The sequence below is a fragment of the Calidris pugnax genome, unplaced genomic scaffold (assembly GCF_001431845.1).
Source record: "Calidris pugnax isolate Ruff unplaced genomic scaffold, ASM143184v1 scaffold41, whole genome shotgun sequence".
Classification (NCBI taxonomy): Eukaryota; Metazoa; Chordata; class Aves; order Charadriiformes; family Scolopacidae; genus Calidris; species Calidris pugnax.
Genome location: NW_015094509.1, coordinates 18547106 through 18618836, shown reverse-complemented (window position 1 = coordinate 18618836; position 71731 = coordinate 18547106). Strand labels below are relative to the sequence as shown.

General features: G+C 39.0%; 3 protein-coding genes across 4 annotated transcripts in view; 2 read left to right on the top strand and 1 right to left on the bottom strand.

Moving 5' to 3' along the window:
- Positions 1 to 9657, top strand: part of SNTB1 (syntrophin, beta 1 (dystrophin-associated protein A1, 59kDa, basic component 1)) — a 114880-nt gene extending 105223 nt beyond the window's left edge. The window contains exons 5-7 of the mRNA XM_014965524.1: positions 1116 to 1312; positions 2899 to 3089; positions 6037 to 9657. Coding sequence (XP_014821010.1) covers positions 1116 to 1312; positions 2899 to 3089; positions 6037 to 6129 — 481 coding nt within the window. The 3' untranslated portion in view covers positions 6130 to 9657. The remainder of the gene's footprint in view (positions 1 to 1115; positions 1313 to 2898; positions 3090 to 6036) is intronic.
- Positions 9658 to 12874: 3217 nt separating this feature from the next.
- On the bottom strand, positions 12875 to 39303 carry MTBP (MDM2 binding protein). 2 transcript variants are annotated; one of them, XM_014965278.1, is made up of 22 exons: positions 39180 to 39303; positions 38628 to 38708; positions 37533 to 37606; positions 37300 to 37445; positions 36758 to 36816; positions 35711 to 35855; positions 34347 to 34464; positions 33647 to 33781; positions 32761 to 32855; positions 31917 to 31989; positions 30311 to 30428; positions 29138 to 29311; positions 27891 to 28004; positions 26379 to 26549; positions 25864 to 25957; positions 25441 to 25596; positions 22821 to 22916; positions 19206 to 19472; positions 17759 to 18005; positions 16741 to 16854; positions 15053 to 15118; positions 12875 to 13530 (listed from the first exon to the last, which is right to left on the bottom strand). In XM_014965278.1, the coding sequence occupies exons 1-22, from the start codon at positions 39259 to 39261 to the stop codon at positions 13495 to 13497; spliced, it is 2661 nt and encodes an 886-aa protein (XP_014820764.1). In that variant the 5' UTR covers positions 39262 to 39303; the 3' UTR covers positions 12875 to 13494. The 2 variants fall into 2 exon arrangements, with proteins under 2 accessions (XP_014820764.1, XP_014820765.1); XM_014965279.1 differs by having other exon boundaries at positions 34347 to 34461.
- A 33-nt stretch (positions 39304 to 39336) lies between these two features.
- MRPL13 (mitochondrial ribosomal protein L13) lies at positions 39337 to 68582 on the top strand. Its single transcript, XM_014965426.1, has 7 exons — positions 39337 to 39439; positions 40084 to 40207; positions 42472 to 42565; positions 44074 to 44134; positions 53173 to 53259; positions 53607 to 53728; positions 68268 to 68582. Exons 1-7 carry the CDS (start codon positions 39413 to 39415, stop codon positions 68290 to 68292), a joined length of 540 nt encoding a protein of 179 aa, XP_014820912.1. The 5' UTR covers positions 39337 to 39412; the 3' UTR covers positions 68293 to 68582.
- The last annotated feature ends 3149 nt before the right edge of the window (positions 68583 to 71731 follow it).

Below are 71731 nucleotides of genomic sequence, written 5' to 3'. Positions count from 1 at the left end.
TTTTTTTCTTTCCTGTTAAAAACCATCTCTGTTTGATAGCATACTTCTACAGTGTCAGCTATCAGACAACTACTCTGGCAGCTGCAAAACAATAATTTGAGGGTGAATTAGCATTCAGTAGATGATTAGTATAATCTAATGTTTTATGTTTCAGCACAAGTATTTTGTTACCATGCTACACACTTACTTTACAGTTTAATATGAAGTATATTGTTTGCCTATAGAAAGGGAAACAGGATACGCAAGACAGAAAAAAGCTTTTCAGAAGAATTTCCCTGATTTCATTTTGTGACTCCCTCAGAGCGTTAGTGCCTGGGTCCCAAAGTGAAAAGCTCTTCTGGATTATTCTTTTCAGCTGAATCAGTGTCATGTCCCTGAGCAAATTCTGTATTCACTGTCCACACTTCTGCAGGAAAAAAGCCCAAAAGGACAGTCTTAAAGAAGAATTAAATATTATGAGCTTTTCTATCTCAAAAATATTCCTTGCAATTAGTGTTTGCTCAGATGAAGAAACCCTTCCTGGTCATGGGAGATCGTGATGCCAGGCAAAAAAAAAAAAAAATTAATTGCAGTAAAATGTGAGAGAATTTCAGATTACAAATAGTCGCAGCATTTTGTATTTTGCAGGTTCTTTATGGGAAAAGCATGTAGAAGATGGTACTTTGGCATCTGCATGTTTTACAGAACTTCTAACTTTATCTGACAGCATTTATCCTTGAGTTTATCTGCAGATATTTAAGCTTTACGGCAACTCCAGCCTGACAGTGAAAGTCAGATTCAGCTGCCTCATCCGAGCGAGGGCTTGTATCTGTGCACCAAACCCCATCACAACAGACCAGTCGAGGATTTCTCTCAGTTCCTCATCCAAAGGGGTGTTTTCTACAATCAGTTAGGAATTTAGGGCCCTCTGGGACATCCCCATCATCACCTGCACGTCTGAATGCTTCAGTACACGCTGGAGTCACTTCAGTCTCAAATACAGAGAAGATGCGAGTTCTGGTGCTCCCAACTGTGTGCATTTAGGAACATTCAGAGCTGTGCTCAGGTGCAGATTTTGGCGCAGTGCTCTGTGTCAGCGTTATAATTCTCTGATGTGTTTTCAAATCCAATTGCAGGTTGGTCCATTCTGGCCCAGGAAAAGGCTCACCTCAGTCCGGGGTGGACTTGTCTTTCGCGACCCGAACGGGTACAAGGCAAGGGATCGAAACCCATCTGTTCCGGACGGAGACGAGCCGAGACCTCTCCCTGTGGACGAGGAGCGTGGTGCAGGGCTGCCACAACTCTGCAGAGCTCATCACGGAAATCACCACGTGTGAGTAACAGCCGGGGTGGCAGAGCTTCACACCTCCTTGTGACACTCAGGGGTAGTTCAAGTTCCTTCTGCTAGAGGTGATTCATTTCAAAAAATGTGGGTATTTAGGGCTCTATGTGTTTAAGATATTGTCCCCTTGCTTTCTGAGCCAGTCTCATCTGGTGTGGTACCTGTGGCCAGTGACACAGTCCCTTTCATTCTGACTTTTGGTCTTGTTTTTGGCACGTTGTTTCAGACACAAGTCTGTAGTCAGCCATGTAGGGCTGTGTGTTATGGAGGAGTGACTGGCAGAGAAACTCACAGAAAAGAGCACTTTTCTGAGAATCGGGAGACCCCTGAGAACCTAGTGGGGGTTTCTCCTGCAGAGGGAGGAGGCAGATGAGGACCAACGCATTCACAAGAGTGAATTGGTCGCTTATTTGCCCAGCTCTGCACACTTAACAGTAAAAAAAATAGAAACTAGTCCAAAAGCTACATTTTAACAGCTAGTCATTTTCCTCTCTGGACACCAGGGTGTCACTTTTGCTACATGCAAAGTCAACTGGAATAAAGGTAATTGGCTGCAGATGCTCTGGGGTGATGCCCCGTTCGGCCAGGGAGCTGCTAACATGAGGTGGCTCTGGGGCTTTGCAGCTGCACCTGTGAGTGCCCCCAGGATTTAGGAAGTCCTTCCCTGACTAGGTCACCAGTTGACAGGGCTGGTCAAGTTGAACGTTATCTCCACTCATTGCCTGAAAATGTGAGAACCACCTCAAAGGCATGTCCATCTCCTCAGCCCATTGGTGTTGATGACTTTCTTTTCAAAAAACAGGAGGGCATCAGCCCCTTCTATTATCGTGGTGCTTTTAGCCCAGTGCCAAGGTCCCTTCTTGACAGAATGGTTCACAGGAAAGTGGTGGAAAAGAGAATCTGGGATGCGAACACCTAAACTCTTCATGTTTTAATTTGGATCATGGCCCATGTTTCTGAGCTGAGGGGAAGATGCAGACTTTCTGCTGCAGTAGCTATTATATACAATCATCTGGGCCCTTTTTCAATTACCACAACACTAATGAGGACTCAGGAGTGTCTTCATCTTTGTCAAAATACTTCAGGGAAACCCTTTACAGCTTCTAATTTTCTTGTGTGCTGTGTGCAACATTTATTGATCTTGACTATGTATGTCAGGCATAAGAAGAAGAGTAGCTGTGACTTTGTGAAGGTTTGGAAGGAAGAAATGCCAGCCTGAGCCTTCTTAAACTTCAGCAGATTGTTTTTGTGTCAGCACGTAGATGTACACTGTGATATGAAGAATGCAGTGAGAAAATGAAAGGACTGACACGGGTTTTGTTACTACCAAGCATGATTTTAGTCTGTGTGCTTACACCACAACTAACAAACCATCCTTGGAGCTTGCACAACAGAACAGCTCCTGTTGTTTTTCCGTATCTGCAGGTGTGCAGTTAGAGCATGATTTGCCCAGTTTCAGGAAAGGTTTGTTTCCAAAAGATAGTGTTGTGATCAAATGTGGGACGCAGGTATCTGCAGCGCATTGGAAGCTGTTGCTTTTAAGGGCATTAAAGTCTAAACTTTGTTTCCTTCTCCAGCTTGCACATACAAAAGCCAGGAGTGCCGCCTGACCATCCATTACGAACATGGCTTCTCTCTTACAACCGAACCGCAAGATGGTGCCTTCTCTAAGACAATTGCACAATATCCCTACGAAAAACTGAAAATGTCCTCAGATGATGGGATAAGGATGCTTTATTTAGACTTTGGAGGAAAGGATGGAGAAATTGTAAGTACTGCGTTTAGCAGCGTGATGCACATTATACCATCTCTTTGGTGGTCCTTCAGGCTGTGGGGTGGAGAAGCACTAATGGATCAGACACAAGTCTGTAGTCAGCCATGTAGGGCTGTGTGTTATGGAGGAGTGACTGGCAGAGAAACTCACAGAAAAGAGCACTTTTCTGAGAATCGGGAGACCCCTGAGAACCTAGTGGGGGTTTCTCCTGCAGAGGGAGGAGGCAGATGAGGACCAACGCATTCACAAGAGTGAATTGGTCGCTTATTTGCCCAGCTCTGCACACTTAACAGTAAAAAAAATAGAAACTAGTCCAAAAGCTACATTTTAACAGCTAGTCATTTTCCTCTCTGGACACCAGGGTGTCACTTTTGCTACATGCAAAGTCAACTGGAATAAAGGTAATTGGCTGCAGATGCTCTGGGGTGATGCCCCGTTCGGCCAGGGAGCTGCTAACATGAGGTGGCTCTGGGGCTTTGCAGCTGCACCTGTGAGTGCCCCCAGGATTTAGGAAGTCCTTCCCTGACTAGGTCACCAGTTGACAGGGCTGGTCAAGTTGAACGTTATCTCCACTCATTGCCTGAAAATGTGAGAACCACCTCAAAGGCATGTCCATCTCCTCAGCCCATTGGTGTTGATGACTTTCTTTTCAAAAAACAGGAGGGCATCAGCCCCTTCTATTATCGTGGTGCTTTTAGCCCAGTGCCAAGGTCCCTTCTTGACAGAATGGTTCACAGGAAAGTGGTGGAAAAGAGAATCTGGGATGCGAACACCTAAACTCTTCATGTTTTAATTTGGATCATGGCCCATGTTTCTGAGCTGAGGGGAAGATGCAGACTTTCTGCTGCAGTAGCTATTATATACAATCATCTGGGCCCTTTTTCAATTACCACAACACTAATGAGGACTCAGGAGTGTCTTCATCTTTGTCAAAATACTTCAGGGAAACCCTTTACAGCTTCTAATTTTCTTGTGTGCTGTGTGCAACATTTATTGATCTTGACTATGTATGTCAGGCATAAGAAGAAGAGTAGCTGTGACTTTGTGAAGGTTTGGAAGGAAGAAATGCCAGCCTGAGCCTTCTTAAACTTCAGCAGATTGTTTTTGTGTCAGCACGTAGATGTACACTGTGATATGAAGAATGCAGTGAGAAAATGAAAGGACTGACACGGGTTTTGTTACTACCAAGCATGATTTTAGTCTGTGTGCTTACACCACAACTAACAAACCATCCTTGGAGCTTGCACAACAGAACAGCTCCTGTTGTTTTTCCGTATCTGCAGGTGTGCAGTTAGAGCATGATTTGCCCAGTTTCAGGAAAGGTTTGTTTCCAAAAGATAGTGTTGTGATCAAATGTGGGACGCAGGTATCTGCAGCGCATTGGAAGCTGTTGCTTTTAAGGGCATTAAAGTCTAAACTTTGTTTCCTTCTCCAGCTTGCACATACAAAAGCCAGGAGTGCCGCCTGACCATCCATTACGAACATGGCTTCTCTCTTACAACCGAACCGCAAGATGGTGCCTTCTCTAAGACAATTGCACAATATCCCTACGAAAAACTGAAAATGTCCTCAGATGATGGGATAAGGATGCTTTATTTAGACTTTGGAGGAAAGGATGGAGAAATTGTAAGTACTGCGTTTAGCAGCGTGATGCACATTATACCATCTCTTTGGTGGTCCTTCAGGCTGTGGGGTGGAGAAGCACTAATGGAAGTTGGACTAGATGATCGTTGTGGGTCCCTTCCAACTGAAATACTCTATTCTAGTCTAATAACAGCTGAGTAGTACCAGTATTTAGATGCTATACTATCTAGTACAGCATGAATATCCGGCTTTAGAATGAGATAACTAAGAAGAGAGATAAAATGGTAAAACCATGCACAGCTTTCTTAAATATAAGAACAAATTGCGCTCTACATAGCTAGATTTTAAAATTTTATATGTACCCATTTCACTTCTTAAATGATTGCAGGTAGAGGAACTTAAGAATGAGATAGTATTAATTCCAACAAACACATAGGGACTTTGTTATGACAACAAGCTCTGTTTTAGACATTTTGAACATCTAGTTGCTGAAAGAAATGGAAAACTACAACTGTAGTGCAAACTGCTTAGGCCTCTATGCTGTCACAATGACTAAAAATAAGGTGCTTATTCCTACAAGCAGTTTAGTTAGCATAAATTATGCATGTAAACATGGTCGTTCCTGACAGATTTTTTCCAGCAGTTCCTGAGCACGCTGGGTGCTTAATTCCTCACATCACCTTTGATAACATGGACTCTGTGAACTGCTTGTTGTCAGGCTTTCAGAAGGGAATTTGTTACTAGCTCTCCATCAAGTTGATGCATGACTGATGGAAAGGCAGATCTGGTTTGTTTTGATGTGAACCTAGTGCTGAACCTCCTGTCCACCCGGACAAGGCTGTCACACTTAGCAAGCTCCTGGTGAGATCATCTGAACCGTTGACTATGGGTAAGAGTCTCAGTGCGGTGTCACTGCCACCTGTGTGAACAGAGGAGCAACTGTGCAGCATCAGCTGAAGGTCCAGTGTCCTCCCTTCAGCAGTGGCCAACAGCAGATGCACTGGGTATTGGACACACCATCCCTGCTTGGAAACAGAGCCCCAAAAGATGGAGAGGTCAAACCTCCTGGAAGACCGCTTGCAGCATCTTGCTCAGGTTGCTGCTGCGTACCCAGGGGGATGCAAGCCTGGAGGCACCAGCATCTCATCTGCTCTCGAAATGCTTATTACTTACTTTTAGTAACCTAAATATTTGCAGCTGTACGCAAAGAAAAGACAATATGTTGTAATAAAGGGTTGTTATTAATAGAAGTCTGTGAAAATACCAGGCGGCAAATCAAGTATTCTGTAAATGATTGCTTATTTGAGCTGCAATCTAATCTAATCATTCTCAACTTGATTTCTTTCTGTACTTTCAGCAACTGGACCTTCATTCCTGTCCAAAACCAATTGTGTTCATCATTCATTCCTTCCTGTCGGCAAAGATTACAAGACTTGGCTTGGTGGCATGAGCAGGACACATCTGTTTCTGCAGACAGACGGCGTGACCATGCTAATCTGAAGGACAGTCAACAGCAGAGCCCGTACCAGTAGCAGCACACACCACCTTGGGGTTCAGGACCGGGCCCTGGTCATTTCTGCAGTCTTCCAAGGCCCGGGTTCCATTCTCATCAGCTAAAGAGGTGGCATGACAAGGAAAACAGTGGATTTCATTGTAAATAATGGGATTTTTAAAATCCCATGTGAGACAGTAAAAGCGTGTAGTACCATACATGTAAATGTTTCAGAATCATAAATTGTGCCTATTTCAATGTACTTGTTTATATAGAATAAGTAAAGGGCTAAGAAGACAAGAGGTGATGTTGGTTGTGATGCAAGCTCAAGGTTGGTTGAGCAGAGGTTCTCCAAACCAGATTGTCCCACCACCCAAAAGTAAAATATTTTTTTCTGTGCTCACCTGTGCACCGCTTACAGAAGACTTTTCTTTTGTGGCACCATCAGAACCTGTTGCTTGAACACCCAGCAGAGCACACAAATATACAGCTGTGAGCAGCAAACAGCTGGAGGGTCCCTGCTGAGGACTTCAAAAATAAAATGACAGACATCTTACATACATTCCTAGCATGGACCCAAAGCAAGACTAGCAATAGCGCTGTATTGAGAGCTGGCTGTCAGGGGGCACAGGGAGGAGCATCCTTTGTTAATTTTTATAGTGACTTCCCAGAAAGGCTTAATGAGTTCCAGCTGCCCAGGATCCTCAGCTCAGGTGAAAGATACCACCTAAGCTTCTGCCAGCACATTGCCACAGCAGTTTTCCAACAGAAAGCCACGCTGAGCTTCCTGTCCTCCTACCCCTGCTGTGTCACCCCCTCAGCTCTGACAGGACTGGTTGTGTGGTCTTCATAGAAGAACAAATGTGGGGAAGCAGGAAGGGTTGATTTTTTTGAGAGTTTCCTAGATTAGATCAGAAAAGTTACTGAAGCAGCTCCGCAGCAGTGAGGAAACACACCGGGGCAGGAACAGGAGCTGCACTGCCAGGAAAGCCTTCACATGGAAGGAACCGCTCCTGCGAGCGTGACTTGGCAAGTCCACATTTATTCCTTGCTGCTGAAACGTAAGACGTTCACCTCCATACCCACAACTTTCTAGTTCCTGTTTTGCACCAAAACTTACTCTTTTAAGTCAAAACATGTGATTCACTGAGTGTCAGCCTTCTTCACAGTTAGGCTGGGCATGAAGCAGGCAGGAACACTAACCTTCACCATTGGAGAGGATACACACAGCCTGCACCTGGAGCCACTCAACTGGCTCAATGTGGTCTGGCAGGAACAGAAAGCAGCAGAACAGGGATGGCATTTATGTTGCTCCTTTACTTTGTAACCAGAACTCCCACCTATAGGGGTTGGGGGTTGTTTGCTTTTAGAGTTTTGCCCTAAATTCACACTTTGAAGGACAGCAACTGTACGGGAAGTAATAAATCCAAAGTTTGTGAAAGCTCACTTGTCATATTACAACACTTCATTTATTCCTGAGAAAGCACATAAGTTTCAACTTAGCATCACTTGGCTGGCAAAGAGGAAAATTAAAACCACAGTTTGGTTCCATGTTATTTTTAAGCTAAGTCCTCAGAGTTAAGCGTAAGTCATGCTGTTTATTCACAGCACAGGAATTAGTTCATGGTGGTTTCCATAGGTATCTTAATCATCAAACCTAATTAAAAAATTAAGATGATGAGCTGAATTGGCATATGCAGAAAATAATCATTGAAGACCAACAGCTGAATTGCCATTTGGACGAGCAGCCCCGCTCCCAGCCCCTCTCACCAGTCAAAAGCAACCGCGTGAGGGGAGTCACCGAGCTGGGAACTCTGGTTTCACTGTCACGGTACTCGCACCTAAAAACTGATTCCTCTTGTAAATTCCCAGGGCAGGGGATAACAGGTTACAGAACTTACCAATAATTTCCAAACAGTTCTTATCTAGCGACCGCTGCCGTTCCCGTATCTCCCTGTGGCAGTCACTCGGGTCTCCTTTGGCTGGAAGCTTCTAGGAGAAGACTCCTGGGAAGCGGAGAGCAGTGGGTACGGTGGGGACCGGGTCGGTGAGTGTGAACTCACATCATGGCATCTTATAAAACCTTGTGTGACGTTTCTAACAAGCAATTCAGGACACTTCTATTTGCTGTTCCAAAGTCTAACTTACTTAAAAAATCTGGCTGCAGGCTCCTGTAAAAGTTGCAGAGGTTAAAGTGAAATCTTGCATCCTGTGGGGTAGGTTAAATACATATGTAAACTATACTGCACTATTTCCTTGCTCCTTTAACACTTACAAATCACTGGAATGTCACACCTAACATGTATGTGCATTGTAAATATTACAAATTCCTATATTAGTACCAACAATTAAATGAAACAATATGTAATCTAAGGTGCTCAGTACTATATGAAGTATAAGTGAATAACTAAACAGTTTGCAAAGAAAATTCATATTATATATATTTATAGAAAAAAAAAGTAATTACAGATGTTATTTCTTCATTTTCAGATTTTGGACTGATTCATATTTGGATGGGATAGACAAATGAAATATGGACCTACTCCACATTTATAAGAGTATAGTGAATATTTATATTTTAGAGGAAAAGAATATATTTAATAAAGTCATTTATTGGATTTTTGTGAGGTGAGCTTACTTTGTACCCACACAACCTGTTTGGAAGGCTTTCCTGGCCTTTGGATTTAGGCTGCGGAAACCACATTTTAAACCTCTGTCAGTCTGTAAGAATTCAGTTACTGGAGAGGAGGGTTCATCCTATTGATGGAGTGACTTCTAAAAATTGGGAAACACACAAACAGAATTATTAAAGATCTCTCCACAGAGCATCAGTGCCTCCAATTAGGTAAAGTCGGTGTCCGCGTGGCAGCGGCGCTGGTGATGCCAGCCCGAAAGTTGAGTCACATAGCATTTTTTTGGGCTGCTAATATTTACTGAAAGGCCAAAGGGATGTTCTGGGCAAGGCCATTCAGACTCACCTGCTGAAGTTACAAGGCTTCCTTTGTCACTTGTGTTTAACTGGGCAGCTACAGAAGTCATAAAAACATCCCAAGAACAGACACTTCTGCTCAAGCTTCCGCATTCCAGGGGTGAGGCCAACACCCGCCTCGCTCAGTTCTTAGAAAAACAGTTATGGAAAAAAGGATGTGTTTCTTCCCCTCTAATTCTGAACTTGGTGGCCCAGCAGGGAAGCTCACTGCGGGAATTTAAGTCTGTTCCTTCAGTGTGATGCGAGGTGGGGCAGAGCAGCCCCACGGAAATCCTGAGAAAGGGTATTCTAGAGCTTCATTCCTTTCACAACGCACTGGCTGGAAATTGGACGGTCTGATCAGAAAGTCTGTAATAGCAGCTTCCCCCTTAGAAAGACTTGGCTACATATTGGAACATAGCTGTTACTGGAAAAATGTGATATAAGGTGTTTGTTAAAAAAAACATAATAAAAGAAAATAAAGCTGATCTGACTGTGTTCAGGGCAGCAAAATGGTGTTTCCCGAGTCCTGCTCTTTAAGTAGAACCAGCCTCTCTCCAAAGGTACTTTGTAAATCAAAAAATACACATTTACGCGCTACCAAGGAAATCGCTACCGTGAACATCCTGAGAACTGGACTCTTCCAAATACCGGAACAAGGGCTCTCTCCTCCTGCGGCCGGTACGGATTCCCTCTTCCCACAGGACACAGGAACACGCTCCATCCAGCTCTTCGCTTTCAGAAATGCAGATGATTTGATGTAGGGGTTGATGGGATTTCCATCTGCAAGGCTTCTCAATGTCCTCTCACCCACTTAATCACCTAAAAGTTAACTGCAACTTCATTGGTTTCAGTGGAAGCACAACCGGGCCTAAACGAACGATGTGCTCCAGATCATTGTACGATTATTCATTTGTAATTTTATCTTATTTTTCATAAGGGTGAAACTGACAGGTTTATAACTAGCTGTTTGCTGGAGCTATTTTTTATATGTACTATAGTATATATTATATATTACTATATATGCACACACACAATTACTGTATTTACTATAAAGTAATTTGGAACTGTATCTAAAATGAACACACTTGAATTCAGTGGTGACTTTCATTTTAGAGAGCAGATATTAATAATACACTAGCAAAATTTTGAGAACCTCAGCCTGCTTGATATAAGCAAACCCCCAGATTAACCAGGGTGAAAGTTTAGTTTAAAAGCACAAAGGGAAAAACATTAACTATTTAAGTAACAAAGGTAACATATCAGCTGCTTTACATATATGTAACAAAGTGAACATATCAGCTGCTTTCCCCCATAGGATTAGCTTTTCAGTTTGTTTTCTACATCAGAATAGAAAACAAATCTCAAAGGAGAACTGGAGAGTGTGAATTTGAAAAAGCATTTATACCCCAGTTAAATTGTGTTGTAGCCCAGCAATATTCATCATGCAATTGCTCTAATACTGGAATAATCATCATCAACCAAGTCATCACAACCAGATCGGTGTTGTCTTACCCCAACCTTGTGTAAGGGCAGAACATGGGTTATGGGCAGACAGAGGTCTATACTGGTGAATGTGACACGCATCTTGGCTGAAAGCAACCACCCAAAGCTTCTACGGGAAGCACACACAGGGCACACTGGATTTGGGGTTTGTCAGCCACAAAAAAAGAAAATAATTTGAAGTTGAGAGGCAAAGAGTAACATCACATTCCACATCACAAAAATTACAACGTGTTAGTCGAGCTGTGGGAAACCTCAGTGTGGGGTTTTTGGACTACGACAGATGTAAGATAATTTGTATTAACGCTGTTCAGACAAATGATTTTCCATGTTCTTTTGTAGGTTCAGAGCAGCCACAAGAACAGTTATCACAGCTCAAATGGGGCACAGTGTTATTAAACCATGATAATAAACCAGCCCTCCCTTACCCTAAAAACCACAACGTAATAACAAGGAGCAGATGAGACACGGGCAGCACTGTTCGAGTTCAGCACCAGGAATCACAAACAAACAAAACATCAAAATGCTTATGTTTCCCCAACTGCTTTCCTGCTGATCATTTCAGGCCCCTCTTTAAGACTACAGAATTAATTACAACAATAACCATTGGGTCCTACTTGCTCATGAAGTAAGATAGATATTATCTAAAGCCAGGGCTCACTATGGACACCACAGAGAGGTAAGGGAGGAATGGGAAAATAATAGAAAATCATTTTATGAAACACTTTTTTTATAGAAGCCCTTGCACAGATACATGCAGATAGTTTTCCATCAAGAAAGCCAGACAAAGACTAATTACCTTCCTGAAAAGGATTTTCATAAAATATTTACAGCTTGCTGCCATGAGCAAAGAAACGTAGAGTTTCTGTACTTTTGCTTATAAAGTTATGCACAGTTTGTTAACTGCAATTTTTTTTTGTAATTAGAAATATATAAAACCCCTCAAAACTAAGAGGGAAGTGAAACTTTTAGTATTCGGACAATAGTATCAGCATCCAGGCTGAGGATATGAGATTATAACTTAAGACTTTTCTCTCTCTATTTGGAAGTAGAGACTTTCTTCATGCAATATTGGATGTTAAGGAAGATTAATATCTTGATTAATTTCTTCTTTTATCCACAAAGTATTATAAATTTAACACATTAGAAGTGTAAGCATTCATGTATTTTGAATTGCTTGTCTCTAAGCATATTCACACAATTCCATGAAGAAATGATTTGTCTTGAATGCGAGGAAATGTGAGCCATATAGAGTAATTAATACATTGGAGCAATTTTGTGCATGCGCTTATTAAATAATTTTTTAATTATCTACCCTCATTGTGTTTCTATTTCACTAAACCAGCGAGACCCTTGAAGTTGTTAACCTGGGCACTATGAATATATGGGGTTTTGCAGATAAACGTAATCCTGCTCCAGAGCAGTTGTGTTTGTGCTGGGTTAAGCCACACGTTGCACTCTCTGGAGGCCACTGGCAGAGAAAAGCAGCTCTGTAGCCTCAGAGCGAGGATAAAACAAGTGCACACCCACAGATAAAAGGTCTTGAAGAGCTCAGGAGAGCGACACACATTGGAAAAAGGGAACAGAAGAGTTAAATGCAAGATCCTCTTAGTCACGAACAACCTCCTCAGGGCTTGGCTTTACACAAAATAGAATTAAGCAAAGAATAAATGTCACAAAATCAGGAAGGCTCTTGAGAGAATGAGTAGATTTTACAGCATTAAGTCCAACCTACACATGGTTTAGTTCAATTACTCTTTCATAATATTAAATTTCGTTTATGTTAGTATTGCTTAATCCATTTTCCTTCCAGGAGAATATAGCAAACACTAACACTGCATCTCTATCAATTTTAATCATGTTAGTTTATATGATGAATAGGAAATCCTTACATTAAAAGCTGTAAAACAGATTTGCTTTGGTAGGAACTCTTCATCTCAACATAATACTAATTTGAATAATTATAGCAGTAGAAGCCAGGCACATGCCTGAGGTTTAAGCAAACAGAGGCTGAATTTAGTATTTTCCTGTTCTTGCAACTCGGGTAGAAATCATCCTCTCCATTACATCCATGGTAGCACACCAGCTCTTCACAGCCCTCCCAACCATCACCGCTGCTATCGCTTTGATTTTCTCCTCCCCCATGAAAAGAAGCCTCAGAACTCTGTCATGAATCGTTTCCAAGGAGTGTTACAAAGAGCACACGTGAAATTATCCCGGAAATTCAGCTTGTAAAACAATGATCCTTTCTTTAATGGGACCTCGCATCACATTTCAAAAGACATGCTATTTTTTTTTCCTCGTATACAACAACACAGAGATAACTCAAATTCTAATTATATTTACTTTCAACTGCGGAAAAAGAAACTGGTCTTAATTATTCTATAAAATGTCAACGGTTAACGCTGTAAACAGCTGTTTATATAACAGCAAGAAATAATAAATAGAAGAGACGTTTTTACGTAAAAAGAAGCAAAGTAGTTTTGTTATTAAAATTAAATCTGGTGGAGGTTTTATTCACATAAAAACCAGATATGCTGGTTGAAAAACATACAAAGCTTTATCAAACCAAGTCAAGCTATGTTTCATTGTTAAAAGGAATATAATAAATATGCATATAAAATAAAACTTATTTTCATTTGAATTTTTATAAAAAATTAAAACACTTTGTATAAAAAGTTTTAAAATGCACTACTGTGCTTGAGAATTGAGTCTACACGAGTCTATACACTGACCAGAGTCCTTCTGGTGTGTAGATACGTGTGTGCACGTGTCGGGCAGCGTGAGGTTTGCCTTACAATGGGAAGTGCTCTGTCGGGGCAGTTTGGAGAAACAGCAGCTGGTCCGTGCCTCTACTTGCCAGTCTTCTCCAAAACCCATTCGATCACCTGGGAAAAGAAAGAAGAAAACAATTTATATAAGTTCCCTACAAGAACTGGAGTTAGGAACATAGCATACGTTTTATCAATTCTTTCTTTATCACCACCCAGTGGTGTTTACTGAACAGAATTTCAGAGCAATCCATTCAAAAGAAGAGAGTGTTGTTAACAAACTGAGAGGATGCAGCACTACCCAAGAATTGTATTTTGTTTTACAGAATGCGCTGCCTTTACAAAAATGCATTTTTAGATTCCCTGAATTGAGCTACTTCACCCCATGTACCAGCAACAAGGTGCACACACAACACCAATGCCAGTGTTTCCAGCCCAAAAAATTCCTAGAGCCATAGCAGAAAGAACACAGGGTAATTTGTGCACTGCTGTATCTACCACCAGTATGACTGCTGTTTCCCAAACCAGGTAGCCGTTCAGGCCACTGACTGTCCTGGGCAATTACATTTTTATAAGGCAGTTTCAAAGTATTGACTAATGCAGGGAGAGGTGTCCACCTGAAGAGATTCCTGATTTTAATGGCTCTTTCGCCAGCAGCAAACATACATAAAACTACTGGCGGGTCTCCCCAGACAAGGCTGGTGGTGAGAAACAGGGTACAAAGACAGTAGATCCCAGCTCTCCAGCAAACATCACAACCCATGGAGTGTTTGAAACCTTACGATCTGTAGGAAGCAATTCACAAGGAAACATGGTGCAAAGCACAATAAATACTGCTCTCGCAGAATAAATTCTGTGGGGATCTAGCAGCTTCACTTAAGAGTGGAGGTTTTCTTATTTAACTACCCCAGTTCAAATCCTCCCACTTAATTTATTATTTTGAAAACTGTACAAGTTTGCATGATCTTCCTTTTTGTTTTAAATCATGGAGTCACCTCAGCATGTTTTTCACAGTTCAAATCAGAGAGTTACTTAATTTCTGGAGGACAGGAGTATTTACTCCTGCCATTTGCTCTGTGCTACTGTTCATGTAAGTCCCACCTTAGACACAAATAAGCTCATCTGATAGCCCTTGTGGTTACAGTTATTCCCAAGCTTAAAATTACTAATTGTCATTGCTTATTTTTAAGAAATTTATTTCTTTTTATAGATCCATTTATTGCTTCCTAACCTTTGAAATGAAATGTTATTTACTTCGACACAAGGAAAGAAGAATTCCCTCATGACCCAGGCTTCTCTCAAATGAAGAAAGACCTGATCTCTGCTTTTTATTTTTTTTTCCCAGAGATGTGGAAACATTTCTTGCCTTCATTTCCGTTTCTCACTGTGGCACATCACACTGACAGCTGTAACTAGAATACCATCTAAAACCAGAATATATGCAACTGGAAATTATACCATGGGAAGACTGATTGAGAGAAAGTTTTTGTGAGATCAGAGAGTGACACCGAGATGCGCAGCCAACGGAATGCACCTCTTCATCTCCTGAAGCTATGGACTAAACCTACATCCTACAGCCAGGCTGCAGCAGCTACATTTCTCCTTCCCTGGTTACAGGCACAAATAAACAAAGTCTTACCTGTTTAGCATTGTTGTTTGCTGTTTTCTTCATTTCATCAAGAAGTCCTCTAGAAGTTTTAAGATCCTAAATAGGAAACACAAAGCCACACAAGTTAGCAAACTCGCATGCTTACTCTAGTTTGGATTATAAGAGCCCTAATAACCAGGGTAAAGGTTATGCTTTTATCACCTTGTTCAGAACCACAGAAGAATTATTTGACTTTTATTTTTTAAAAGAAATAATCTAAATTATTCCAACGGGTTGCAGCTTTCCCGACAACAATCCAAACCTAGTGCTCAATCATGCTACTGAGCCACACTTTTCCTAACCTTCCCCACACTTCCAGAAAAGAAACTTTTTTTTTTTTCTTAAATGATATCCAAAGTTCCTACAGTGTTGATTGAAATCTTATTTCTAGATAAACAAAGAAATCAATTGTGCACTTAGATTGCAATACAAGAAAGGAAAAGCCTGGAACAGCTCGTCTGTTTTGCAGTCCACTTAGCCCAAGGTAGTCCACTCTTTTAAACAAAGCAAGCACTTAACTTTGCCTAAAGAGAAGGGAAAACTAAGAGAATTCACTTACTATTTGTCTCCGAAGGAAGATGATACCAATGATACCGTGCTTCTGAAGCACGCAGCACAGAAAAGGATTCAAAGGGCTCCTACAGACTTGCATTCCTACTGCAAGACAGTTCAGGACAACAAAATCCTGCTACACCTCTCTCTGTGGGCTTTCCAAAGGCCGGGATCTCTGCAGTGCTCTTCCCTCTGCTCTCCTGCCTGCAATGGCACCGTGAACCCATCTGATTTATCCTACTCAGTCATCCCTACAAGCAGCCCTTTCAAATTTTGGATTAGATGATTTTCCTTCAGGGCAGATTTTGGGAGTGCTTACAGAATGACTGCATAACTGTGTTCCAATTATTTAAGATGTTGGTTCTTCATCGGTGTAAGCATTCAGCCCTCTTCAACTGCAACTTCATTTACCTTAAATCCCCTTTACTGAAGTTGACTAAACTGAGTTAGTTCACAAATAGCGGTAGGATAAATGAATGCAAACAAACAGAAACAGCAGCTCAGCTTGCAAGCAATAGCTTTTAAACACCCTGTACTGTAATTTAACTCAATTTTGTGCCTAGACTATTAAGTAACTACTTACTAGAAGTAACACGGGTTGAAGCAGTGACAAAGTGTCCTAGGTATTACAGAAAGAATTCTCATCTCCTTCTAAAAATGAGGGGGCAATTCTACACAGTGCTGCCAAGTCAGTGTGTGTTAGGTAGTTGTGCACATTACAGTGCATTTAACAAGGACTTCTGTGAGCGTGTCAGGGAACCAGAATGTGAGTCAGTTGTGCAAGGTACCTGTTGAGCCAACAGCCTTAGAACGAGGGAGAAGCTGAGCTCTCACAGTAAAGGAAGCGTAAGCATGACCTTACCTACCATGTTAAAGCAACGGTCTGTTATCTCACATAAAAGAATACTGCTTCATAAGGTTTAAAAACAAATAACAACTAAAATATACTATTAAACTATATTTTGTATTTGACGAGTCGAAAGGTTTACCCACACTCTCTAAACTCTACTAACACAGCACTAAGGATTATTCAAGTCTGAATATCCCAAAGTCCATCTCGAGTTTTATTCAGGAATGGGTTCACTTCACTAGTAACCAACGACTGTAAGAGCACATCTTCCAGTTACCTTTAAGTAGAACTTTGATATCTCAAACAGGCGCTGGCTGCATGATGTGAAGCACTTGTGATCCTCTGCAATTCCATGTTTTTGAAGAGTCTTGGCAACCACCTCCTTCAGCATCTTGGAAACAACAGAAACACAATCAGAAAGTTCATCCCAATTATTGGCATGAAAAATTGTTCAAAGCAAGGAAAGAAAAAAAAACACACAACCAACACCTGAACTTTTTTGATCTTGGCTCTGTTATTTAACAATCTATTTCCAATCTCAAAAATTAAGGAAATGCTTACATGTCAAAACAATGTAACATATTGGTGAATATTCACATGAGGCTTGAAGACAGAAAAAAAAATTATAATGGCGTGGGTTTTCTCCTCTCCAAAATAATATATACATAAAAATATAACTTTATATTGATATTCCCTTGACACATCCTTATTAAAAAAAAAAAAAAAAATCAGACACTACAGTCAGATTAGAAAATTTACTCTGACATTCTTTGTATCAGAGATGTTTAAACATCTCATAAAATGATATATATTGCTATAAATGAAACATTGCTGCATCAAATTATTTAAACTTTATCTCAATTAATAGGCTTGTTCAACTACTGAAATATCTTTTTATTCTCAGAATAGTCTGTTCTTCCACAATGGCTTTGACTGTCCCAGCTGAAACCAGGACACCCTTCCAGCACAGGTATTTCTCTGGTGCCTTTAGGTTTTACATGAGTTTTCTACATTTCTTAACTCCTGTTCATTGATATGCATTCCCACATTTTTTACTCCTTTGTTATCTCTCTCAGTCTTAATTCCCTGGGTGTGATATACATACTTTTTCACTCCTTGCTTCTGCAGCACCCTTCTCAGTGCCTGCAGGATTCCCCTCACACAACTGAACAGAATGAAACTTAACAATAACAGAGATGAAGACAGTTCACTTTGAGTTAAAACATAAAAATATCAATTCACATGGAAAGAAGTCAAGGAGATGCTTTTTCACTAAGCAAAAAACAGACTCTTACCCTTGTGTGTTTCTGGGATCTCGATTCCTTAGCTGGCTTTGAAGTCTCAGATTCAGTTCCACTTTTGCAACTTGCAGAGTCAGCCTTACTGGTTGCTCTGGGGGTTTGACCAGGCTGTTTCAGTGCCATCGAAGCCAAAGAAACCGATCGTTTAGAGCGCTTCCTCGTTACAGCATCTGTGTAGTGATTCCCACTACTTCCGCTTGCCTGAGAGAGGAGGGACTCTGTACTCTCAGACTTGGTTAGCCTGGGAAGGTAAAAAATAAATAAAATAAAATAAATAAAAAATAATAAGAACTTTTAGATTTTGTACGGACTCTTCTGGTGCCTTTGTTTGTGCTGTAGAGGCTGCTTCTGAGCAGAGTAAGTACTATACATTCTTGCAAACAGCGTATGAAAACATTCTGTAACATTTTTTGTATTAGAAGAACATGGTTTGGTCTCTGATACATAGACTCACTGCACCTCTGATCAGAAACGTCTAGAAACAAATTGAAGAAATGAGAGAACTAAGAAGAGAAACTCTTTGGCAGAAAGGGTAGTTTTGCATCTAGACAGTGAGGAAGAGCAGAGTTTGCTGGCCTCCAGTCTCAGGATAAGACAAAACTTCTTGAAACAATCCAATTCCTTTTGGCCCTACAGGAATGTCACAACTCATCTTTCACTCTGGGAAGTTGAGCATTACAATTCTACTGGAACATTGCAATGCTTCATCCTTCAACTGTAAGAGCATCCATAATTCTGAAACTCCAATTAATGAAATGCTAAGTACAATTGCATCTGCTTTTCTAACTACTCAGTAAGCTGCAAAAGATATGGATGTTCCTAAAGCCATACTTCTAATTAAAGGCTTACTGTGGTTAGATTGCAAAGGGTATCAAACTGGAAAGAAGGAAGAAGTGAAACATTACAGCAAAAAAAGTAAAGGCAGAAGTAGTGTTACAAAGCAGTTAATTTTTTATTGATGCAAAAAGTTTGCATCTTCTCAGTGAGGACAAGGTACAAAGGAAAGTCTTAAAAACTAGGCTTCCATGAAAGACTTTAATAAACAAGGCTGACAATAAGTTTGAATTCTGGTAGGTCATCTTATCCCAGCAGTCCTTTGGATTAGGAATTCAATTATTCTGTTTGTACAGTGCTTGGCTTTCTAAATCTTTAGCTGTTCATTTGTACTGTCATCTTTTCAAAGGCACTTGAGACTTTGCGAGATACAACCCCAAACATCTTAAATAAAATGTGCCTGTGCTGCATGGTTTTGATTAATCTAATGCCATCAATGAGAAGTCACACTTGAGAAAAGATACAAACCTAAAGAAGAGGCTTAAACAACTAGAATATGTGTCTAGATAGCTTCACTAAGAACATTTTGAGATGAAAGAAAAGATGAATTTCTCAAGTGACTACTGAAATATTTCATGCTAAAGATTCATTTTATTCAGTGCATTACCTTTTCTTGGGATAAAAGCAATCCAAGTCTTTTGATCTGCGTTTTAGTCTTGATGCCTCTGTTTTGAATTCGCTTTGTAAAGACTCTCCATCAGGGACACTGCCAGGCTCTGACACGACTGCAGGGGATGGGAGGGGGCTGAGGACGACCGGCACAGGGCAGCACTCCTTGCTGCAAGTGGTCTGAGTCTCGTAGCGAATAAGACGAGTTTGAAGTTCAGCATAGCCCACGTCTCTCTCTAAGGCTCTTCTGTTATCTAGACAGTACCTAAAATTGAGATCGGTGAGAAATCTGTGAAAGTCTCTTGTTTTCTTACAATCAGAGAAAAAAAAACAACAAACAAAACCAAACCGGACTACTGTATTATCTCCAAAACTTTTTTTGTTTGGACTGGTACATTGCTCTGAAAGATACCTTAAACCAGCCCAGTAAATTAACACATGCCTGATGGATTTAGCTATAGTTAAGTCTAACTCCAGCAAAGAAGGTGAATTGTAGCCTATTTGTAAGTTTCACCCTGCGGTCTTACAAAGAAGATTTCCATGGACATTAGTAGAATTTTTTCCTTGAACAATAAGTGATGGATTATGATGCTGACAACAGATTTTTTGCTCCTCATAGTCAGCTCTGTGTTACATTTGTATCACCAGTCTCTCCATTTTAGATTTCACTGGTTTTCATGTTCATAGAATCATAGACTAGTTTGTGATGGAAGGGACCTTTAAACGTCATCAATTCCTGTCATGAACAGGGACATCTACAATTAATTCAGCCAGTATGTAACAGATGTTACCCCTGTTCACATGCCAACCAGTGGGAAACTCCAGTAAAATAGGAAGGAGGACAGCTCTGAACTCAAATACATGACAAACCCAGCACACCACAGTGGATACAGCATTGTCAGACCTCAGACCTTACAAGCATCCACCAAAACACTGAGATCCAGAAAATATCAGGTTATTATATATAAAATGATAGACTCTAATGTGATAATATGATCATACAATATCCCTCTGTTTATTCCTTGGAGAATGCAACTTTCCTGGTCAAAAAACCCCAACCAAACCAAACAACCAAACTGAGATTTTTTTCAGTGCATATGCCATAAGAGAATGACATGGGAAATGTCTGAAGAAAACAATCCAAAGTACAATATATGTAATTTGCAAGTTATCAACGCTTCAGGAATCCCAAAATGCAATGAAACCGACATATTTTTAGGAAAAGCCAGGTTGTGCCAAAACCTAGGCTGCTGTGAGATTGTAATGATGTAATTGAGTGTAACTATGAGGAAGACAGGGCATGGGAAGTGTTTTAAATGCTATTTAGTATAGATTCCTGGCTAACTGCACCTTTTGGAAATGCACTGCTCTATGAGAGAGTCACATTTTAAAATGCTAAAAATACAGGAGTGTCACTGAACAAGCACAAGCTTCCTAGTGATTACAAAGAATATGTGGCTTAATCAACCAAATCAAAAGAAGAAACTGTATTAAATACGGTGGAGCTGAAAGAGAACAAATGAACACTGGTAACTCAGTGAAACACACTCATGAAATTACAACAATACAAAATGCCTCTTAAGTAACTCTTTGGTGTAAATGATTTCCACGATTCCTTGCAAGAGACCAATACCCTCTACTGCAGGGAAAGACAACACTATTATCCAATATTATTCCATCCTTTTCTTAACAAGCATTCTGAACAATGTGAGCTATCTCTCAGCCCACCCTCCAAACTACTTCGCAATGTTTCCTATTTTTAGGAACTCTAGAAATAGTATTTACCTTTATCTCTCAACACAGAGTTACATTAAATCACTAGATACGATTTTTCCACTTTCTTCAAAGTATTTCCATATTCCGGGAGAAATTCACTTTTCTAATAGCAGACCACTGAATCCATTTCTACAGCTGAGTGAGACTTTCCACTAGAAATAAATTCATTATCTGATAAGAGTAAGTTCTCTTAACTTACAAATTTCAAGGTATTTAATTTCCCTTATTTATATTCTCAGTCCCCTGAGTAATCACATCCCCTACAAAGATAAAAATGTTTTTATCTTTCGAAGTTAAATTGCCATTTTACTCACTCTGCTTTAACAGCAATTACTTTCTCTTTGCAACACAGGATCCGAGTGTTTGGCACAGGTTCATTACATCAGGAATTTGATCTAATCATGACTGCGACTCCTGGTTTTGTTGACAAGACTTTACTTCCAAATATAAATACATCAGCTATGCAGATGGAAACTGCAATCACAACTGCATGGTAGAAAACACATCTGCTCCAAAAGATCATATGCTTCCTACGATACTCTTGCTACAACACATTCTGGTTGTGCAGCTTTAGGTTCCTCCCTTTCACACGACTTTCTACCATCTTGGTCTTCTGCTTCCCTCCCTTATTGCCAGCACATTCCTCTTATAACATTAATATGCCAGGGTCTCCCTCCTCTCCGTGATATCCAGGCCTCTCTGGTCTCTACCTGTCAGATTTGGCTCTGAGAAGAGGCAGTGGGAGCTGTGCTGTGCCCCACGCACAGCCATGCTGAGGTCAGGCACATCAGCAAACTACCACTTTCATCTACCCGGTTGCCTCTCTTGTGCCTTTTGTTACAAATCTAAAAAGGCTAACGGGCTCACGAATTACCACTTGGAAAAAGAGCAGAAACAGACAGCTGGACAGAATGACCTCTTCACTTCCCTAGAGAACGTGGTTAAAACCACCAGATATTAAACGTAGGCTTAACCAAACTATTTGTGCAGTTTTATAGGAGAAAAATGCCAGCAGCATCATTAGTCACATTCTGATAATCTGAAAACATGATTTTAGGAGGTGGCAGAAATTTGGGTGATGACTGAATGGCCTATGCTTGGTATCCACTGCATTCCTAAATATATACTGCATTAAGACTAAGAGTCTCTTCACACAGAAGAGCTATGCTGAATTATCTACTCCTGTGTTTGAGGAGAAGAGGAAAAGGACATACACAATCACAATATTTATATTTTTCTAAACAATTTTTATACAGCTACTTTATATGATGTTTCCCCACCTGAAGCTTTGACAAATAATGAATGCTGACTGTCTGGCACTAAATACAGTCCTAGCCTTATCAATCCTTTCAAAGACTGTTTCCACTAACACTTGGCCACTGGTGTTTTCAGGTTCCCTGAACACACAGCCAACTTCACAGCAGATCTCACAAGCTTCCTGATTATTATTCTGAAAGTGCCTACAATTAATAACAAAGCAGAAATTACATACTTAGTTCATTTATGTACTTCATATGTACTAATGAACTCTCCCCTTTGCCACGTCTAATTCTGAATGAAAATTTTCAGAGACACTGAGAATAGCTACAGCAGTACAGCGAAGGAAAAAAAACCTGAAAGTTTTTACATTACCATCAAGGCAGGCAGATTGCAATTTAAACCAGTAAATAAAATAAAGGTAGGAAAGAGTGAGGTGGCATGTGCAAAGTGGTTCCAATGAAGGAAAAGGATACATAAAGCTTTGCACACTTAACAATCATGTTTCTTGAAATGTTTCTAATTATACCTTGACTGGAAGCTGAAAAATAATTTTGGCAAAAGCAGCCAGAAAACTTACTCAAGTCCATGATAATGGCATCCAGCTGCTTTTTCAAAAGGCAAACCTCTGAGTTTCCGAGGAGTAAGTTCTGGTGTCAAAATGAATGTGTTTTCACTGAAAGGAAAAAAATACAGATTTATTTTAACTAGTTACACTCAGGATCAATTATACTTCCAGAAGTCAGATACAAAAGCCTTGACACAGAAAGACCAAACCAGCATGTCTTGTAGCCAAGGCCCTGGGGTACAGCATCAATGGAAAATTAAATCTTTATTGAAGTAAGAATTTAAGTTCAACTGACTAATACCTACTGATCTATTATTATTACAGAAGCTCATAGACATTTCAACTATTTTAGAGGTCACTGCTCCAAACAATTTATCAATAAAGCCAGGCAGCTATAATCCCATTTCACAATGGGGCACCTGAGTAGTAGAATGAACTGAGAGAAACCAGGAACTGACCTTCCATAATCAGTAAATTCATTCCCTTTAGTTTCATAACTAACCACTTGGCTCCTGTGGTACATGAATTCCAGCTAGTAACACTCTGCAACTAAATCATGTGAATGTATGTCAAAGTATTTGAACAGAATAAGCCATAGAAAGACAGAAAAAGCTTCCTGCTAGATCCTAACATACCTTGTAAAGTCACATCCCAATTATCTCAAAGAAGGGGAGAGATGAAGGCAAGATGTAGCAGCATCTGAAACTTACACATTGCTTCAAGTTTTATTCACATAAACTGTCTCTGCACCATTACCACTGGAAAAATTATCTGAGAAAAACATCCAGGGAAAGAAGCAATACTGAATCTAGCAAGATGGTCATTTAGAAAGGCTGTCAGGCAAAACTCTAATCTATCAAACCTCTATTTAAGCTCAAACATGCAAAGCAAGTGAAAACTCCTTTAATTCACCAGTGTCTCATAAAATCTCTTTTTTCCTTCTGTTGGTCAGGAAAATCTTAGGGTCTGTAGTCACTGTGCTTGAGCCTCTACTGTGCAGAGCTGCTAATTATTCCAGAGAATGTAATCAGAGCACGTGCTAGAAGGTGAGCAGCTGCTAGTACAGAGTTCTGCTGGACAACAGTAACAGCAACCTGGTATGTCAGAAAGGGAATGGGTCACCATCTCCCAGACAGCAACTTTACTAAGGATTTTCATAGGATTTCTGATTTCTATTCAGACCAAGCAGAATACAGTGTAAGGCATTGGCAGACCTCATAGTCTTCAAGCAAAAACATTTAGGCTGCTTTATTATTGGTTTTATCCTTCTCTTAGATATCCAAGATCTCTAAGAACTAGGAGAGAGACTCATATTACAGTAATGTATGACAAAGCAAAGGTTTCATCATCATATCAACTGGTAGAAATCTCAGCAAACTGGGCCAACCTCCCTCAAAAATCAGACCTCACTCGGCTATAACTCAAAGCAAATAACTCAAGACAATCCAAGCATTCTATGCTATAAAGTTCACTAGAGGCTTTTGAAAAATCAGGGATTAAAAAAACATTTTTGTAGTGAACAAATTATCCATTTCTTTCCCTCACAGATAACTGGAATGAAAATATTTTTCATTATAGCCAAAATCCTAAATCATCTGCACTCATTAACTTACAACTCTGTAGGAGACTCTCAATCTTCACTACATATTTTCCAACTTGCTTGAATTCTCTGGTCAGAACATCTTCAAGGGAGTTTCAAAACTCCAATAAGTAGTCTCCAAAGTCTCCAAAATCCTACAGAACCTTTCCCTTTCACAAGCCCTCTTAATTTATCACATATAATGAAGTTTAAAAATAAAGATCGAGGGCTGTATCCAATAATTCCATTACACTTTGTATCATTCCACATTCAAGGTCAAGAAATACAACTCTAGCGACTGTAAAGATTGTGTTGCTTACCTAGCAGGCCATGGCACATAGGGTCTGCTTCTACAAACACTATCTGACACTTATATCGATTGGCCTTAACTCTAATAGACATTCAGAACCTGGAAATTACTCCATTAACTCCTTGTATAAATATTCCTGCTGAAAAAGCAGTGGTTACTTACTACCAGACACACTAAGGATGAATACTTGCGAAGCAGTCAGAGTAGACAATCTTTCTTTAAAGAACACTTTCCCACCTAAGAATACTGACAGGAATGCTGGGCCAGCACGACACGAGACAAACACATTTAAATAGGCTCAGCTATTGCCCTTTATTCACTTTAATTGTCTTCCCACCCAGTCTCCACTCCACTGAATGAAACACCAATAAAACTAAATTCCACCACAGTAAGTTCTGCTTTGCTAGAAATACTTTTGGAAATGGACTCATATGGTGGCAGTGCCCAGTAGCACAGCCATGGCAAAGGTCTACTTGCACACTTCTGCACATCAGGTGATTATTTTGTTATTGAAATGCATAGGACCAACATCATCTCTGGCCTCTTCAGATTCTGAAAGAACTAAATACCAACACCAACTGGAGGGCTGCAACAATTGATTTCACTGCCAGGCACATCATGTTGCAAGTTATAGACTCAAATACAGTTAGGCCACTCTGAGATTCTCATTCAGCTGTTGTTAACACTCCCCTGTATCAGTTCTGAGCATGGTCTTCAGTGGACTTAGTGTGCTGGATTCTTACCGTTTGGGAATTTGTAGTGGCTGGAGATCACCAACTGGCAGCCCTTCTGGTGTGAAATATTTCAGTAATTCTTTAGCATCGAGCAGTGTCAATGACTCCCGCTGGCTGTCTTTATGCCCCAGCAATTGCTCAGATGAATGTGCAAACATGGAAACTCTGACAACAGGAAAAGCAAAAAAGACCAAACTTCTTATGGCTTTTTTTTTTTTAAATTCAATATAGTAATCTCATTGCATTAAAAAAAAGAGAAAAAAAATAATCACTGCTAGTCTGGAAATTAACAGAAACTTAGTTTTAGCCTTAAACTGTTTTCAAATATTTCACAGGAAACATTGCTTACAAAATGTCTGTCAACATATACAGCTCCTGTAGAGTGATATTCAACAGCCACCACAAATAAAATCTCCAGTATTTAACCATTACCTCATTTTCTGTTTGTTTTTTTCAAAGTTTTCCAAATTCTGAAGAACATGTCTTTCTGGCCACTCCAATGGATTTGGCTCCATTAAATCAGATTCTGCAAGAAATATAAGGTGGACAAGCCTTAACATAAGTAAAGAATCTTATCCTTTAAAGAAATATATATATGCATATATACTGCTTTTTTTTAATATATATATATATATATCTCTCGTATGTGTATGTATATATTGTTTTAAATATATATATATATAAAAGTATATAAATATATGGAAAACCTGCCTGATGCTGTGATCACAAACATTTTCTGCATAATTTTTGTTGTCAAGGAAAAGAAAGGAAATAGCTAAACACAGGGGTAATTTCAGTTTGCAAAAAGCCTAGAAAGCTGCTTTACTTTTCCTTATATTTTTCCCTCTTGGTAAAAGACTCTCCTCCTTTAAGTAAAAAATTGACAACTGGTATGAGAACACATCAAAAGAGAATAAGCAGTGTATTTTCTAAATAACAATTCTTACCAGAACTCAGAGTGCATGACCATGACCCAGTTTTATTGGCCACCTTCTGCTGAACAGGTTTAGGAAGACTAGTGTTGCACAGGTCCAGAAAACATTCTCTTGTAAGTTCTAACAAGTTTTTGAACTCATCAGTAGAAATAACTGGAGGCTGCTCGGTCAATTCCTTTCTCCCTATAAAAGGAAAGAGAAAGAAAGAAAAGCTACTACATTTCCTAAGAAACAAAGAATAACTGTAGTCTGCTAAAAATCAATCAAACAAAAACCTTCCCAACCTAAAACAATAGCACAAGTTAGCTTGACACTTACTACTGTGCCCTTAAGCAAGGCATGTGAGGTGTATTCCATTGGGAAGTGAAAAAATTTAGCAGTGAGAATAGCTGAAATGAGATGTGAATGACCCCTTTTCGGTCCTTTAATTTCTGTATGTGTGCATTTCTGAGTATACCCAGGTTTGAATCCCCCAGAGACAAACATCTGGGCTTGCTGAGCCTAAACATGAAAAGCTCAAGACTGCAGAGCCTCCAACCCACCTATTTTTAGTGCTCCAGTTCTACTGGAGTGTGGCTCCAATATAAGTGATAGCCTCTTCCGGTATTTTTGGTCAGAATATCAAGGGTCAGGCAATTCTGATATGATTTAGGATGACTAGCAAATCACAACTGCTCCTACTCAGTTTCATCCTAATGGAAATCAGTGACCCACTCAAAAAAACCTGAAACACAAGCTCTAAGGCAGCCCCAAACTCAGGGTTAAAGGAAACAGGAATCTGAGGGCAGGGGTGGGAGGTGGAAGAGGTATTAGCAGAAACCTTATTTTCCTGAAACTGGTATTCTGTTAATGATAATACCCTTAAATTATCTTCACAGTATGCCATTTTCAATAATCTAGCCAATCTCTCAGAAGCAGTTCTTGTTTTAATTGAGTCTCTTTGAGCAATGGACTTAGACGGAAAAAATCAGGACAGTCAAATGTACTTCTCTGCAAAGTCATGAAAATCTACAGAGGATGACAGCTCCGTTATTATTATGAACAACGTATCATGATAAATGTAACAGATCTCCAATGCAGCCTTCTTTGCTGTTTAAGAATTTTGCAAGAAAGCATAAAATTAAAAAAACTTGAAAACTCCAGAACAGAATTCTTTTTTTGCGCAGAAGGCACACCCAGCAGTAAGGGGGTATTTTGGAAAAAAGAAAGGATAACATAAACAAAGCAGAGAAAGAGTTCATTACTACAGAATTATTCCAAAACTATGTTCAGGCTTTCAGAGTACTAGTGTGACAAATACCCACCAACTTTAAGTCCAGCGTTCTCTTTTCCTTGATTTTTAAGTCACTATCTGACATACAATGATGCATATACTGCAAACAGTTTCTTTTTAAAGCTCCACTTTTTTCTTCACAAAGTGATCAACTCACCTCTGTTTCGTAAGGTGAACTGTCACATTCAGTTTGAAATAAAGACCTTTTCAATACCAGCTGGAGAACTACCAGTGCTCTCCCTGTTACTTACTGAGATACTCCTTCAAGGCAAACACTTGGAGACGAGACAGTTTCTTTTCTCTCTGTACAATCTCCTCTCCACAAAAACGCGGCAGGGACTTGATAAAGTCAGCAATACAGAAGCCTGCACAGATTAGGAGAAATCTATTATTAAGATCTCTCATAGGACTTTGGAGACACCAAGTAAGTGCTTCTTTAAAAAAGACAAACTCAGCAGACGTACCAATTCCATATTTCAAGGAAACACCAGACTTTCAAAAATGGCTGATCATTTAGGAAAAAAAAAATAATGAAATTAATTACAATTTAATTAATACTCCAGGGGGATAACTTGGAATAGATATCTGATCAGTATTTTTGAATTTCTATACAAAACCAATATGACGACAACACAATTAACTCGACTTTAAAGAAGGTAAAAAGATCCTAAGCTTGATACCAGGAAAGAAAAGTTCTCTCAACATACAGTCAAGGACTTTCAGTCTTCTGACACCATCCTAATGGGATTTTAATTAGGACAAATGGTAAGCAGTCAGTCATATCACACACGGATTTACTTCAATAATAAAGAAATAAGAGGAGAAGATGCAGGTCACTGTGCTCTTCGTCAGTGTTATTGAGAGCTATCTAGTATGTGTAGTTGTGACAGGACAATTTCTCCAAGATAAATGTCTACGTTGATGCTCTTACCTAGTGGAGCAGCTGATCATCTGCTCACTCATACCCTTAACCCCTCTGCAGTAACAGGGACAGCTGCCAAGTAACTGAAGACATGATCCTAAAATTCCACTTGCCTGCCAGCCTTGCTGTTTTGATTTTAAGCCATCAATGAAATGGGCTTGTCAACAGATAATTGACTAGATTTTAGGCACGAGCTGGTCAGTCTTTACACCAACAATACACACTTTTTAAACTAAATTTCTGCAAATCTGAGTTGCATTAGTATTACTTAGATGTCCCTGTACGTTAAAACATTTATAACTAATCATAGTTATGAGAAATTACTAATTACAAGTGTACATAGTTGATTTTTAAAATATGGTAGTGGCAAATTGTGTGAATAAATCATCTCTTATTTTATGTTTTTACCAATTTAAAAAAAATGTTGTGGAAAGACTAGAGATACTAATCAAAAAGTAACATTCCTCCTTGCTTTCTTCCTTTAACGCAGACTGGAATGAATGAAAGGAACATATACATTTTAGTAGCATTTGCCTGCAATCAGGAACTCTTAAATAAATAAGTAGTAACTCTTACTTGACTCTGTTTCTTCTTCTTTTGTCTTCAGCTTTCCATTTACTGCAGCAAGAGTGGCCGTACCATTGATCTGGCCAGCTGAATGAATCAAAGTTGCTTTACATCCTCCGGAGCCGTTGCCTTGTAGCAAGAAATAATATCTGCAAGACTCTCCTTTCAGTTCAATTTCTGGAACTTAAAAAACATCAGGACATAACTGTGAAACACCATCAGCAGGACAGCTTTAAAACCAGCTATAATCCTCCATCAAAATTCTTGCACTTGCTTTTTTCTGTTCTGTGAGCAATCCTATTAACACCTTTTAACACACTAACTACAGCTGATATTTACTGTTTAAAAAGAGATAAACTGAAGAGTATACAAAATAAATGAATTACAGCAGCAAAGATGAGTTGGACTATGCTGCTGATTAAAGCTAGCAAGTTACTCTGAGCACTGGGCTATCGCCAAGCTCCTTCTACTGTGATGCTTTTGGTCCCTATGACCCTCACAGTCACTGTTGCAGAGTGCCTCTGCGGGCAGGGCAGCATGAGGAACATTCTCACCTAAAATACTGGCTGACTGAGAAACTCCACCCAGTCTTCATCTGCACTGATTCCACGCTCTCACCTCCCAAATAACATTTCTAAGCACTGTGTAAGAGGACTCAGCCACCATCAGTACAGCCTCGTAAGGAAGAAGGAGCCTGTTCTCAATCACTGGTTAAACAAACTGGCTCTCAGCTGAATGGAGGCACCCAGCGTTTCCCCATGCTCTGTACTTTTCTGGAAAGAGGTTGAAATTAAACACAAGTTTAAAAGGGAAGCATCTAATGAAGCACACTGAGTTTCCATCCAAAGCAAAGCCCTTTGCCCGCAGATACTACAATCACCTTAGGAAGGTGTGTGGAAGCTGGATCTCAGCTCACAGACAGGACACCAAAATGGTTTCAAGGAGATGCAGTGTTTCACTAAAGCTTGTCACTTTCAGTTCTCCTCTACAAGTCTGCACAGCTGAACTCCCATTCACCAAAACCTTTTGGTTCAATAAAGATTACAATCACTGACCTAATTTCATGGGAGAAAAAAGGGCATCCCAAATGTATAGAAAAACCCCACTATGCATATATAAATATATACACATAAAGATATAACCACACCAAAATATACCTGTAGTCATGTTCCCTTTACCTACCAGTGATGACCTTGGGTTTCTTAGCCATATATTCCTTCCATTTCTTGGCACTCAGCTGAGCAGGGGATGGGATCACCACGCTGCTTACGTTACATGGCAACGTAAATAAAGCTCCCACCTAAAAAATGAGAGCAAATACAATATATGCAGTTGTGTTACCGAAACCTTTTTTACATTTCATTCTTGAGCTACTGATTTGATATTTCAAACGTACTTCAATTGAAGAAAACCACCTTTATTCAACACTTCTTTCATTCACATCAATTGAGACAGAAATTCATCAGTTAACGATCTTTCAACTGGAGCTAAAATAAGCACAATTTTTACAGCTTGTAAGTCAAATGCTGTTCTATTTCATACATAAAAGGTATTTTTTGCCCATTACAAGTCTTTCAATAATCCAAAGAAAAGCATTTCTGTAGGGTACTGTCCAGAATGAAGATAACTGAGTGATACATTTGGCATCAGTGACTGCATTCCTTTGAAAAATATGTACTTTTTTTTCTCCCTATGTATTATCCTTTTCAAATAATCAGATACTGGATTATGTTTCTGTCTGTATGTAGATTTCAGGCCAATAAGCACTATAGAAAAAATGTGTAACTATTTGAATACTCAAGCAATAAAGCAATGCTTTTACAGCTATTAGAAAAGCTTACAAATGTGTAATATTTCCAGCAGTAGACTGAAAAAAAAATCCTTATGAGAAATTGTTGTCTACTAAAAAGAAGCCTGAGAATGTGTTTTAACCATTTTGAGTTTTCCTTTAAAAGAGCTAACAGAAATACAAGCTCTTGGATTGTAAAGGTATTTGACCAAATGTTTGGTATCCTCATGTAAAATAAAAATTACCTGGCTAAGCATAATGGAGAATGAAGCGGCAAGGGAGGAAAAGAGTTACTAAAACCTAAAAAACAAGCTGAAGATGAAACATACAGCCTGAAAATGGAATACCATCTCCACAGTAAACAAAGAACACAAACTATTCCTTAAAACTGCATCAGCATTTTCAATTGCAGGCTCTGTTTTGACTGGCATAGATTTATTATAAACACTAAAACAAGAACTTTCCTAAACAAGCATGCAACACTTTGAATATTCAGGAAAAACATCTTCAAACTATGGCTCTGAATAATCATACTATCATTTCACGGGGGAAAAAATAAAATAATAAAAAAGTAGGCTTGTAAATGTTTCAAGAACTCCTTTTATCCAAAATCAGAATGGAAAAGCAGAAACAGGCGAAATAAAAAAAAGCTTACTACTTCAGACTAGCTAGATGCATTTTGTAGGCTGCAGACGTACCTCCCTTTTACTAAAAATTAGTTGAATTAGCTCAGAAATTACCTGCCAGGATAGGATTAAAAAGTTACAAAATGTTTTAGGTGATTGAAACTTAGCTAAGGTAAAGAGAAAAACATCCACTGGGCTTGCAAATTGTCAGGACCTGTATAGCACACAACTTCAACGGCCAAATTTGTTTTAGATCTAAATATCGAAGGAGCTTGTAAAGAGACTAGGTTTAAAAATATGATTCTTTTATCTATTATGAGCAATATATGTATCTGCATCTTTCTGCTAAACCTAAATAAAAAGAAGTTTTTACCTTCCCAGACAGAGACGAAATCTGGTCCAAAAGCAGCGTAGATGTCTCCTTCACACTCCTTCTTGCCAGGCTCCTGAACAGAACAGTTTAAGGAACCTCAACTTCACGAAGAACTGTACTCATCCCTATTTTACAAATCACGTTACCATCATTCTTCAAATTAGGACTGCAAGTGTCTAATCTTTGATATTCCAGCACCACAAAATATATGAAATTCCCCTTTCCAGGCAAAGTAGAAGTGTTATATAATGAAATATACCATTGACATCTCTAATATAGGTAGGCATAAACAGTTCATTATATATATAAAATCCTGGAAGGCTTATACACCTGCAGCTACCATCGTCACACCAAGATTAGTACCAAAAAGTATGTAACAAAAGAACATAAATTTAAACTCAATATGAATACACCTTGGGATCAACTCAAGAGACAACTCCTCTGCTACACCTTGCCACAGATTTTACACCTACACAATAAAAATATGATTTTTGGAAAAATGTTTCTATATTGTAAACTATACACATGAATAAGTAGGGTTTGTGGTTTGTTTTTTTTTAAACTTACACATCAGTAAATATTTCTTTATTTTTTCCCCACAAATAGCATATACAATAATAGACAAAGTATATGTGCAATAATATCAAAAATATTATTTTTAGTGTAATTTAAATTTCAACATAAAAAAATTGGTTGTGAATAATCAGTTTGACTATTTAGGCAGTCTAGAACGGAATGAGTCCTTGCTAAATCTCATGCATTGTTTGCATGGGTAGATCCTGATTGTTTTCCTTCTGCTACAGACTTTTATCAGTAGTAGTTTAGACCCTTAAAAACAGGATACAGTTCGAATTCCAGATCTGATACAAAAAAGGCAGGTAGATCAGAGAGAACCACCATCTGTAAAAATTCTAGTGCAGGACCATAGTAATGGAAAACCTGAAAAGAGATCAAATAAAAAAAAGCTATAACACTCTATATGACGTTATCTCAATAGGACTTCAAGTGTTTTGCTGGAGGCATTTGCCTTACAAATACATCTGAAAGAGGTATAAAGGATTATAAAGAGAAAAACATTTCACAAATACCATAGTAAACATAATTAAATAAAAATCAAGGAAGGTATTTAATTCTGTTTAATGAAACTTTCTTTCTAGAATGTCAATTGTGCATCGAACGTGTTGTAACTCTCATCCAAGTTCAAAGAAAAACAAGATCTACCAGGAACAGACGAATGCAATCCAAAATGTACATATTTTAACAATGAAAATAATAATCTCTTGACTGACATTGGTTTTCATAAACAATCATTTTTGTTTTCTTCAACAAATATGATTCTGGAGTTCCCATCAAACATATACTTCCAGTGGAAAACATGAACCAGCACCAGCGATTTAAAAAAATAAACCACACTTTTTAAATGAAGTAGAAAAGGTTATATAAACACAGAATTCATAAACAAACTACTTATTTTAAGTATTAAGATTGAACAAAGTCTCAATTTCTTCTTGAAAAAGATTTCAGTAACGAATTTCTAAGAACAGATGAAATTTTAAGGACCTGTTTTGTGAACACAGATGAATAAAAGAAGTATTCCTCAATCTTATGCAAGCATCACTTTCACGTTTAATTTTCAGTTCTGACCAGAGCTTCCCCAATTACTAATTTTCTCAGGAAAGTAAAACAGATGAATTTTAGTGGCTCAAAGAAACATCAAGAACAATACTTGCCTCTGGCAAAGTATCAGTATTCCTCGATTGTGGCTCATTTTTAACAGCAAAGCAAGAACTCAAATGTGAAGTGCTGAATGTCTTTGCTGAAGTGCTCTTTATACAAAATTCTGGAAACCTAACTTCTGATCCAAACTGGAAAAAGAGACAATAAATGCGTCAGAGAGAAAAATTATTTCTCTTCAGCCAGTTACATTTATTACTATTTGAAACAATTAGTATTATATTTGTTTCCAGCAAATCTGTAAAACTAGGTAAAAATACTAGACTTAGATGAGCAACTTCTACATCCAAAACATTAATACTGAAACTGCAAACAGTACAATCACAAAGCTATCAGTCTTTGCAAAAAGACATGTGCTCTGCAATAATGACTTACAGAGTTACATGATAATGATTTGTGTTAGAACTTCTTGTTTAAAAATAGATTGTTTTGTGTCTAAGGCAAACATTTCAGAGGAGAGCATCCGAATTTCTGAAATTCAAATCTCAATGCCCTGATCTCTTTCATCCTTTCACCATCATAAAATCAAGTTGGTCCCCCACGTTCCCCCAGATACATTGTACATTACCAGTTGAATTATACTGTCAAAACCAAATTTGGCAAATTAAAGCATAAAATGCACTGTACCATACACAATTTAAATTATGTGCTCAGATGCTTTAAAAAAATAACCATAGCTGAAAAAAGTTATTTTACCTTTCTTTCCCATATCTGAATCTTTCCTCTCCAGAGTTCTTTTAAATCAATAATATCCATGACATTATCTGAGGATACAAAGTCTGCTGATAGATAGTCCGCAATCTTTCGCCAACTACTGTAACAATAAGGAAGAATTAATCTTAGTATTACAAATTAACATGCAGTGCAATTTGACTAAATTTCCCTTTTACCTCTTAGCACTGAATAGTCTTGCATATGTTAAGACAAACATATACAGCTTTATATTCCACGAAGTATAAGAAGTTACAGAATTGCTGGTTCAGGCTCTGTAAAGGAAGTTGTTCATATCCTCCGTGAACGTGACAGCAAAGAACTTTGTGAGGCATCAAATAAGACCAGCAATGGCAAGCTGCAGGCATAGCACAGTAAGGCTGGGTGCTGGAAGCCAGAACAAAGTCAGATAGCCATCACCGGGGCTTCTGCTAGCCCATCTAGATGGTTTGTAACCTTGTAAGTAGAGATATGACTGCAGCACATTATCCAAATTCTACAACAACAGAGAGAGAGAACAGCCAGTATCTGTGGGACCTACTGGCAGTCTGTCTTCTAAGAGAAATCGGCACCCAACAGGAACAGAACAGGAAGAACTTTCATCAGAGAAACTCTATGCCCAAATGGCCTCATTCTACATAAATGGCAGCAGAAAAAGGGTTATTCAGTCAAGAGCTGGCTGCACAGGAAGGTACCAAAGAGCACTGAGATCAAGCACTCATGAAAGTCATTGCAAGAAGTTTATCGTCCTCCATATACCATAGAAGTACTACATGGTAGGTACAGTAGGTAGACTGCTAATTCTATCCAAGGACTCAGCATTCAACTTTTTAATTATAGTTTCATTAATCTAGGATTAAGTTAATATTAAGACATATTCTATGAAGCAAAGGACAAATCAGACACTTTTTTTTTCCCTCCAATGTATATAATACCACAGGTAATATAAAATTTAAAGTAAAACCAGCAGAGTTATGTATTCATTTTACAAAAACTGGAAAACTGCAATCAATACAAGTTGCATGCATGTAGCACAGTACATCTTCAAAACATAGTTTGCCCACTGAAGCCACTAGTGACGGAAAGAAAGAACATATTGTACCTTTTGCTCTCATAGAAACAGGAACTTCAGAGCACTTGCTATTTTCTCTGCCCTCCTGGTTAGGGCATGCATTTACAATACATTAGTACAAGTAATTCCTCCCCTCAAACAATAACAGAAGACACATCTACGTACTTTCAAAGTATACACGTACAGTGCTCAAATACTGGGTTTATTTTAAACCACTGACATATACTAACACAAAACAAGAGTGACCTTGTTTACACACATAAAATAAAAGGCATACCCTTTAGAGTCAGTTGCTGCAATCGTGATTTTCGCAGAGTGCCATTCTCTCAGGTGTTTCAGGGCACCAATAGCAGGTAAGCAGTCTTTTAACTTGGGTCCATCTCGTTCAGCAGCCTGCAGAATTACATCAACCATGGCTCTGCCTATAAAAACAGTTATATATGACTCAAAGTACCATTACGCGGAAAACAATTCAGTCATCTAAAGATTGCAAAGTACTGATATTGCCGACTGCACTGAAATGGGCTTAAAGATCAACTTCAAGTAACTTCAGCAAGATTTAAAACACTTTTCACACATTTTAGCTCGTCTCTCACTGCTCCTCTCAGATTAACACAAAATAAATTTATTTTGCCATTCGCTTACTTATTGTGGTTCTACACCTTTCTCCTCTCTCACTCTGCATTGTATTTGACACATCAGTTGTCTCCAGTACAACGCTATGTCATTTTCCATCTTTTAACACCTCTAAACTGCTATTTCTCATTCTGTTGGCATTCAGTTCCTTTGCTATCCCAACACAACCGCTGCAACACCATGTAACCCTAACACACAAGGTGATACTCATCTCCAGTTTTATAAAATCCTAATCTAACAGTTCTGATCTATGCTCCTTCACAGCTTCTTGGCTCCCACCCACGAGCAATCAGCTGGCAGAGCAGGTGTAAGCCTGACATCAACGCCTTCCTTTTTTTTCATAAAAACTTCCTATGGTTCCATGGTGAGTTTCATATTGCTTACTGTCTATTACTGCTTTGATGCCATTTTACATGGAAAAATTAATCATATAAATAGCTACAGAAGTCTCTACTGAAATACAGCCTTCCAAAGAAACATGCAGCAAACAACTCCATAGGCTGATTTGTGAGGCCAATCATGCTCACGTTCCTCAAACTGCTTCCAAGTGCTGAATACAAGTTAATTCAATTAACAGACTAACATCCCCTGAGTTTCTCCATTTGACTATGACTTTACCAGCCAAACTTTTAGAGTAATAACAAACAAGATAAAAGAGCCATCTCTTTTTGAGTTTAAGAAAGGTTACCTGGGGCAGGCAGTTTATCAGCTAACTGATGCAGACTTTCTGCGGCTTCATCATAGATACTGACAATGAAGAGGACATGGTTGGAAACAAAAAGGTAATTTAGAAACAAAAAGTTACAATGAATACTACCTGATGTAACTATCTTATACCTTTAAAATTGTGCATAAACATATCTAGGCAATAAGATTTATTTATCCCCCCTTTTACTGAGGTATAAGTAGGATAAATGACATCAAAATAATCTTCAGTAAAACTGGAAGTAGGAGTCAAGATGGTCAGCTTTCTCTCAGCAAGAAACTTCTTTTATATATATATAACTGTCAGCTGTTAGCAAAATGTTCAGTTATTCTATAAAAATCACTTGTATCTAAAACAAAAAAAGCTATGTTAAAAAAAATTATTTTCAGTAGTAGTAGGGGATTGTTCATAGTTAACTGTTGCTTCGGTAATAACCTGTACTTTTAAATTTTCTTGATTCCCTTGGGTTATTACTGTTAAATGTCAGATCACAATGCTTTCAATAGAAATAATAATATGCATACTCAGTCATAGACAGTGACTCTCTACTGTTATTGTCTTCTTCCTCAAAACTCTGTATGGCTCCCAGGCATTCATCAATACTTGTTTGGAGAGAATCTTCATTTCCCTGTGTGTCAAGATTTATTTCTTCCCAGTCAGAACTGCAGAACTAATCAAGAAAAAGAACTTTGAGCATCACAGTTTTAACTTGCATTAGAGACAGGCAGAGTGTTATGGAACTTATATTCTCTCTTACCTGATAATAACCACATATAGCATGGCTTGCAAAGTACCATTTCTTTACACCTGGAATACCAGCCACTGAACATGCTGAAAAGAGATAAAACCATTATTTAAAACAGTCAATCCACTCCCATCTATTCTTCCTATTATAATGAGCATCTCTGTTGAAAGACTACACAAATCATTTACTGTGTCACAGTCACTTAAGGTATACTTTACTTTAGCATCATAAATAAGATCTAAATATATTAAGGTGTAGGTGAGTGTCTAGGTAACTGTCTAACTAATAATGATCTTCTGACTGTTAATAAATACGGAAGTTTGGGGGTTTTGACCTCCTCTTCATTCTGGTCGATATTGCTCTCCATTTGCAGCAGTTGTATCATACCTAAACTAACTCACAACTTTCATAAATAAAGTTTATGCAGTTCACAAAAAGAGATGCTCTCTCAGTATTTCTGTGCAATAAAAAGAACTGAAATTGAAAACAGCTTAACATTCCTATCTTCGTGAATCACAACTGGGTGACAGCTGTGACAAGATGAGCTTTAACAGCTCAACACAATATCCAAACCAAGTGAAGAACTAAGAAAGCACTTTTTTTAAAAAAAAAAAAAAAAAATCAAACACCCAACCAGAAAAAGTACTAAAGCAGATCTTCAGAAGTCTATTTTAAGACGACAAAATGATCTAATAAATATTCATGGTTAGGGTTCTGAATTGCTACCCGACAGCAAATATTGCTTCCGCTGAAAAAGTCAGAAGACATCGTAGAAGTAATGAAAATATCAAGCTGCACATGAGAAACAAGCCCTTTCCTGCTTTACCCGGCTAAGCTGGACTGAAATCTGTCATACTGTCAAAATCCTTGTCTTTCATTTCTTGTGCCCAATTTAATCATCTCCTAACACACCAGCAGCTGAAAGGACATCAGTTCTCCATAGAGATGGCAGCAGCAGGAGCAGTCCCACCCTGGGGGTTTGGGCACATGGCACAAATCAGGTTTCCTTCATTAACCTTCTGACTTGTTTCAGCAGCATCATAACCCGTGCCGAGGCCAATCCCTTGGCACCCCTTGCCTTCCCTTACTGTACGTTACTTTATTTACCTGGGAACGTGCTCACACCTGCCCTTAGCCATGAGTTACAGCTCTCTTTCAGAAACTGACAAACGCTTGCAGCAGTCACAGCTGAAAAAACAAAACAAAACAAAAATCAGAGTTTTCTTAAAACCACTGAATTACAGAAGTCTTGCTTCCTTGCAAATACAGTGTAAAGCTCAGTTTATTATTAGAAGCTCAGTTTAAAAAAACAAACAAACAAACAAAACCTAAAACTGTCAACTATAGATTTTCAGGAGTTTAAAAAGACGAGTTTTGTACATTTCCCGGTGCAGCAGCACACCTCTCCGGAACGCTCCACCGAGCCGTGCAGCAGCATCACGGTAAAACACACAACCCCCTCAGTTTCTGAAGGTCTAAGTTATTAAAAACTGAAGAAACAAAAAAAGAAAACAAGGTGTTTAACGGGGTAGGGACGCTCGGGCGCAGACCCCGGACCAGCCCCCGTGAAAGAAGGCCCCGACGATGCAAGCCCGCGGCTGGGGCTCCCCACACGGCGCGGCCTCCCGCCCGCCCGGCCCCGGCTCCCCGCCACCCTACCTCCTCCGGGCTCGGGCCCACCGGCCGCAGCCCCCTCGCCCCGGCGCTCCCCCCAGCTCAGGAGCAGGACGTAGCGATCCATGGCCGGGCGGGGAACGGAGCCGCCGCCGCCGCTACGAATGGCCCGCGCTGCCGCCCTCGCACCGCCCCTCGCAGGGCAGCGCTTCCGCTTCCCGCCGGTGCGGCGGCCAAGGGGCTCCGCTTCCCTTCCCCTGCTTCCCCTCAGGGCGGCCATGGCCAGCTACACCAAGGCGGCCCAGGTGAGCGCAGCCCCCCCGTCCTCCTCCTCCTCCTCCTCCTCCTCCTCCTCGGTGCAGCCTGTGCTGTGGCGGCCGCCGGGGTCCCTCAGAGGTGGCGGCCGCCATGGCGCGGAGGGCGGGCGCCGGGAGGAAGGGACAGTCGGTCCCCAGGGCAGGGCCTGTCCGGGTGTCGGCCCTGAGGGCCCGCCGGCGGGGCCGGTGACCTTCGATAGGGGGGTACCTGTCCCTGAGGAATAAGGCCGCCTGCCTGGGGAGGGCAGCTCAGGCCCTTGGCGGGCATGAAACTGCGTTTGGAGGGGATGTGCCCTCCGCTGAGAGGGGAGGAGGTGTTGGGCATTAAACAGCACACAGCGATTTTACAGTGCAGTTAGCCGTAATGGAAGCTTGCGGCAAGAAACCTTCATTTTTGAAACAAATCATTCAGAGCTGGTAACCTTTCAGTGTTGTTACCCCCACGTAGGTTGGGAGCATGTACAGCAGTGATCTCCGTCCATTTAAAGGTTGTTTGGAGGGGGTGTTGTTGAATATTAGTATTTATTCTAGTGTTTTGAAGTATAAAAAAGGTGGTAATCTTATTAGAGAACCTACATCTCTGTATGGTAGTGTGTTCTACTATACTAAGTACCACCTCTCTTTCTCTTCAGCAATGGGCTACTTTTGCCAGAGCCTGGTATCTTCTCGATGCGAAGATGCAGCCACCAGGAAAAATTGCAGCTGCGACTGTAATCAGACTTGAAGGCAGGCACAAACCTATTTATCATGCACTAAGTGAGTATTGCAGCAGATAAAAGCAAGTTTGCTTTCCTTCCCTTGTATTTTTCTTCTGATTTCAGTTTTAAAAGCCTTGTAAAAACCTTGTAAATTTCAAACGTCTTTGTTGTCCATCTCATCTTTCTCCTTTATACCACTGTACAACCTTATGTTGTTGTCATTACAAATCCATATAAAGCTCATTATGAATTCATAATTTATTTTTAGTAGTTGAATTGCAGCGACCTGGGCTTTAATTTCTTTTGAAACCTTGAGGTGTGTTTCATTACATTGTTTTTAGATGTAGAGATTCAATTCACAGTGCACGTAATGAAGCCCTGATGGGATACTTGGTTAGATTTTCTGAATGCTACCTTTCAGTAGCTGCACAACGCCATAGTCTTGGAATGGTTCTTCATTCTGAATAAGGTGCAGAGAAGTCCTGTCTTCATGAGCCAACAGACACAAACTGAAACACAGGAGGTTCCCTCTGAACATCAGGAAACTTTTTTACTGCGAGGGTGACTGAAAGTGGTCTCCCAAGAGGTTGTGGAGTCTCCATCCTTGGAGATAGTCAAAAGCTGGTCCTGCTTGAGCAGGGGAGTTGGACAACATGACCTCTAGAGGTCCCTGCCAACCTCAGACATTCTGTGATGATGAGCCTGATGATGAGGATGATTATTTGTAATACTGTAGTGCCTGTCTTACCATGATGAGAAAAAGATGATCCCTCATATCTATGGTACAATTTTTCCCGTAATACTCTTGCATATTTTTCAAGATTCATTACAGAAACATAAAGGAAGCATTAAACTTTTCTCATGCATGGAGAGTGTACCTACTAAAATTGTACTTGATCTGTTTTTCAAAACAGAAGGTAGTATTTGTAGTGTTCTGAAGAGGTTTTAAATACCTGAGTTCTGCTGTTGCAAATCGTATCTTATCCACAAGATGTCGCTGGAGACTAAGACTGTCTGAAAAATAAAGCACACACTGAGAGGGAATGTTTTTGGTTGTCCTGTGGGAAAGGTCTTTGATACTTTTATGTCCATGAAGTTATAAAATCCTGGAAAGTCATGTCAAGGATAACCGTATTTGGTTTAAAGTATCCTATAAATCAGTACCAAATGCATTACACCTGAGATTGACATGGATAGGTTCCTACTTAAGAGAGTCATTTGGTACTCTTTCTGAGAGAGCAAAGTATGTATGAATTTGTGGTTGGTGTACTTAACACTTCTTTTTCTCTTTTTTTTTTTTTTTTCCTGAACTAACAAGAAAGATTTTAGTGTCTGTGAGAGAACAGTTCACCGTTCCTTACCCAGAATAACATTGTGGGGATCTTTTTGTTTTGTTCTGTTTTTAATTTGGTGCCCAGATACCTTTCTATAAAATTGTTATTTATTTATTGTGTTGAAAAGTATCGGAAGGAAAGAAATCCGATTTAGGGATAATCTTTCATTATTCTCCAGAGTCTCATGTTTTTAGATGCTGTCAGTCCATACGCCTTCAATAAGGGGGTACAACCTTGTTCAGAAGGTTTGAATGGGGATTTTTAGATTTCTTCTGTATCTCTCCTTCTCTCTACCCTTGTCCACTTGCATCCAGTCTTTGTGAGTAGGCTCACAATACTAAACCAAAAATGGTGGGCTAGATTTTTTAAAAATTGGGCAATCCTGATTCTTTCTGTTGGGTTGTGAGAAGGTGTAGGTGAGCCATTTCTGTTGTTTGGGTAGGATTTGCTGCTGTCCTTTGCATCCTCAGAGGAGAAGACTAGGCTAGATGGAAGTGTCCCACACACCCACTCTGGCCCAGGTTGCAATGTTAATTTATAATGGCTAGAAGCAGCAGTGAAGACTTGTCTTTTAAGGAAAGATCAGGCATGTAGTTTGTCATTTTTCTGAGCTAGGAGTTGACGATATGATGCCTACCTTTAATTACCATTTAGTCCTTAGTTAAAATGTAGGAGGAAAAATATAGGTACCTAAAGCATGTGTTTTTACTGTGTGATGGGATTTAAGTTACAAACATACAGAGACATAAAGTGGATTTACTGTGGCTACTTTGTTTTCTCTGAAGAGGTGCAGTGTATATGCTGTATGTAACAAATTGCATACACCATAATGTAATAGAGTAAACTGGCCTTGGTTTTTGTGTATTTCTTGAGGAAATCTGAGCTTTATGTAATGTGTATATATGTGTATCGCACGCTTTATAGTCATTATTTTGGTTTATTTCTCCTATGGTTCTTTTAATATTTTCCACTAATTTCTACCTTGTAGGTGACTGTGGAGATCATGTTGTCATAATAAATACAAGACATATTGCTTTCTCTGGTAACAAATGGGAACAGAAAGTATATTCTTCACACACTGGGTAAGCTTTATAATATTCAAATGAGCTAGTTGAAAATTTAATATCATATTTGCCTAATAGTCAGTCTTTTTTAGCATATTGGTTCAAAAGCCTTTTTCTTCTCAAAAGTAGTCAGAGCAATTGAGTAAGCCACGTTGTTTTGTGTGAAGCTGTGGACCCAATGATCAGGACTATGCCATTTACAAAGCATTAGAAGACGTTCCTATTGGCACTGCACATTTAAGGTACATACAATTGCCAACTTCAATTACTTTATCCTGTCAGTACCTGTTTACCTCACAGTAAATATAAAGATTGATATATTATTGAACCAGAAGATGGAAAAAGAAAAGAAATTGGGAAAACTGGTAAGAAATGAGATGCTTTCAAGGTGTACTGATGTATATGGTAGTGTATAATACATTATTCTGGCAGACGTAAGTTGTTTACAGATGGAATTGCAATAATCAATTACAGCCAGTCTGGCAATGATCAGTTCAGTCAAATAAGAACAGTTGTTCCTATTTTATACAGTGACAACACTAGATAGTAATCTCTAAGTGTTAAAACATATCTAGTCAGGAGATGAATAAATCACATTAAGACAGCTAATTTTGCTAGTACTGATGTTTCAACCCTGAAATTCCTTTGCTGAATTGCTGAGAGGTTCTTGTTCAGAGTTGATAGAAATTAGTGTGGTGTTTGTTTCTTTTCTCCTCCCACCTCTGAGACTTCTTAAAAATTTTCACTAAAGCCTTCTGTGTAAGTTAGAGCACTTACATGTCTAAGTTGTTCTTGATTAAGTGAAAAAAATTGTTCAATTAAAACAAATGCTTAAATCTCTGCAGCTCCCTAAGTGGATATGTTTTAATGGTGTTAGGTTTATTTTCACTTCACTTAGGTTGATACCTAATAACATAATTAGATCAAAATGAAACCCAGCTTTACCTGAGGTCCATGTAATTTCTTGCATCACTGTATCATTCATTTAAAGTATGTGCATAAATGTGAGTTAGTGTAACTTCACCATATCACACAGACTTTAAAAGGATGGATGTATTGCAGTAAAAGTCAAATTTTATTACTGTAGATACACCAAATAATGCTAAGTTTTATTTAAAATAGTATGAAAATAGTGAATGTTGTTCAAAATATTTGTCTCATATGTCAGCCGCAGACTAGTTGTGAATCTTAATCATCTTAAAATATTTCCAAGTTTTGCATATCTTACTCCCATAGTATTCTGGAGCTGTGATGGTGTATTTAATAAGCAGTTTTAAAAACATATCAATCTCTTGTGAAACACAAACTTCTTAATACTCAAGTGAATAAATGAAGTACAAATGGCATTAAACTTAGCTACTTGGCAGGATAGAACCTCTCTAATACATTATAGTTGCCCTTGTGAGAACAACTTTATTTGAAGGCTCACACCATTACACCGTTGTTGGACATTTAGCGATACTTGTGGTACCACATCCCACTTGAGCGCAGAGTGTTAAGCTTGTGTATTTGTTCTGTTTTTCTAGCTATCCTGGTGGTTTCAAACAAGTGACAGCCACTCAGCTGCATCTGAAGGATCCAACTGCTGTAAGTGTTTCCCCTTCTTCCCTTTCATTTGTAAAGTTGATTTGTTTTCATTTAATTAGTTTCCCTAAACGAAAGTGATCAGTCACCTGCATGTCTAAAGCTAAATTCCATTCTGCTAACAGCTCTTAGAAGGTTGGATTGTGACAGTGTTTTTGTAAACAGCATGTTTTGAGGCTTAGGTTGTAGGTTGTGCGTTTTCGTGATTCTTCCACGCTGTCCAAATGAACAAGTCAAGTTCATTTGACCCATTCACTTGCTTTTAGTGTCAGAGGTCTGACCTTTCTCAGAAGTGAGCTGCCTCAAGTTAGATTTAGGTAAGCTGTACTTCAGCTTCACAACTCTGCTACTTTTTTGAGAGCCAGCAAGAATAATGCTAGTCTTAAAAATGTTGAAAAGTACACCTGCCTCTTTCTTCCATTAAAATTCAACTGTAGATTTTGTTAAATTATTATTTTTTAAAATCTTTTCTGCAATGTTGTGTGTTCGTGGTCTGTGAAAGAGGTGGAAATGATGATTACATTGAACTTAAGCCACTTTACTAAATGTCTGTATCAGACTATTATTAATTCTTCTGAATATAAGTGTTGATGTGTTTGTTACTGATTAAAAAAATAGGGTGCTAGTTACAAACCTCTTGGAATGTTGACTTACACAGTTAAGAAATTACTTTTACTAAGGTTTTGAATGGAGGACTGAAATCTCTAAGTACTAGTGTTTCAGAACATGATATGAGGCCTACAGAGATTAACAGATATCTATGTTTATTTTTGGCTTTGAAATGCTTTGGCTTGGGTCACCTTATATATAAAATACAGAAATTTTCCTTTTCCTAGAGAAGCATTATCTACTGTAAAATTCTTGGGTTTTGTCAATGATTTTTTACCTGTGATTTAGAAATCCTGCTTTGTCCCAAAGCTCTTTTATACAAGAGGTTGCACAAGTACTCAATAAAAAAGCAGTCACCGTGTGAATTTGCCTGGTTTTCATTTCTATTTATGCAATTTCTTTATTTAAAGTGAAACGAAATCCCACAGTCCAATGTTTTTTCTGTCTAGAATTTTTCAAACCACGCTTAAATGCTGTTGAGAATGGCCTTTAAGATAGTTGCAATTTTTTTTGGACTTATTGATAGTTCTGTGTCTAAAATGGACTTTTCAACTTTTTTCCATTTGGGCTTGAGGCAGCCGCTGTGCACTGGGAGGCAGTGTAACACAAATTGTTTGGTAGGGCCTGAGAACTGAATGTCCTATAAATTACCTTCTGGCATTCAGTCTGAAATACTTCATTTCTTGCCAAAGTCATAGATGAATCTCTGTGCAGAGGAGGATTAAATGCATTGCCAATAACTAAAGCATGTTGGACAGAGGCTCAGAAAATGGTGATGTGGCTCAAGGCTTGGTCTAATTTAGCCAAGAAACTTTTTTTTTTTTAAACACAATTGTGGAGAACCCTCAGCAATTAACTCTTTCATTCTATTGAAGAGGAAGCATTTGGATGTGCCTCTCATAAAGATATTTCATATGTATTTTTGTCATAATTAATAGTAGTAGATAGTAATTTGGTATTATATGTTCTGTATGTGTAGCTGTTACAGGTTTTGACTTGCAAGTGATTTTATGGCTAGAAATGTTTATTTACTAGTTGAATTGTTTTGGTGTGAAATATATTGAGCTATGACAAAGATGGAATTTATGATGTTGTTTTAGTAATGTGTTTTATTTTTAGAACTAGCTATTAAAACCTGAAAAAGGATTACTGTAAAGAGAGCAATGCTTATCCTAAGCAGCATTTGGATCTTCAAAATATGATCTAAATGACACATAGTTATTGTGGAGACTTTTATAAATCGCTCTATTTCTCTTTGAATTAAAGAGAGACCAATTCTCTTTCAATCATGTTAAATTCAATCCTGTGAAGCCAGTGGAATTAGGTAGGTTGTAGGAAGCAAGGAAGGCTCTATCTTTCTGTGGAGTCTAAGTCTTCATTCTGTAAAGCATTGCCTTCATCCTGCAGACTCCTCCTCCTTCTCTGCCCTTGGTCCTGTTGTCTCCTTGCTAGCTCATCCCAGTACTGCTTCATTAGATGAGTCAACATTATTTTTTGAAATACTGCTATTACAGAAATTAAGGCATTAAATTAAAGGAAGAGACTACTTCTGAGGAAAAGGATGTTGACCAAACACCTTGTAAACTTGTGTGGTGTTCCATAGATGTTTTGCAATGGATATGACTGTTTTCGGTTTATGTAAGAAATAGATTAAAGCTTGTAAGGTTCCCTGAGCTTGTGTATATAGTAGGGCTCCAACACTGCTTAGCGCTGTCTTTACTGACATATGTCTAAATTCAAACATACAAATCCCCAAGATAAATATTTTTCCATTTCAGTTTTGTTTAAACATTGTTTCTAGTATACAGAGATACCAGTTTTAGGAAAAACTGGTATAAGGCTAATAGCTGATTTATAATGAGTAATTTGATGCAAAATGGTACACTTTATGTTTACATGGAGGGCTGGAAGCCATAGGTATAGTTGTCAGAATTTAGACACGCTTACTGTAGTATGGTTAGATAATTAACCTAGATTGCTTCTAGTTCCTTCATAAGATACCAAGTTAGGGATGGATAATGGTTGGATATTCTCACTTACAGAAATTAACAGCATTGTATCTGTTTTACTAGCTTTGGACTTTTATGTTCCATGCAGGTAGTGATTAGTGCTTCCCAAGGATTTGTGCTGAATTTTGAACGTGCACAAAAAGCCCCTGTGCCTATTATAAGTGTCTAATCTCAGGTGTATAATTTTGTGCTTGAGATTGACAAAAGATTTTTTTCCACTTCTAAGTATCTTTTATGCTAATGTGCAGCAATACAAAAATAGGTCTGCATAGTTGGTGTTTTGCGTAGAACTTAAAGTTCCATGTTCATTGTGCCAAGTTTTTCAGCACTTTGGAAAAGTTTGATTTTATGGAAGGGTGAAGATTACAATGTGTTACCAAAAAGTTATCAGAAGTAAATAGTCTAGCACATTTTTACCTTTAGCACCTTTGAGTTCCTTTGGGAGGCGTGGGGAGGGGAGTGTCTGAATCTGTTTAAAATTTCGAGTGTTTTCAGTTGTCAGCTCCTCTGGAGAACAGCAGAGAATAGCTCTCCTCTATTGGACTTGGCCAGGCTAATGCAGGAAGTGCCTATTGAAGAAAAAAAAAGCTTCTTCACATTTCAGCATTTTCTTCTTCTGACTTAGATTTAGTGTAAATTCCTGGACCACCCATAGATGAGAGTATTAAATAGTTCTTTAGGTGCAGCATAACAGCTTGATGCTCTAGTTCAAAACAGCCTCTCTGTTCTTCAGGTTAATATCATACTAATATTCTGTATGGTATTACTACTCCCTAGGATATATATTAGCAGACAACATTAATTTCCATTGTATGTTGCTACGTACAGAAAAATCTGTTTGAAAGGTTTGGTGTGTTTTCTTTGCCAAGAGACTCTTTTGAAAATAAAGGAAACAGGTAAATTTTTGTTTTGAGATGCATGTGTTTGGAATGCGTAGAAGGTTGGAGTTTTCTTGTTTGTTTTTAATAAAATTTGCAGAAGGTTTTTTTAGCTGGAAAATTGCTGGTAGGCATGAGACCAACACTTTCAAAATTAGGCTTTGAAGTATTTGATACGGGAAGACTAATAGATGTACTTTTAAATCTCACAGACTTGAGAGGGAGCAAAGATTACTTGGAAAAAACTTTCTGGAAAAATCTTACGGTTTTTAATTAAAACGCCTGCAAAATATGTTGACAGATGTAATCTGTAGAAGTAGGTACTAATCCTGTCAGGACAATGTTTTCAATCAATTTTTATGTTATTTCTAGTTTTAAAAGTAAGCAAAACTTGGTGCTTTTTTTTTTTTTCCTTTTTAAAATTATTATTTATTTTTGGCTGCATCACAAACTCCTCCCAAAAAAAAAAAAAAAAGAAAAAGTCATGTTTAGCTAATACCGAATGCTCAGTGAAAGGATTGACCTTTGAAGCATTCAGAGGCCGTATAGCCTCTGACAAAGAAATGATGGGCAATAATTGTTGGGAATGAATGTTACCTGCTAGGGAAGATGATTAAGCCAGGCGGGTGGCTCTAGGGAAGTCTCCCCTGAGGAGGCCTCCGGGCGTGTCAGGGTTGTGGTTTGTTCAGCTGCTGGCACTGATAGGAAGGGGCTTAAAATGTTCTCATTCTCCTATTGAATGCTCTTTAGCAACTGCTTGCACGTACGGACTTGCCATTGTATCTGCATAATAATGATCTTTTGAAGAAAAGCTCAGATAGAAAAGATGATTAAGTCTTGCTGTTGGTATTTGGAAGCCTATTTTCTTTGCATCAGTAAGGGATAGTTAATATAATAATGTGTGCATACTTTAAAGGCAGTTACTGAAACACCGGATATAATAGCGTTTTCTTTTATTACTATAGAGTAATGTTTTTTAATTAAGTAGAACAAAACTTCAAAGTCTGGATTAGTAAGCAGACAGAAGTTAGTATGGCAGGGGTGGGAGAATATTGTTACGGAACCTGCTATCTTAAAATCTCTAGGTGCTCTAAATAAGTCTTAGAGCTGGCTTAGAAGTAGACAATAATAAATACTTTGTTTTTAAAAAATCTTAATCCATTTCTTATTTGAATTTGCCAGGCAAATTAATATAATAATTTAAAGAATACATTAAACTTCTAAGTTTTTAAGTACTGAACAGTAGTGGAAAGTTAAATGGCATGCAATTGGAGTTTAATTTGTCTCTGACCAAATCATTTTTATGGCAGTATTAAGTACGTTCACTTTTGCTGTGCTACTCATGCAACTCTCTGAGTTAGTAAGGTGAAGTTCTTTGTATGCTTTTATAACATACATGATGAAAAGAACAACATCAAATACAGATTAGAAAGATCTTTATATGGTAGAGGAAGATGTTGTGTCAAGCTGTACCTCTGAGTGTATCTCCTGAAATTTTTCTAGGGTTTTTTTGGTATGCTCTGTAATTAATCACTCCTGTTTTCTCTGGAGCAGCGTGTCCTTCCCATGTTCTAGAGTTGCTTCCTGGTGATTATTGGATTTAAGTCAGTTGTTAGGGTAGACATTCTTCTGGAAATTCGGCCAATTATTTTGTGCTTCTCAGGCCCAAGAGTGGTATTGCTCTGTTGATTTCCTTCTTTACAGTATGTTTTATCTGGCAAAGAATCTTTCTCAGAACTTGTTTCCATCAAGCATAGTCTGCAACTTGCACGTGAGCCAAAGCCTATCACAAAAATTTAAATGTTCAAGCCTCACACAGTGTTTCAAATAAATATAGTTTTAATTTATTTGTACTCATAAAATGTTACACCATGTAGTAAGGGACTGAAAGTGCAAGAGTTTTACTGGAGCTGCCTTCAGATTCCTTTCCTCCTAATTAGCGCTTTAAATTGGGAATTAAAAAGGTAATGTCATATAACTGTGATTAGGAGCATGTGTATACTCACTATGCTGTGAGTCTATAAATTAGCCAACTTGAAAAAAAGGTATTGCAATATTCAGGATGATGGTTGTAACTGCAGCCAGTAGGGATTTTGTAATTCAAAAGAAATCAGGGCAAACAGCATTCCAGTACTTCAAAAATCTCCAAATATTAACACTGTTGTTGCTGTATACATCTGATGGTGGAAGTCTTTACCTGATGGAGAAGGTGTCATGGCCTTCAGGAGTATTTATGAGGATATGGAATTTTACAGGTTGCTAGTACTAAAGATAAAGGATTGGGTAGAGGAAGGCAGTAGGAATCCATAAATAACTGAATAAACTGTTAAACTGTACTAATTAGTTTTAAAGTGAGATTGAGGTTGCAGACACACCTGTGGGTAGGTAGACCTCTTTACCAGTTTGAAGTCCCACAGAAATCAATTGGGTTTTATACATTTCATGTAAATTTAAACTCTTGTTATTTTAATAGTTCAAAGTAAACATAATCACGTAGAAAACAATAAGAATTGTCTTTTATTAGACATGTGTTACAGGCATATAGAAAGATTTTTGTTGTTAATTCCTTAAAGAAACAGCGTATTCTGATGAGTGCTTTCAGGGAGCATTGAATCTGGGTTTAGGTTTTGCGTGAGCTCAGTAGCAGACTTTTTCTTGCTATTCTATACCTTTTTATTTAGGGTTGGTTCATTTTTAGTAATACTTGAGCATGTTCAGGTAACAGGAGAGCCCTTACTTAGCACCCTGTAAATATTGCTGGTTGGATCTGCCTTTTCTGTTGCATAACCTTACTCAAGTTGCAAAAGCAGTCCATACAGCTTCAGCTGAGCCTATACTTTACTAGCTTCTTTGACTTGTCATCACACCAATTAGAGTGAGGTTCTGGCTGTAGGCAGAATTTTGGGCAAGGAGCTGGATGTAAACTTGGTCTTTCCAGGAGCTGGGTTTGGATTTGCTTTGGCTCATAGAAAAGTCCTTGCGGCAGAAGTCACGATGAAGGAAACTAGAGTTTTTCCAGCACTACCTTCTCTATCCTAGCTCCCTCTATGGCCTTCTGTTCTGTAGTTGGACTGACTACCTTGCAATAAATCAATAACAAAAGTACAGAATAGCAGGACCTTTTAAATTTACACTCCAGCTTGCTTCATAATAAACTTATTTGGCTTTTTAAAAGTATCAAATAATAGTTTATCACCACCTCACCCCTCCTTTTTTTTTTTTCTTTTTTCTCTATTTTTCTTCCTGACCAAAGTGAATGAGCTTGAGGGGTGGGAGGTGTAAATCTGCCTTTGACCTGTTCCTGCAAGGAAATTATGATCTGCTGCAGAAGCCAAGGCTTTTTTCCCCTCTTTGCCCCTACCGTGAGTTTCTGGGGCAGGGAACATGTGTGCTCAAACCCAAGGTTATTGTTCCTCTCTCTTATTCTCCACATGGGTGTAATGTATAGATGGAAGTATTTTCAAGTGGCTCAGACATTAAAAGCTCTATGATAACCATAATAACATGCAATTAAATAACGAGCTGTTTGAAATGTCCAGTTAGTAAGTTGCGAGTTTGTTTCCTCTGAGAGTTCATTCAATTGCATTGAAGCTCCAGAATGGGAGAGACTGTAACAGTGAAGTCCAGTTTCCTGCTCTGGATCAGGCATGGATTTAATATCTTCATCAGTGACATAGACAGTGGGATTGAGTGCACCTTCAGCAAGTTTGGGGATGACACCAAGCTGAGTGGTGTGGCTGATTCATTAGAGGGATGGGATGCCATCCAGAGGGACCTGGACAGGCTTGAGGAGTGGGCCCACATGAACCTCATGAAGTTCAACAAGTTAAAAAACTGTTCACGTGAGCTGTTGTTAGAATCCATGTGCTTTCTTACATTGTTATAGTGTCTCACTTTATTTTCAATATTCAGTGAAGTAAACCAATGAAGGTTCATTTCCTAACTTCATCTTGCCTTTGTCTAAGCGCATGATATACTGGCCTAAATAAGCTAGTTTGCTGTACAAGCATAATAGTTTTATCCCTAAAAACATTAGTTTTCATCTTCATTTTTTAATAGTATTTTATTGATTTTTATTAGAGAAGATATCAACACTACAGATTATTCTGCCCAGTCGGATGTATTTCTTCTGTCATCTTGATTAATTATATTTGTCCACAGATCTGTGATACTGGCTGCATAACATCTAAATATCTTTGTGGTGTTAAGGCTTCTGTAAATTCCTTCAGTTTCTCAAGGCAGTGGGTACATGTTTCCAAGGATCCTAAGACAAGGTTACTGCCTATTAAGTTCTGTCTCCAGCCTGTGAATGGCAAGATGAAGATAATACTGAGGCCAAGCTATCTGAGTGTTTACTAACTTCAGAATCCACGTAGAAATGCCTGCGAGTTTAAGAACCTGCACTTATTCATTTCACCTGTAACAATCATTCTATCTTAACTATGTAGTTCCAGCTAGGAACTCAATATTAGTAATTATCTCTAAAATTTTGATATCATTCTTTTAGTTAATTTTATTTTAAAAAGCAACTTCACTCAATATACTTTTCAGAACATCCAGTTGCTGGGGAAAATTGTTTGTGCTTAGTGCATTGCATTTCATTGTGGCTTATTGACTTGAGCTCAGCACGCCTGGGCAGCTTCCAGTTTGGAGCTAGGTTATGTCTGGGTGGCATGGAGCACAGAACAAGTGGGTTTCCTTCTATTTATAAAATTGCATGTAGGTCTACCCCTAAATGCTTTGCTGTTCTTCATAGAACCCTTTTGGTCTCTTACAGTTGCATGCCTTGTTTTACATTTTAAAATGTTCCCCTTTTGGATGTATTCCATAACAAAGTGCTTAGTATTTAAATTACGGGCATCTATGCTAGAGCCTAAGAGAATCTTGTTGAATTTTGTTTCTTTTCAATAAGCATCATCTAGAGTAGATGTACAAATTCTATTTGTTCCTGGTGCTCAGAAGTGCGATTGCTCATCTGGAACTAAGAGCAAGTGAATAAATTATACATATATATATATATATATATATATATAAAATGTTCGTGATGCAATGTCTTGGTATATCAGCTTTGCTTAAGATCCGATGCATTAATTATATAGAAGTTCCAAACATAGCATATTACGGTGTTAACCGAGACACTGAGAACACTTGTTAAATTTGTTCGAGCCTTTTTTTTTCCCCTCAATAACGTGTATATAAGTTTGCAATACAGTATGGAGTTACCACAAGCTTCCCGATTCTTTTCAACACTGAATGATCATATGCAATCATCCACAATGCTAAATATAGCTCTTAACTTTCAAAGCTGCAATTTTCTATATGGCTGTTACAGTAAGTGTTTATATGACTGGGAGTAAGTGTTCCTTCTTCCAAAACAGTAAGTCTAGAGCACCTTCTAAATGTGGTGCCAGAATTCTTCAAGAAGGAGGAAGCTGGCTGAAAAGAGGTTCAGTGACTAGTGGAATGGGCAGAAGGAAACATAGCTTAGTTTTTCACATTATTTGTAGCCTGTCTGATTAGTTGGTGCCATGTTATCTTTCCACAGATTGTTAAACTGGCTGTTTATGGAATGCTTCCAAAAAACCTTCAGAGAAGAACTATGATGCAGAGGCTGCACCTTTTCCCAGAAGATGTGAGTAGTCACGCAATAACATTTTCATTCTTGTGTGCTTTGGAGGTGAAGAGGGAGTGTTAGCCATAGCAAAACTCTTGTCATAAGAAGGTAAATTAAGAAAAATCAGGCTGCTTTTTATTTATGTATCTAAATATAGTTGAAATGTTGTGGTGGTTTTTTTTCTTTATTATTTCACGAAATCGTGAAATCTCACAAGCTGTGTGAGAGCTGTCTTCTGTATTTAGGTCAAATGCTTAGCATGAAGGACGCAAAAGTGTTGACAAATGTTGGTCTGGATTTGGGGGGTGGTGGTGGTGACGTTTTTTAAACAATCAAATAGCTAAGACAGTTCTGACCTGCCTCAGGTTATTCCAGAAGATATCCAGAAGAATCTTCTACAAGAGATTCCTCAGCCACGTGAAGTCCCCAGGAGGTTAGATGAATATACACCGGAAGAAATTGCTGCCTTTCCAAAAGTTTGGACTCCGTAAGTATCTTAGATTTTATTTTTTTTTTTAAAGGATACTTTTAAAGTGACTGAATAGGTACGACATAGGCTCTCAGATTATCAGTAAGAAAGAAGGAATGATTTTTCTCAACGTCATCTTTTTTTGGAGAGAGGAGGTCATTAAAGCAAAGAACTTCATATTAGAAGGGAGTGGTCGCTAAGTTTTTGTATTTCTGGTATTTTTGTATTTTCCTGTATTTTCTTTGATTTGAAGTAAAGGTTTTCTCATTCATGTTTTCAACTCTTTACTGCATCCAAATGAGTTGGGTAGAAGATGAGTAAAAAGCTTCATTACTCCAAGTTGTATGTGCTCTGTAATACGCAACTATTAGCCATCGCCGAAGGAAACACCACGCGGCTCTGTGAGGGAATGATTCATTGCAGGGGGGAACCTTTCAGGTTTTCTCCAGAGGAAGGGAAGGAATTCTACTAAATTAAACCTCAGAGAGTGAATTTTTGGCAGAGAACGTACCATCTGTTTATTTTGATAAATAGTTTCTTTTCCATGGGCAAAATCAGTCCCACAGTAGTGGTGTGGCATAGGAATGAGTATTTGTGGTTTGCTTTATACCACCACATGCATTAAGTCAACCTGCTAGTGAAAATAATGTGTTACATTTGAGGCACTTTCAGATTGGTAACAGTATAATTTTTTTCTTGTGCTTATTTTGAGAGTCCTATTTAGGCTCAAGATCCCGTTATGGTAGTCAACAGAGAAATTAATTTTGAAAGATGGCCCCTTTTCTGATTATTCTAATGAAATTCAAGAAAAAATGTAGCAAGTGGGAAGATGGGGGAAAGGTGTAAATAAGCTAACACCAAGATGAACTTGATGGTCTATCTCCAGTTAGATTACTAGTATTTACTATTACTTAGCATTTGAAGTAAATGTAATGCTAAATTAGTCCTGCTTTCAGTGGGGGATGGGTGCAGATAACTTTTTGGGGTCCCTTCTGATGCAAGTTATTTTGTGGTTCTTTATATATGATGAAAGTAAACCAACACAGATAGTAAAATAGATTATTATGTCAATGAACTCTATTTAGGAATCCCAATGTGTAGGTTGCTAGCAGTGTTTGTTAGTCCTGTTTGGCTTTTCCTTGGGCTACTGTTTGTCACAAGGGACTCAGAAGTCTGGGTGAGAGCACATGGTGCTAAAATGAGTAGCCTTTTCTTGTCCTCTGTGACCTGCATTTAGGATATAAATATTTACTGTTTTGTACTTTGGTCTGTGAGCTTCTGTAAAACCTATAGATAGCTTCCAAGCAGTAAAGAGTAGTCCCTACAATAAACCAGAAAACGAAGGATGCAGAAAAACAATAAACGCTATTTTTTTTAGATGGTTTTAATGTCTTCCTGCCTTACATGACTTTTTTTTTTAATTATTATTTATCTTCCATGACGTTCTGAACCTGCTGACCACTCTGTTTAAAGGATAAAGGTTCTAAAGGGAATTAAATTCCTCTGCGTGATTAAAAAAGAAAAAAAGGAGTTAGAGGGAGACACTCTTTGTGGAAGATATTCCTTCTTTGGAAAAAAAAAAAAAAAAGTTGATATCAACCTTTTAAAAGTTGCTGTGTCCTTTAATGGAAAAGACCAAATAAAAAGCATAGCTTGTGTAAAGGTATGAAAGGCTATAAAATACAGGTAAACACAATTACAACAAGAAAATTAATCTTTGAGTTTTCACATTAATACTAACACCCAAGAAATGTACCTGACTCTATATAAAATAGCTGTAAGACACATACAGAATTTATATGAGAAGTTACTAGTATTAGGAGGAAAAGAGCCCTTTTCACTTTAATCTGAAGTCATACATAAACAATTTTCATTTGGAATGTGAATAGAACATGCTCAGTGTTGCTAGTGATCTCATTGGAGTTCTTACCTATATTTTGTATCAAAATGTCTTGCTGTGGATGTTTTTTCAAAGGCTGTTTTGCTGGTAATTGGAGACCGACACACCATAGACAAATATACGATAGCTAAGTGGAATGCTAAAACAGGAAAATGTTTTTTAAGGAAAGCCCAGGGCTGGTGTGGAAACCCAGCAAATAGTTTGTTTTTCAGAGTGGAGAGCCTTCCAGAGTCCCCCCTCCTTCCACCACAGCCAGAGTTCATGATCCGACATCAGGCGGGATCCTGCTCTATAAAAGCGGGAAATTAAATGTCAGCGTATTTCCAGTGAGAGAGATGTTCATAGAATCAATAGAATGGGTTGGGTTGGAAGTGACCTTGAAAATCATCTAGTTCCAACCTCTTGCCACAGGCAGGGACACCTCCCACTAGATCAGGTTGCTCAAAGCTCCATCACAACCTGGTCTTGAACACTTCCAGGGATGGGACATCCACAACTTCCCTGGGCAACCTGTTCCAGTGTCTCACGGGAGTAAAACTTTTCTTTGAGTGTTCTTTCCTTTTATCCCTAACCTGAACCAATTGACTTCCCAAATTGTGCAGAGCTTCACTCTTAGATCCTGGATGGAGACGTCTGAAAGAAGCATGGTGGAAAATCCAGGAAAGTTAAATTATGTCTTTTCCAGACACATTTAGAGGGGAGAAAGATCAAAAACTAGTTCATTTGACTGAGTTTGATTTTGTAGCTTCTTACCGTGAATGAAACCATTATTTCTAGTGTGTTTGAAGTTTCAAATTGTATGTCTTTTAAATGAGTTTTAAACAGAAATAATCACAGAATTCGCCAGTCACATATGACTAAGCAAACAGTTCTGTTCCGTAAAAGCAAGGATACCTCAGATTCATGTGTAATTTTTTCTGTTACATACCGTTTTCAACTTGTTTAACTGTCTCGGTGTATATATATGTTTTTAGAGAGTTTTAAAGGCAGGAAATTGTTTTGGAAGAAGTATTTAAATAAGAATGTCACCAAATATATAGAACAGCAGCTCTTGTGTTGTTCCAGTGAGATGGATGCATTCCTGAGAGTTTCCCTGAGGAAAGCAGAGCGCTCTGATCTCCAGGGGCGCTGGGGCGGGTGCTGGTGTGCACACTGGGTGTCTGTTCCACTGCCAGCCTTCACGGCAGCTCCCCTCGGCCAGACAGCCTCTCGCCTGTCTTCCTGGGGAAAAACCTCCTTGGACACTTCTGACGTTTTTAAAACTTGATGTATTGTAAACTCTGACATTTCATTTAAGAAAACCAAACACCTTTCTAATGTTTGTTTTTCTGAGTAACTTGCCTGACTTCTGGCCCCCATCCGCACATCCTGCTTTGAGGCAGGTTGGGGAACGTGGTCTGAAGCCATAATTTTGTTTTGGCTGAACAGCATGGGGTGGGCAGGGTCCTGGCATTGACAGTGAGTGTCACCCCCATGGCACGACACACAGGTTCTTAGTAGTTCATCAGCAACGTTTCGTGGCTTCGAAAACAGAGAATCACAATATTATCAGAAATAGAAGTTTGTAGGTGATGGAACACAATTATGTCAGACCCCTAAGAACCACGGATGGCTCTGATAACCCTCTTACACATCCTGTGCTGATCTCTTAGACTGGAGATTAGGAGAGGGTTCTTCACTGTGAGGGTGGTGGAGCACTGGAACAGGTTGCCCAGGGAGGTGGTTGAGGCCCCTTCCCTGGAGATATTCGTGGTGAGGCTCGACGAGGCCCTGGGCAACCTGGTCTAGTTGGGGGTGTCCCTGCTGACTGCGGGGAGGTTGGACTAGATGACCTTTGGAGGTCCCTTCCGGCCTGGGCAATTCTATGATTCTATGATACGGTGGTTGTAACTTCCAGTTCCTCCCCAACTTCATGTTCCTTAAAGTCAGCCTTGCCAACCTGGGGCAGCCTGAATCTTGCTCCTGATGTTCCTAGCAAACAAATTTGTAGGCGTTGGTAAACAGAAGGGGTTTTGGATTAAGAGATCCACTCAGCCACAGTTGCTCTTTCTGTTTGGTGTCTTTCAAGATAACTGCAGTAGTAGTTGTCTTGCCCAGTTCTACAGTTTCTCATATAAGTTCCTATTTTTAGTCAAATTATTTCTGGGATTTAGTAGTAACAGAGGTGAAGGAGCAGCCAGAAATGTCCTGAATGTGCCACTGAAATGATGTTATAAACAGTACTTTTATAAAAGTAAGATGCTGGCAGTTTATTTTATGAAGTGGGTTTTTTTGTCAGTTAATTTCCCCATATAACTTTACAGGGAACCAATACCAAAAGCCACCTCACACTATATTGGATACAAAAATGATATTTGGAGTATTTCCAATGATTTGCTGTGTTACAAAGATTATAACTTGTAGTTAATACCAAGTGTGTATAATGCTTTTTTGTTCTACAATGAAATATAAGGTATAATAAGTCGAAAATTGAGGTGTGGTTACTCCAGCAGTAGGGAGAAGCTCAGGAAGAAAACCACAGAGATTTCCTCCAAAAATGGTGACGACTTGAGCAAGTTTTATATGGACCATCTCGAGTTTATTCATGAGCCTTTAAAAATTCTGTGCTGAAATAAACATTCTCCAGCCATTTCCTTAGTTCCAGCTTAGTTGCAGTGTGTCTGCAGCTTTTTGGGGTTTGAGTTGTGTTTTTAGCGCGTCTCCTGTCACAGTGCTTGGTTCTTATCTTGGGCCATGGGTTGTTTCCAGATTAGGAATCAGCACTGTCCCTCCAACCTGGGTGCTCATCTCCTCCCACAAAGCAGGGCTGGCGTGTATCAGTGTTCAGAGAAGAGGTGGCCAACGCAAACTTCTGTGAAAGACTTGAGCCAGTCTTACTTTTTCCTAAAATCAGAAACTGTATAAACCAGGAAAAAGCTGTCCTGCCAATACAGCCCAATCCTGTTCCAATGTGCTCTTCGAGGAATCCCTCTGGAAGTTCATTTTCTGTGGCTTTTTGGTTCTTAGTAGGAATTCCAGTAACTAACTGGAGATCATTAACCCCCAATGAAATCTGGGAACTATCACCGGTAACTTTTTTTTTTTTTTTTAATAGTAAGGGCATAAAAATCTCTCATGATTTTTTTGTAGAATTTAACTTAACAGAAGTCTTGAAGATAAGTTGAGTCTCACATTTCAGGCTACCATAGCTGGATCCCATGGACACAAAGCCACACAGATACTTGAGAAGAAAATTCCTCTCCTTTACATTAGGTTTTAACCACAAGCAGCAACTGGATACTGATCAAGAAGGGTCAGTAGATTAATCATCTTAAAAATCTGACAAATTCATTTTTAGATTGTTTAGTCTACTAAAATGAATTGCTGGCTTTTCTCTAGCTTGCATAAAACACACCAGTGCTACTGATTCTCATGTCCTTTACCTGGGGGCAGCTTACACTGTAGCTAAAACTAGAGTTGAAGGTAAGAGGTTTAATAAATGGGTAACTGGGCACTTTCACTTCAGCTGTCTGAAGAGGCTACTTTCCCTTTCCCCTAAAATGTGGATCTCATATGCAAGAATAGAAATTAAATTAATGGGAATTAGACAAGCAATGTGAGAATGGTTGTATATTGTAGTGTTGAACTACTTGCCCAGATGAAGTTTGAATTAGATTATTTTTTAATTGCTCTTTTATAAACGTCTATATTTGCTTTTTTCACTTTTGGTGCTGACAGTAAGTCTGGAAAGCATTTCACCATTCCTTTACCCACTTCTCTGTTTATTTGAAGAATAACGTAATTCTTTGGACAAAGCCAAGGGTACGGTGCTGTTCTTTCTACAGTCCTACAGTTTTTAGCACAATATATCACTTAAAGAAAACCCTTTCATTTGCAAAAAGCATTATCTTGCTGAGATGAAGGTTACATGTACATTGCATTGATTTACCTTAAATCATTTTACAAACAGAATTCATATAATCCAGGTCAAAATCTGGGATTGACAGTAATTTTTAATTAGTTTAGTTCAGTTTTGCTTAATTTGTTTTTAGGGAAATTGGGGTTCTAACCAGTTTATTTTAAATTGTAATAAGCCATTCTTGGTTTCATTAAGAGTACCTAAATGCATATTAGCATTGGTTTAGATAATTTTTGAAAAGTGTCCATAAATCAAGTTAAAACCAGTGCTAGTTTTATGTAGAAAAAACCCAACAAACTGCAGTCAAGGACCACGAAAGATTTCTCTGAAGGTCTGTGTATGCAGGAAAGGGTTAGTCACTGGAGCTGCACTGGTATAACAGTATCAGCAAAGCCACCTTTTCTGACTCTGTTTTGTTACTAAATGTAGCTTCTATTACTGTGGTTTATTGTCCAAGTGGAATAAGTTATACTTGCAGAAATGCTTTGTAGACAGGCTGATAGTCTGCCCAAGAACTAGGCCAATATGGAAAAGGTTCTTTTGCCCCCAAGCAAAGCAAGTTCATGGTTTAGTATAGGCCACGGGGGTTATTGGAAATTTAATGATAGTTTAAATATCATTAGCTGTTTCACTGATTATTTTACCAGAGGCATAGAGCTACGCTGGGATAGTAGGTACATCTTGAGTAGAAAAACGATTCAGCTCCCCCCCAGCTCCAGACTCTGTTGGTATTTGAGTATAACCACATAATTTGGTTTTACAGAGAATGATGGCCGTGTCTAATCCTTGGTTTTTGATTTACTGGTGTGATTAGTCAAACAGATGAAATGTATTCAGAAATGCCCTTTAGCTGTAGTGCACTTACCTAATAGCTATTGACTTTGGCACAATTTGCAAAGTCTACCTGAAAACTATATATATTTCTCTTGTTTCGGAGTTTACAGTAAATTTTGGCTCTGTGTTGAAGTCTGTCTTTTAAGTTTGTCTATAAAAATGTATCTTAAGATACTTGAAGTTTTATAGTTGTATTCATAATTTAACCTTTAAAAGTACGCCAGATAGACTGCAGATTTCATGCTGTGTGTATTGTGCAACGGTTTTGTATAAAAACAAGTTGTTTGGAACCTTTTGGGGTAAGAGAAGGCTAAAGAACACCTATCCTCATTAACAAGCAGACATGAAAGATGAGCCGTAGAATTATCCCGCGTAAGCAGCTGACTGTCATCAGTTAGCAATTAGCCCACATTCCTGTGATTAGGATTTCCATAAATATGAAGAAGAGCACTAGTAATACAGATCTGCTGTGCCTGCTGCCTCCCAGTAGCTGATCATAGACTGGCTGAGGGCTGGGTACTTAGTGGCATGGTCAATCCGCAAGATCTTTTCACTATTTGGTCTTCCCCTATCTGTCATCTTCTGTTAGAAACCCTATTGTTTATAAACTCTCCTAAAAGACACATTTATGAGCCAGTGGATATCATTGGCTCACTACTTAACAAATTTGGACGTGATTTAGAAGTATTTTAGTGCTAATTAAACTACATTTCTTTGTATGTTTTAGTTTTTCAGCCAAGTTTGGTGAGATTTTATCCCTATTGTTACTGAAACTTCTTGAAATCTGTGTAGGAGAATCACAAAGAGCTTCTGTGAAACTACACAGTCATCCTGAAGACTCCTTCAGCTGTTGGGGGAACACTTCACTGTTATGCAGGAAGCAGAGGGGGGGAAAAAAGAAAAAAAAAAAAAAAAAAGCCAGTGGAAAAAAGTCCATCATAGCAGCTACAGACCTAAAATCCTCTGGCATGAGTTACTCTTAAAACATTTTGATAACTGTGAGTTTAGACTGATACTTTTTTTTTGATGGATAACCCATGCAAACAGTAAACCTACCAGACATGAAATTTTTCAAATAAGAGGGAGCATTGCACAGACTGTGAATGGATTACATGGATGTGCCTTTCATACCAGATGGTTATTAATTTTTATGGAGTTTTTAATGCATCTGGAGTGCTTTTTCTCATTCATGGAAGCAGTGAAATCTTAACAGAATTCTAAGCCTGTCCTTTTCAACTTTTGCTCTTGTACTGCTGCTTTTATCTTTCTGTCAGTTTATTGGTGTGCAGCATTAGTCAGCCTGGAGGCGCTGACCTTTCACAGCCCGATGCGAGGTTAAATCCCTTCTGAACACTCATCCTGACTGCTGGGGAGATGCAGAGAGCAGGGGGAGCTCTGGCTCTCTGGGTCACGTTCTCCAATGTTGAGACAATTGCCCGCAGGTGAGAGAGAAATGCAATTTGAGGTCTTCAAAGCTTCCAAACCAGGTGTGCATCGCTGAGTCAAGAGCAGGTATTGACAGGTCACTTCTTCTGCAGCATCGATGCTCTTATTCCTTGGCAGAGGCAGCTTTGAAACCATTAGTTACCAATCATGAAGACAGGCTTGCAAGCACACAAAAATGACTGTAGGAGCTCCATTAAATTTGACTTTGTTTAATTTATTTTGAAATGTCTTGGTCAATGCAACCTAACAATAAAACTATTCTGAGTAGAAATTGTTCATGGAGAGATGATTATCCAGTATTTTTGAGCTTGAAAGACCATATGGTTATGTCATCAAACGCTGTTTTATCAGCAGCATGTGGTTGAAAAAACTAGGCAGGTGTGTTACCTTTTTTCGGAAGAAGAGAGAAGAGAAATGTCCATTATAAATTATATTGTTACAGATAATCCCAAAGCATTTAGAAATTCTAAGAAACAGAATAATTTGGGCTAAAATAGGAAGTGGTACTACCTACCTACTAGTACTACTTAGAAGAAGTATTCTGAGTTATTAAAAAAGAAGAGAAAATATATTAAAGGATTGTCTAAAAATCGAGATGCTGTAAAGGATTGTAAAACAACTTCTTTACGTATAAAATAGATGGTGCCATGTATTACTCTAGAGCCTTAACCTTATTATTTTTTAGAGGTAAGTAATGCTATTTTTCATCTGTCTGCTGTAAGGACTGTATTACAAGGTGTTCTCTCACTTGGCTAGAAATAAGGCCATGAAGTTGGCCTATGTATTTTTGAAATCGAGATAGTTGCAGTGTAAAGCAGACTGGTGATTACTTAGATTTGGCCTTCACAGGGTAACACCACCCCCCCTTATTTTATTTTATTTTTCTGAGGCTGTTTTGCCTCCACAAAACATTGCTAGGCAAAGGGAAACATCTTTGCTGGAATGTGCTGACAAGAATTTAATAAAGATGGAACTGTGAAGCAAGTCTGTTCAGACTTGATGGAAATAAATATTCACTCCAGGAGTTGAAAATTGAACACATTTAACTCTTGGAAGGGGTCTCTGTTCCGTCCACTCTGACAGGAGAAGTGCCCTAGGAAAAGCGTATTTCACATCATACTGAAAAAGAGTGTTGAATATTATGGGGAGGGGGGTGTCCCATCATAGTTGCAACTATGCAAGTAGGTCTTTTTGTACTGTTAGTTTCTGTTTGCCATCTGAGATACTCAGAGGCTGAGGTCATAGCTTCATGAGCATTTCTTCTGGCAAAAAGACTGGTTTAAGTGTTGTCCATTGCTTTTCCTGCCTTTCTGTTCTGCTTGCGTGGTAATGGAATAAAGAGACTTGTTGAACTGACCTAGATTAAAGATAACCTTTTTTTAAGCAGCTGTAAGAAGTGGTGTACGTTAGAGTTGGTGGGGGTGTTAGGGAATAGGCTAAAGTTATTCTTCTTCTAACATGTATGATCATCAAACTTCAATATTACTTTAGCATGGGTAGTTTAAGCTCAATTTTGGAATAAATCTTTACTTAAAGTACTCTGGGGAAGCCCTGCCTTTCATCGCTGACTTTAGATACTCACCTCTTGGCTTGAAGATGACTTGAAGGTACTTACCTCCGTAGGCTAAAGTTTGCCATTGTGAATTCTGTCTTCAGTGCCTGTGCAGATTTCACACAGCTACAGTTTAGTCTGAAAAGCAATTCTAACTGCATCATCACACACCAGTTAGTTGGAAGGGATGTCTGGTAGTCATCTGATCCAACCCCTTGGCTCAAGCATGGCCAGCTAGAGCTGGTTGCCTAGGACCGTGTCCGGACAGCTTTTGAGTATCTCCAGGGATGGAGACTCCACAACCTTTTTGGGCAATCTGCTCCAGTGCTCCATTGACCTCATAGTAAAGAGTGGTTCCTGATGTTCAGACGGTATGTCCTGTGTTTCAGTTTGTGCCCATTGCTCCTGGTCCAGGTAGAACTGCCTTCCCACTATTTTCTTCTTAATATTTAATTCAGACTCTTTAGATATCTTGAATAAGTAATAAAGAGGCAGGTCAGCAAGCTGAGAACTTTTTTTTTCTAATCTTGACATCTTTTTAAGAGAATGATGTAATATATTGAAGTATTTTTCAGTGAAGGTTGTCTTTATTATCTCAGTTTCCATTTTGAAATTAATACTGAGTCTTGTAACGAGACTTTCAGTCTTGTTAACCTGCCTTCGGTTCTGTTTTCTTTTACACTGAATAACTTGTTTTCTGAATAAATACTACAAAAAGTTTTATTCTGTTTTCTACTTCATTGTAAACAGGCAAACTGAGTGCAGTATTTTTAACTATATGATTTATAATATAGTATGTGCAACAGTGGTATTACTGCTGTCAGGGATGGAGCTTCTCTGATGCAGGAGTTACAGTGGAGGCTAAAAAGACACAAACCCTAGGTGCACTTAGCTGGGATTTTGGTGTTTTAAGGAGCATTTGGTGTATTTTGTTACTTAATGCAACTTTGTATCAGAAATGTTATTTTTTCCTGCATGCACATTCACTCCTTATACTTTACTGTTTCTCTGTATTGTAGATGGGATTAACACTTGCTGAAATTACGACCATTAACAGCTGTCACTGCTCAGGAGAAAAGAATAGCAATTCTTTTCAAAATGAACGTAAATTCAAAACTATTTAGAAATTTGACGTATCTGAGTAAAAAAAGCTTTGTAGAGTATGGGTTTACAAAAAGGTGTGCTCAGGTATACGTATGAGAGGAGTCGGATTATAAAATAGACTGAACCAGACCTACTGTGCCTCTAGGGAAGATCTTAGCCTGTATTTGAGGGTTTGGTTTGACCTCAGTCTTATTTCTTCAAGTGGGCTACTGAGCAAAATATTTACAGTTCCCCTGTAAATGGGAAAACTCTGTTGGTCCATTTGATTTTTTCAGTGTTCAAGCGTGTAGGGCTGGTATCTGAATCAAAAGACAACTTTTATGTAGAATACCTTAAGTCTGCAGAGTTTGGGGAAGAAGAAAGCGCCACCAGTTACAGTGGGGACCACTAAGAACCTTTTGTTTACCATAGCAAAAATTGATCCCATGAATTTGTATCGATGTGGAAGTTTACCTGTTTTGTGTTCAGTGACTGTGGATTGTCAGAATTTTACATCGGCTGTTTTCCTCTTCTGATTTCTGAGGCTGTTCAGCCTGGGGACACCTTATAGCAGCCTTCCGATATCTGAAGGGAGCTACAGGAGATCCAGAGAGAGACTGTTTGTCAGGAAGTCTAGTGATAGGACAAGGGGTAACAGTTTTAAATTGGAAAAGGGAAGATTCAGATTAGATACTAGAAAGAAATCCTTTCCTGTGAGGGTGGTGAGACACTGGAACAGGTTGCCCAGAGAAGCTGTGGCTGCCCCATCCCTGGAGGTGTTCAAGGCCAGGCTGGAAGGGGCTTTGAGCAACCTGGTCTGGTGGGAGGTGTCCCTGCCCATGACAGGGGGTTGGAAGGAGATGATCTTTAAGGTCCCTTTCAACCCAAACCATTCTACGATTCTATTCTATGATTCTATGATAGCTGTGAGTATATTAAAAAAAAAAAAAGGGAGAATTTAAGATATTTAAAATTTGTAATCAGAGTGTAGGACCAGTTCTTTGTTAAGAGTGGGAAGCACTGAGAGGCAGGGTGTAATTGGATGTCAATTTAATTTGCTGGCTATTTTGCCTCGAATTCACTGGACTGTGTCTTAGTGCTTTTTATGCTCAGTATAAAATGTTAGTGGGACAAGTATTTTTTTCCATGTTTTGGTGGCAGACATCTGCTGCACAGACTGATGTTGCACATTTTCAGTGAACCCGTAGTACTTTGCCTTTCAGCAGAGATTTCAGAGACGCGAGTTCCCACATTTTGCCTCCTGTTTCCCCTTGTCTTGGAGCCTGCTGTCAATATACAGCAAAATTATTTTTTTCCCCAAGAATGTTCCCTTAAAAAAAAAGAGTATGTGAAGTCTTGCCTTTGGGTGAATTTCTGAACCGTGTCTTCTAGGAGGTATAATTTCCTTTGTTCCAAATGCATAATCTCAGTGCTTTGCTGAGGAAGAAGAGAAAGCACTGCCATCAAAGACCACCACTCTTGCAAGGATTTATGTCATTTATCAATGAGCAATTATCCATTGCTGTTCTCAAGTACTTAATAATTCTCTCTGAGTGGACAAGGTTTTTGTGTGTTCCTAGTCTTTGTCTGACAAAATATTTATAACACTTTTGCCAAAGGCAGTGTTTTTCAAGGCTTAGCTTTCCTAGTGCCAAGGACTCTTTAAAAGCAGAGATTGTGGCCTCCAAAAGCCAAGTACCAGTAGACATAAAAGCCTACTGTGGCAATAGAAAAGGCTTTAAAAACTTTTATGTTTGTTCACACGAGTGTCTCAGTGTAGAAAATTCTGCCTTTAAGCTTCATTAACTTTGTAAGACTGCAAACTAAGAGTCCAATGTTTTATGCATTTAAAACAAGCGTTAAGTTTGAAATACGAATAGCTGGCAAGAAAAAAAAAAAAAAAAATTGGATTTTCACCCAAGAATCAGTGTAGAAAATTCTGCCTTTAAGCTTCATTAACTTTGTAAGACTGCAAACTAAGAGTCCAATGTTTTATGCATTTAAAACAAGCGTTAAGTTTGAAATACGAATAGCTGGCAAAAAAAAAAAAAAAAAAAAAATTGGATTTTCACCCAAGAACAAAGTACTGTGAGCTCTCTAGCTTTGCAGTGCTCCAGTGTAACCTGAGATAGAAGTTTTAACTGTGCCGTTCAAAGACAAATGCAAAATCCTTTGAGCAATGTGCAAGTGGATGGGTAATAACTATAAGCTGCAAGACAATGATGTCTTTACCACGTTGCATCTCTGAAATCTTTCGGCACTGGTCCCCCGCTCTAGGATGGATGCAGTGGTTAAAGTTCTGCTAAGTCTCACTGCTCAAAATCCTGCTCTCTTAAGACACCACAAACAGTGTGTTATGCTGAAATATCTATTGTGGTGTGCAGGGGTGAGATGGGAGTAACAGGATGTGGAACATTTCTGAAGACTGAAGTCCAGGACTGTAGGAACCGTGACCTGACTGTCTCGTGCATTCTCAAATGTTGAGTATGTTCAAGTTCAGCATTAAGCAAGTATGTACACAAGGGGTGTGGTGCTTACTGAAGTTCTTTCATGCACAAAAGATACAAGTCCAAATGTTAATATTCCATTTAAATGGGAAACAAAGAAGCTTTGATATACATTCAGCATGAACAATAGTTCGTCTTTATAGTTGTTCTTTAGAATTCATACAATCATCAAATTTTATAGGATACACTTGAAATAGCACAGACTGAATTCCAGAGTGGCTTTACCATAAGATCCTACAGGCTTGTACAAGAATTGCACAACTGACTTCACTTTGCAGTGCTAGTGGTTGAAAAACACTGGATCTGCAACGTACGATTTTAATGCCTAATGAAGTATTACATTGCTGTTGGGTGTCTCTGCAGCCATCAAACTCTCTGTCCCCAGTGTCACCCCCCTGCTTCCACTGATACTTGCTTTTAATCTGCACTGATGAACAAAATTAGTGATAAAATTTACCACCGTTGTAAATTTAACTTGGTTTACAGTTGTGGATTGCAGCTTTTCCTGTATTCCAGGCTCTGTTTTCAGTCAGTTTCACAGCAAATGCACTGATTTTGTGCATTTGTCCCATTACACGGTTACAAAACCTCTGTCGCTACATCTCGTGTTTAATTCTAGTGAAAATTGAACTTCTCTCCAGGACCTGTGAGGGATGTAGACTGGCTTCTAGCCCTCAAACTTGGCATTCTTCTAAAAACCGTGACCTAGTCTGATCCTGTGCCTGGTAGGTGTGGGGACAGCGTTGCTTCTCCGGCCGGTGGCTGCGCGACAGGCAGAGTGACATGTGCTCGAGTAGGAAATAGCAGAGGATTACAAACAGCAGTCTGTTGGCTGAATGGTTTCCACATTTGCCGTCCAAGCAGAAGGGATTGCACAACCTTTAAGAGTCAAAGTATTTTTTTCTTTAAGTTGTTAGTTTTAGTTACTCTGGTAGCATTGTAGGGAATAGGCTGTTCACTTAAAACTTGCTGGTTTATGTACAGGTTTGTTGTTTTTTTTTTTAACTGGAGATAAATTAATGCTAGTGTTTAAAGTGAGACTGCATTCAGTTAAAAATACTCTTCTGTTTTGTTTAGGAAAGCAGGAGTGGGTCGTAAGAGACACCTTGACCCAGCTAGTCCTGATGTCTGTAAATTCTTAGAGGTCTTAGTAATCTTCTCTGATTAGTTTTGACTTTTTAATGTAATCCAGAAAATATCCATCAGCACAAAACCTCAAGCACCAGAATAAGGAAATAAAAATAGTTACAGCTGTTACTGCATCCTTCAAGCAAAGCCACTGCAGTTTCCATATATTTCCTTAACAAAGACCCTTTCTGGTTTGTTTTTTTCCCCAGACCTAAAGATTTTCGAAGGAAATAACAACAGTAAAGGAAGAAAAACGGCCATCAGGAATGACTCTCCTCCTTGGAAAAAAAAGTCATCTAACGTGGAGGCATCTGTGCATCTCTTTCAACTCTTCTATACAGAGTGCTTTTGGCAAGTGTTAGCAAACTTTATTTGGAAAGATTGTTAAAATTAATGTATTTGAAACAGCCAAGAATAGATATTATATTGTTAATACCACCAGTACTCTGTGTTGTACGATCTGGTATTTGCTAATTACATTTGTTTTAATACTATTATTAAAGAATTGATATATTTTTAAGGAATATTTACATCTCATGGAAACAGTGCATTGTTTACTGAAATGAAGTATCTCACTCTGAAAGCTGCAAAACTTGAATTGCGTGAGGTAAGAGCAGTGAATAATGGTCACGGAGCTGCCACAGACAGCACGCTGGGGGTAAATCTGATTTGCTTTCCTGGTGAAAGAGGTGACCCATCCTTACAAGCCTGATGAGTGAGAGAATGCCAGTCTTGGTTCAGAAAAAGGGAATTGTTCATGGGGACCTCGCTTTCTCTTTGGGGGTGTAAAAAAACCAACCAGTGACTTGAGCTGTTTATTACTTCTGTAACTGATTGTGCGGTTCTTCTGAAGGTCTTTTCTGGAATGCTGAGGGTGTATCCCGTGTGAAACCAGCGGTGGGGTTTGGCTGAATGCATGTCTGTGCAGGCCTGCACTTTCCTTGTCTTGTCTTTCTGGGTGAACGTACCCGCTGAAGTTGCTGTGCTGGGGCTGAGAAGAATAAAACTTCCAGAGCAAAGTTACACACTAGAAAAACAGAGCTCTTCAGAGGAATTGATGCAGGTACCAAACACACGTGTGGGCATACTCTGGTCTTCTTGGAGACAAGAGAACCATTATTGAATGGCACATCTTGGAGGAATGAGGAGGTGAGATTTGTGATGGTCATTTTTTATGTGCTGTGATTTATCTCACAGTCTTCAGCAACCTTCTACTAAGGATTTTTCTGCCCAAGATGCTTTGCTTATCATTTCGCCTGTTCATTATGACCAAAAAGGTATTTGGTCACCAACCATAGTTTCTCATCCTGAAGCTGTGGCCGACTCTTGGTGTGGAGTGCCATATGGTGTGCTTGCAACACCCAAAATGAAGGCGGGGGGAATCAGTGTGTGCTTACAGAGGGTCTCTTTGCTGCAGGGAGGAAGACTGCAGTGTTTCACAGTGTCTGGAGTTTCTTGGATGCTGGAAAAGCGATGTTTCGGTTCCAACAGATCATAGTGCTGGAATACTGCAGAGCAGCAAGGAGAGCATCCATTTCAGAGGTGATACTGTTCCCTAGATTGCACCCAAACAGCAAACCGTGGTGGTGGGAAAGGTGTACCTCCAGGCACTGCATAAGGAACAGAATGAAAGCTACTTTTTAAAAAATAATCTTACTGGTGTTCAGACTCTTGTTAGACTGCTCTGCACTTGAATGTCCAGTTTGCTGAATGACAGCATCAAGGTTGACTCTTCTCTGCTTTCTACCTGCTTAACAGTATTATGTATATTCCTGATCATATTTCACTCTTGACACGGTGATGTTACGGGATTGTCAGCAGGAGACTCGGTATCTGTAGTGTTCTGTCTGCCTAAGACAGCTCTTTGTTAAAGAGCTTATTGAAATAACAGACACTAAAGAGGATCGTATGGGGAACACTCTTCCTTTTTTTTCCCCTCTTAGGCCCAAATCTGATTTTGATTCAAGTCACAGGATCATCCCTTCCTTAAAGTGTGTATTAAAGAATGAAGGAGCAACAGTTTTGTTATGAAAACCAATGGAGGAAATAGAATGTTAAGTGTTGAATGATGCAAAATAAGTTTTAAGAATTATTTTTCTTCTGAAAATTACTTCCCTGAAGTCCATTGTTGCTTCCCTGTACAGATCACCCTCAAGCCAAAGCTGTGGTGTAAGTAAACGAAGCACCTCTTGTTTTCTGTATAGTAGAAGACAGTTATGTGTTACCTGCCAAATTTTACAATGTTTGTTGGGGAAAATTGGTGTTTTCTATATCCGTTCTATACAAGCACCATATAGGAAGAAAAGCAGTTTTATTTATAATCATGTTTCATTATATGAAATAGTAATTTTGTACTGGGTATGTCTTTGGCATCCAGATGGGTTTATCCCAGGAAATGTTCCTGTCCGGTGAGCGCACAAGCTTCGTTTCCAAGTCAGAAACCACCTTTAGTTAACTAGTACAAGTATTTTTCAAAGCATCAGGTTAAAGTAAATGCTCTGGTTTTGTGCATAAGGACACAGTACAAATACTTTGTTGGTAAGATCTGGGTGGCATCAGCTGTTCATTATGTGCTAAATACTTCACAGTTGGCAACTTGAAGGTTCTTAGGCAGTCTGGAAAAACACGAGACAGTCCTGATCGTTCAGAGACTGCATTTTGGAGAAATGTTGACCGTGAGTGTCTGTCTTTTAGTTTTTTTTGGCGAACGTACAAATCCTGAATAATATTTATGTAACTTGGTAGTGCCCACCAGTTAGTTTTTATTCCCAAGGTACACCCAGCGAGCGAGGAGATGACTGAGGATACATTCCGGTTAGCGGGGTACCTGTAAATGCCATTATAAGTACGAAGTTAGAGCAAGTTAAGTAGTGCAATTAAAGTTTGTGGTTTTGTATATAAATTAAGTTATAAAATTGTAATGAGTGGGCCTACTTGATTAACCCAAGAGTTCTTTCTTGTTTGGTTGGTTCGTTGCATCTCCGTCCCACATGGCGTGAGGGGGAAAATGGGCCAGGTGTGTGTCCTACAGCTGGAGACCCCTCGGGCTGGGAGGGGCACAGCGAAGGTGACACCAGCTGCCCAGCTCAGGGACACGCAGGGGTTGGTCGGGCTGTTCCCGTCCATTTCAGATCTGTGGGAAGTAACACCAGTTGCCTTACTTGGGAGAGTTCCACTATGTCTGTGCTGGCTTCCCACCATCCCTGGTTCTGCTCTACCCCTCTTCCTAGGCCCATGGGCACTGGAGAGTTGGATGGAGCGTGGCTTGACAACCAGTCTAGGGTGCAAATTAATTAGGAATTGTAAGGAGAGGCTCAAAGTCTTTCTGAGACAACACTGGCAGAATTTCTTGAATGCTGATTTTCCTACAGGGACCTTCTTGGAGTCACTGCCACAGGCCCCACAGTCTGGCAGGTGACAGGGGAGACGCGAGATGTCAGTGCGAGAGAGAGGTGGCGGGAGAAGGACAACCAGGGAGAGGGAGTTTGCGTTTGGGGTAAGTTAACCTGGGTGTCCACAGCCCAGTGCGAGCAGGGAGAGTAACCATGGATGCAGCCAGAACTGGGATTTCATTTTAATAATAGCTCTCTAATGCTCAGGCTCCGTAGTGCTATTCCAAACTGTCTGTTGACTCACTTTATAACGTACCTGGTTTGTTTTAGCATCAGGAATT

Excerpts from the sequence above, each read along its gene's own strand:
- MTBP (XM_014965278.1), bottom strand. The coding sequence starts at position 39,261 with ATGGATCGCTACGTCCTGCTCCTGAGCTGGGGGGAGCGCCGGGGCGAG. Across the intron at positions 38,709-39,179 it reads TGGGCCCGAGCCCGGAGGAG|CTGTGACTGCTGCAAGCGTT; the intron begins GTAGGGTGGCGG and ends TTGTTTTTTCAG. Across the intron at positions 25,597-25,863 it reads AAAAACAAACAGAAAATGAG|AGTTTCCATGTTTGCACATT; the intron begins GTAATGGTTAAA and ends TCCTGTTGTCAG.
- MRPL13 (XM_014965426.1), top strand. The coding sequence starts at position 39,413 with ATGGCCAGCTACACCAAGGCGGCCCAG. Across the intron at positions 40,208-42,471 it reads ACCTATTTATCATGCACTAA|GTGACTGTGGAGATCATGTT; the intron begins GTGAGTATTGCA and ends TCTACCTTGTAG. Across the intron at positions 42,566-44,073 it reads GTATATTCTTCACACACTGG|CTATCCTGGTGGTTTCAAAC; the intron begins GTAAGCTTTATA and ends CTGTTTTTCTAG.